This window comes from Coturnix japonica, chromosome 33 (assembly GCF_054131305.1).
Source record: "Coturnix japonica strain WE chromosome 33, WE-NBRP24, whole genome shotgun sequence".
Lineage (NCBI taxonomy): Eukaryota > Metazoa > Chordata > Aves > Galliformes > Phasianidae > Coturnix > Coturnix japonica.
Window position 1 is genome coordinate 555,519 of NC_140695.1, and position 60,948 is coordinate 616,466.

General features: G+C 42.5%; 4 protein-coding genes across 5 annotated transcripts; all 4 read left to right on the plus strand.

Annotated features, from left to right (window-relative positions):
- The first annotated feature begins 14,185 nt into the window (after positions 1 to 14,185).
- LOC146755307 (kinesin-like protein KIF20B) lies at positions 14,186 to 25,245 on the plus strand. Its single transcript, XM_085525652.1, has 10 exons — positions 14,186 to 14,223; positions 14,414 to 14,497; positions 16,083 to 16,169; positions 16,292 to 16,408; positions 16,601 to 16,739; positions 18,044 to 18,228; positions 21,145 to 21,256; positions 21,708 to 21,779; positions 22,242 to 22,388; positions 24,198 to 25,245. Exons 4-7 carry the CDS (start codon positions 16,358 to 16,360, stop codon positions 21,235 to 21,237), a joined length of 468 nt encoding a protein of 155 aa, XP_085381778.1. The 5' UTR covers positions 14,186 to 14,223; positions 14,414 to 14,497; positions 16,083 to 16,169; positions 16,292 to 16,357; the 3' UTR covers positions 21,238 to 21,256; positions 21,708 to 21,779; positions 22,242 to 22,388; positions 24,198 to 25,245.
- Positions 25,246 to 30,460: 5,215 nt separating this feature from the next.
- Positions 30,461 to 32,297, plus strand: LOC146755308 (kinesin-like protein KIF20B). Its single transcript, XM_085525644.1, has 2 exons — positions 30,461 to 31,682; positions 32,123 to 32,297. The coding sequence occupies exons 1-2, from the start codon at positions 30,535 to 30,537 to the stop codon at positions 32,280 to 32,282; spliced, it is 1,308 nt and encodes a 435-aa protein (XP_085381770.1). The 5' UTR covers positions 30,461 to 30,534; the 3' UTR covers positions 32,283 to 32,297.
- Positions 32,298 to 32,688: 391 nt separating this feature from the next.
- Positions 32,689 to 39,137, plus strand: LOC146755309 (kinesin-like protein KIF20B). 2 transcript variants are annotated; one of them, XM_085525645.1, is made up of 7 exons: positions 32,689 to 32,805; positions 33,204 to 33,365; positions 35,115 to 35,234; positions 36,743 to 36,943; positions 37,382 to 37,462; positions 38,190 to 38,316; positions 38,862 to 39,137. In XM_085525645.1, exons 1-7 carry the CDS (start codon positions 32,692 to 32,694, stop codon positions 39,032 to 39,034), a joined length of 978 nt encoding a protein of 325 aa, XP_085381771.1. In that variant the 5' UTR covers positions 32,689 to 32,691; the 3' UTR covers positions 39,035 to 39,137. The 2 variants fall into 2 exon arrangements, with proteins under 2 accessions (XP_085381771.1, XP_085381772.1); XM_085525646.1 differs by lacking the exon at positions 36,743 to 36,943.
- Positions 39,138 to 48,167: 9,030 nt separating this feature from the next.
- LOC146755310 (uncharacterized) lies at positions 48,168 to 51,225 on the plus strand. Its single transcript, XM_085525675.1, has 5 exons — positions 48,168 to 48,622; positions 48,714 to 48,815; positions 49,524 to 49,667; positions 50,193 to 50,334; positions 50,520 to 51,225. Exons 2-5 carry the CDS (start codon positions 48,797 to 48,799, stop codon positions 50,614 to 50,616), a joined length of 402 nt encoding a protein of 133 aa, XP_085381801.1. The 5' UTR covers positions 48,168 to 48,622; positions 48,714 to 48,796; the 3' UTR covers positions 50,617 to 51,225.
- Positions 51,226 to 60,948: the final 9,723 nt, after the last annotated feature.

Here is a 60,948-nt window from a genome sequence, read left to right on the forward strand (position 1 = left end):
GGAAACTGATGAGCTGTGCATGTGCCTTTTCACTGTCCTGCTTGGCTGGTGACACTCGGTTTTGTGCAAGCCAGTGAGGGCTCCACAGGGCGATTCAAGCCAAACACATTTACAGTTGAGTGACAGACAATGTGCATTTGGACTTCCAGACTTCTGCCTTAACAACACTTTCAAACCAAGTCATCTAGCATTTCAAAATGACTACTGCTCAATGCACTGGGCATGGAATTCTTCTTCCAAGCCATGCCCGATACCATCAGTCCTGCTGAGGTTTCCTGTGCAGAGTTGTCTGTTTCCTAATTACTGTGCCTACTCTGCAAGGAGTAAAACCATGCTAACCGTATGGCCAGAAAAAGAAGTTGGAAGGAAGAAAAGAACTCCAAGTAACTGTTCCTGCCATTCACCTCTCGTAACTCAGTGCTGGGGTTGCTGACACAACACAAATGAATGCTGGTGACAGATTAGGGCATTCCTAGAGAAGAATCACACTGCTTTATGTTTGGTATTTCTGTTTGCCTCACTTGTTTTCAGCACAACTTGATATCTCTGTTTAAAATAAAACTGTATCCCAGCGTACCAGATTCTGTGCTCATCTGATAGAATCCATCAGGAGCACCAGAAAACAGACCCTTACTGGATATATTTAGGTGACTAAACAAGAGGGACACACACTGGCATCCCAAAAGGAAGGTCTTCCACACCAAAGAAAATACAAAACCTTACTGGTATCTTCCTTCAGAAAGTAAAGAAGTTACAAACTGGATCGTTTCAGACCATGCAGGCTTCAACATCTGGGAAGCCTCTGTTATTAGAGGAGGAAAGGGCTCATGCACCTGAATAAGAGCCATGACTTTCAGGACAGCAGCCACTCCCGTTCTTCTCCATCCAAAGCTGTCATTTAGCTTTCACTGCGTCTATTTCATGCAGCCATTCATTAGTTCTGCACTGCAAAGAATGTAGATCAAGGGAACCAATCTAACGTCCTTAATTTCCTGATGAGAAATCTCTCTCAGTCTCTTGCAATAGCACTGATCACCTGGAGCAGAGGAAATTAAAGCGCACAGGAAAAAGTTCCTCGGGTGGCAAAAGTTGAATCACAGCGTCACCTGCTGGAGACCAACATCTCGAGGGAAGCAGGATGGATGTTGCAGCCAAATGTGCTCCTCCACCACTGGTTTACTGAGACGTACCCATGAGCACCACACATCTGTGTGGGCTGTCTGTCCATAGAGCTACAAAGGCAGAAGCAGAACATCTAAATGGTTTGTTGTGGTTGTGTGTTGTGACTGATATCAGTCCTTGGACCTGTTAGACTTCACAGTTGGGTTCAGAGTTTTCACAGCTCATCCTGGCTTTCTGGTGCTCCCTGCACAGTGACACCATCCCTCTGACCCCTTCTGTCACCCCTTTTAGTCCAACTGATTGTGATTTGCATGTAACTCATCCACGGTGCTTCCAAATTCCTAACCGAGTGGGAAATGAGCCATGGGACCCATCTAATATCTGTAAACATGAAAACACGTGGAACTCCAGTCAACTCTGTTCCCCTAAGGATTAAATGTGAAGCAGCAAATGGTTTGACCTCGTATCACAGCAGACTCTGTACAGAGGATACTACTTGTGTTACAAAAGAGACTGAACACCATCAGCACAGGGCCTTATCAACACTGACTGCACAAAGAGACTGGGAAGTGAGGGCCCATGATACTCTGATGGTATATGGAGCTGCCTCTGGTTCCAGAGGAAACCCCGTTTCAGTCAGTGCTGCCTACGCTGTCCTGTGCAGATGCCCAAAGTCACGTGCAGCAAAAGCATTTACAGATCTCAACTTGAACCTTCAGATCTCCATTCAGGTGAGGTCCAGCAATGCTCATTTTCATCATAAACTGTACAGAAATATTACTTCAGAACCCAACTTTACAGCGTGATCATTTCAAATAGCTCCTCACTGGCAAGAGAAACAGCAATTGAGTCTGTGAGACATTTGGCAGAGCACAAAGCCAAAATCCCCATGCTGCTTTGTCACACTTTGCCATCAATCTCAGCTCACCTCACGCAACAGTGAACAAAAACCTGTTTCCTTCCCTACCTCATAGTCTGCTAAACACGCTGATGAAAACATATTTCCTGAGATGCTCAGACACTGCTGCAACAGCGATCGCATGTGTGTGTAAAAGTGTGTTTTGATACACAGTGCAAAAACATCAAACATGATCTTGGGAAAGTTCAGCTCATGAGAAGTGGTTTCTTCTTGCTGTATTTTTCCATCTCTGCATTATGAATTTTGCAAAGACAGCCAAGCTTCCATCCTACGTACACCCTGATAATATCCCCTTTGTATTTGTACTTCACATACAAAACACACAACTTTGTCAGACTGTATTTGCAAACACTCACTCATCAGGTCCTGTAGAGGTTAAAGAATTATCACACCCTAGGCAGATTTTTAAGCATTACACAACTTTGCATGCAAAGCGGAGATTCATCGCGTGAGCTCAACCACCAAGACCAACACCAGTGCCTACAAACCCTTCAGAGAATGAAGGAAAGCAGTACAAGTAGAACTCCTGAACACCAAATTGATTTCCATGCCTTGGTGCCCCTGGAGAGATGGAAGGAAAGGTTTTCAGTATCACATAGTATGATCTGTCATAAGTCATTCACTGAAACTTCAAGATCCAACAGAGACATTAAAGTATTTTCAATTGGGTTTGAGCATCTCTGTAGAAAAAAAAAATAAATAAAATCAGTTATGTACAGTGTTACACATAAAATACAACAGTGTTACACATACAGGTAATAAAAGGCTGAAACTTGCAAGCTGAGACTGGACATGACACTTTCCCTTCAAAATGATGGCTCTATTTTACAAGTGGCAAATCAGCCATTGCATTTGACTGCTGGGATTAGTACTGCATTAGTAACTGTTGTTTGGCTTTCATTGCTCTATCCAAAGTCTACACTAAACAGGCTGACTTTACCCATTCTCAAAATCAATCAATACATACGTGAATCTGAAAACACATGAAGCAGAGCAAATTCCAGTCCCTCTACCTTCTCCTGGATGTGGGTTCTTCCAGCAGACTGAGGCTTCTGACCGTCCTTGCTTTCTTCTCCTCTTTGGAGTTTGCTCAGGTGCTCGTCTGAGATCCAATCCTTAAGAGCAGTCAGGAGCTCATCAACTTCAGAATTTGGTGGTAGTTGTAATATAGTCACATCATCAGCTATTTCAGCTTTCAACTTGATGATCTTCCAAGCCAAAACCTGAGCAGATGGGCATGCGCCAGAGCACATCAGTTCTGCTCATTATCCACTGAATGATGCATGATATGTCAAACAAATAAGAAGTAGATACAGACACCCCATAAAATTCAAAAGATGGTCCTAGCAGCAAGCTCTATTTTCTCTGCCCACTTCCCCCTCATAGAATCTATTCTTTCTCCAACTAATTAACTCATGAAACAAATGAAATTAGAAAAGTTTCCTTATTTCAACAGGTATGCAGAGAATGTTCCATTGCTGAATGGCTTTTGAGTGAATTTCCCACTTTGCCCAACTCTTACTTGATCCCTTCCTGATGCTGCCCTCACTTCCTCCTGCATGAAAGGTGTCATCTGTTGTGCCACTTCACCAGTATCCTTACGCATCTCTGCCACTATAAACTGATATTTACACTACAACAAAACAGAACAAGGAATTCTGTTTTTCTTCTGACCTACAAAGGAATCTTATCCAGATAAGAAAACACCTTACCTTCAAGATAGATGAAACAAGCTTCTGCTGTCCTTATCTATTGATTTGAGTACTTCTTCCCTAGAATCCCGTCATTTACCTGAAATAAAAGAAAAATACTCAAATATCTGTGTACAGAAAACTCGATTTTTTTGGTAAACAACACTCCGAAATCCTTTGACGGAGTTCCTGAGCAGCAGAGTGATTAAACCAACAACTGCTTTACCCTTTCTCTTCTTGTAAACAAGTGACAGAACAGTAGAGACCACGCTGCACAAATGCCTCAAGAACTCAGAAACAGAGAGGGGGAAAGTAATTGACTGCATTCACACCCTTCCTGTCACAGAAAAACCAAGTCATCAGCTTTGCAGACATCCCGTTTAGACAACCAGCAGTGTTAACTCAGACTTGGAGAGTTACTGATCATAGGAAATAATTCCTCTCGATGGATTTCATATGGATTCATTTGCTTCCTCAAGGTCGTCCTGACATTCGGCAATTTCCTTCAGCAGCATTTCAATCCTTTTCACTTCTGCATCCTTCTGCTGTAGAAATATCACATTCCAAACAGGATGAACCAGATCATTTTAGAAACGATTACAAGCCAAGTTGCAATAAGCGTCCTTACATTACCGCACCTCTTTCAGATTATCTAGAGAGGCTTCTTGCTCCATCAGAGCTTCTTCTTCTCCATGGAACTGCAAAAATCAAGGGGAAAATGTTGAAATAGCTCCAAAACCTGCTCAATTTTCACTTAATGCCAATTTGGCACTATAAAAAAAAAAAAAAAAAAAAAAAAGGTTGTTGACTGCTATACCTTTGAAGTAGTATCACTCCATAAAATGATGTACTGTTTGCCTCTGAAATCTCTCTCTGAAATCAGTTAATTCAAACACGGTTGGAGTTTTAGTAGCTGAAGCTGGTTCCAGGTTTGGAAACAGCTGTGACTCCTTTCTCTCCCTGAGAAATGTAAGATCTGTGTCTCCCTTCCAGTGTTTGAAAAGACCTGAGGTGCAGTGAGAGGAGCCAGAGAGTGTTTCTTCTGCTGCGTGTTTTATTCCTCACAGAGTGAAAATAGTCACGTCTCAGAGGTGTGAGAATAATCCTATGAATTTTGTGACCAAAGCTTTTGTAAAGGCTTCTTTTTTACTCAGTGATGTTCCAAACACAGTCTAAGTCTGTTACGCCCTTCAGACTTACAAGCCCAGCAAGCATACAAAAAACTTCTGCATAAGTGTTAAGAGCTTTATGCGTCAGCAAGCAAGCTTCCCATTCCTATTTGTGTACAGGTGCCTTATTACACTATTGACAGCTTTTCAGCCTAGAGGTCTGGTGTAGGTTTTGTGTTTCCAGAAAAAACAGCGTGTTGGTAATTTTATTAAGAGAGCCACAAGACAGATTTGGGAAGGGAGACGCACGATCCTCATCCAAAAGGAAGGAGGCAGCAGTATTGCTGCCCATCAGTCCAAACTGTATCAGCATCTGTTGGTTCCAAATGTCCTTTCCCCACAAAAAAGGCAACACAAAAATCAACTTGGTCTCTCCTTACCATCACCCTCTTCAGGTACGTATCCAGGCTTATTCTTATAACAGAAGAACATCGAAGGCGCATTGAGAAAGCCAGCACGAGCTCTCTGCTCTGGGATAGGTGCTGGTTCATCAGCAATTATAGCACCATTAGATGGAGGATTGTCTGATGGCACAGTCGTCATCTCAGCTTTGGACAGAAATTGAGCCAAACGTGAAGACTGAATTACTTCAGAACAGCAACACTAACCCCACAGTGCCCTTATTTCTGAGCTGAGCTGTCTGCAGCAATGTGTACTACTGAATCACTGAGTAACTGCGAGTGTTTGACAGCCCAGAAAACATTAACCAGCAACTGAAGAGGACTGGTTTCAAATTATTTGGGGGAAGTGTGTGCTTCTTACCAACTAACCTCAGTCTATTACCATGGTAGCTGTTACTGAAACTTTTACTGTTCAAGAAGTCATCCTTTAGTTGCATGCTCCTGAGACAACCAGAACACTGCTCTCAGTCTCTGAAATGTAACAGACAGGTGCATAACAAATATTATAGGTATTAGATATTTGAAACGCATGTAATTACACACCTGAACAACAGATACTAGCACACTAGGTTGACATTGTGAGTTAGGATTCTGACAGGATCAACAGTTTTCATCACTTGCTTCATTTTGGACTAGGCATACAGAACAGCTAAAGAAAAAGACATTTTTGAGTAATTCTGAGTGGTCTTTGGAGCATCTACTTGCTCAAGTTTAAAGGAGAATCGCTGAAGAGAAGCTCTGGTATTAGTTTTGCTTGGATTCCGGCAGGCAGTGCATTAGGAGGCAGCATGATTGTTTCTCACCAAACAGATTATACAGTCCCATTGACCTTCCTGCCTTTTTAGCAAAGACAGATCCACATTTCTCCTGTGCAGTATTATGGCTGGCTTTGAAACTTGCAGCACATTCAGTAAGAGAGGGCCATTACTGTGTTTCCCACATAGCTGGATTTGGGCTTTGGCATGAAACAGTGCCACAGTGTAGCTGTAAGCAACACCACAGCATCTCTCCAAACAAGCTGTAGAGCAAGAATGACTTTGTCAGCTACTGACAGATCTGAGGAGCATTCATCAATGATCTTCATTAGGCAGTGCTTTCTTTGAAGACAGGGTTTGTGCACTTCTTGTGCTTCTGCCAACACACCATCATTCATAAACTCATCTGCCTTTCTTTGCCAAAGCTAAGCAACAGTATTTAGATTAATGAGAATCAGCTGGAATGCAAGTAACAAAAAGCATTTGGGGTAATGCAAGCTAGGAACCAACCTCGGCAAGATTCCAGTGTGAACCACATTCTTCATAGCTTCAAATGCTAGAAAAGCATCATCAGTTTTGCCTTCAACTGCATCCAGCACTGCAAGTGCTATACGTGCCTCTTCTTCATAGGCTGCAACCTGAAAGACCTACAAGCAAAGTGAAAAACAAGTTATACCTAACGTACACACTGATACTTGGAACAGCTGGTGCATGCCAACAGCCAGGAAGGAATCGGGTAGGAGAAAGTTAACAACATCGCTCATTTTCCTCTGAGACAAGAAAATACTTCTGGAAGAAAGTCGGTGCTCAGGGAGGTCAGTGTCATCCAAGCAGATACAGTTCTACAACTAAGAGAAGTTCTCAACAAATACTGTTTCCCCCTTCACCAGATACATTCTGATACTACCAAATCTCATCGTTAGCACAACCCAAAAGAAACCCAACAACAACAGCTACAAAATAAATAAACAAACACAACAAAAAGCCCAAGCAATGTAAATGTGGCTCATTTCCAGCTGGGACAGACCTGCTTTCTTCAGCTTGTCAGGTATGATGCAATGTGTTGGTTCTAGGAGAAAAGCAATGCTGATAACACACCAATGTTTATAGCTCCTGCTAAGCATGTTGTGCACAGACAAAGCTGTTCTCAGGAAAGAATCCAAGGAGTTGGGAAAGAACAGAATTAGGACAGCTGGTTTACGCTGGCCAAAGGGGTGTTCTGTACAGTATGACATGGTGCTTAGCCATCTTCTGGGTCTAACCACAGCCAAAAGCTTGTATATTGTCATATAACACCCTCTACTCTACTCTTAGATCAATCCATCTGCACCTGAACGTCCACATGATGGAAATGCTTGTAGAGAGGATCAGTCAGTTCAGGAACATTTTTGTTCTCCGTGATGGTTTCCAAGCTAATCAGAAGTTTCTTTGCCCAATGTATTCCTTCTGGTCACAGAACAATTCAGACTAGCACCCTGTTGAAGAAAAGAAATAGAAGCTATCTCAACAAATCCAAATCAAGTGTTACCTTGTTTGGTTCTTACTGGTTTTTCCCCATGTGCCGGACTGTGTGCTCTGCTGATTCCCATTCCTGCCTGTTCATGCAGCAGGAACCAGTGCGCAGCAGTCTGGTATTTATAAGGCAGACTCTTCTAATGCAGTCTTCAAACAAGAATTTGCCAGCAGTTACTGTTAATTGTTTATTGCCTTCACCCAGGACATGGAAAACAAATCTAGAAGGAATTGCATTAGAAGACCATTAGTGGTATAATGGAATAATCCACTAATGGATTATTCCATTATACCACTAATGGTCTTCTAATGGTCCACTAATGGATTATTCCAGCTTGCAGTGCCCACATATTTGGGAAGCTTGCTTCATCACTTCATTCCTACCTTGGCAGTGAGTAGTTACAATTGCTTTATCTTTCTTGTGTAATCATAAATGTTTTAGAGCAAACAGCTGTGTCTTGTGTGCTTTCACAGTGCCAGTACGTGTGCTGGTGACCCACTTTGGAAGTCTGAAAGCAACTTTTAACTACAGCATAAGCTCTTAAAACTCAGAGGATCGAGGTGTACCAGCAATTTAATCTGGTGATATTATCCTCAGGATGATAGGAAAAAGACTGGACTAATGTGACACTGCCTGCTGTAAAACCAAGTTTCTGTAGAACTTCAAATACATTTATTAAAATCCCCTCTCCAAACCAGAAGCACATGATGTCTGTTCAGCCTTCTAATTTCACGTCTTGAAACAATCAAACCCAGCATGCCCCATAGTACCTCTGAGCATGTATTTCTGTGCTTCATGCTAATATGTTCCCAATGCAGCATTTGCCCCCACACACCGTGTGCACACAGCCTCACCTGGCATAAACAGCTGTATGCGCACAGTGCTGCTGACTTCCCAGCACAGAATGCCCTACCACAAGGTCTAGCCTGGTTCCTTCCAAGCTGCTAAGAGCAGACATAAAACACGCGTTGTTTTAGTTTTGACCATGTGTGTATAGTTATACAACTGAACACTTAGACAGCCAATAGGTAATGTAATGTAAATGTAAACACAGGGTATACAGATGCTTCATAGAAATGATTAATATGATAGAAGGATAAAGGGAAAATGCTCACCAACATTGAAGGTCCACAGTAAAGTCAAAAAAAAAAAAAAAAAAAATCACCAGAGGAAGAAATCCTGCCTTAGAGCTGGTCAGCCCTTACATGAGATCTGGGAGAGTTGGAGCCAAGCTCCACCCCTTCCAGTAGCACAGCTGAATTACCTTCACCTGTGCTCCTGCAGCTGACTCATTGCTTGCCTCAGGTGGTCAATCAGAAGTTCAGGCTGTGATCAGTAGTTTCCCATACACTTTGTTAAGGTCAAAATACACTTCACAAAAGCTGGTAAAGCAATTGCTCTGCCAGTTGTCCTCCAACTTTGCTGTCGCTCTAATTTGGCTGTTAAGATCTGCAAGCTCCACCACAAATTACACACCAACTTTGCTTTCTTTCAGAGCTGGTTTTTGAGCACCTGCCATGTGTTCAAGGGATGGACTTCTGCAGGGACTCTCCAGAACTGGTTGGGAACGCAGCTGTCTCAAGCAAACACAAAACAGTCCAAAACTTACCTGAGAACATCTGGCACAACTCCAAACTTGAGTTTCTCACAATGGTGATGTGGCGGTGCGTCTGGGAGGAGGTGACCCAAATTTACAAGGTGGGCATCTCTGTCCTTTTTCCCAGCTGAAATGCATTTGAGGATCCAGACTCAGCAAATATCTTCTCGTCTTGTTTGCATTATCACTTCTGTCTTCAGATTCGTTGTGCTGATTCCCTTAGTTGTCAGAGGGAGCGGGGTGTGACCAGGACTCAGCCAGGCTGTGATCAAACTGCACGTACAGCCTCAGAAACTGCTCAGGAAATGGTTAAAAGAGCCGCTTCTTCTTCCTTGAAACTTCTGGCCTGCTGCAGCTTTGATTCTTTAGGGAAGAACAGACATAGCTGTGATTGTCAGGGTCTGTGTGGTTTGATTCTGGTTTCTGGGACACGATGAAGTGCGTGGAGTGCAGGGTGATGGCACTCTAAGGACATTTCCATTTGGGTTGGATTTCCAGGTTGCTATGTTCAGTTAGGGGAGTCGTGGCACTGAGGTCTGTGTGCAAGGTCTTGCAGGCAGGCTCAGACTGTGCTGATGGCTGCAGTTGCTGTCACTGTGTGCTTGCAGCCAGCACCCTGCTGCCCAACTCATGCCACCCACGTGTTTCCCTGGCGTGTTGAAACAAGCAGGAAATCCTGAAACTTGGGAGTTTCAAAAGCAGCGTGATTTGTCTCCTCGGGCAAAGTCCTCAGCCAGAACTGCAGTAGAGACACCCCCTGGAGCCAGCAACTGGGGGTCGAAAGTACTGGATTGGAAGGGGTCAGTGCCAGGCACCCAGCTAACCTGTGGAGGTAACAATGTGCCTAGAACTAATTTGGCCCTGGACTTCCAGAGAGCCTACTTTGATTTTTTTCTGTTGCCTACTTGGAGGTATCTTCACAGGCTAGAGTGCTCAAAGGTAAGTGGGCCATGAGAGCTGGGCAGCATTTAAATAGCGCTTCTTTGGAGCTCAGGATTGGTGCATCCCTCAGAGAAGGAAATAGGGAAGGGGGGTGTCCTGGAAATGGGTGATGCTGAGATGGTGAAGATGTTGAACACCTTCTTGACTTTGGTTTTCACTTCAGTGACTGCCCCTTGGGACTCCTGGGCCCTGGAGGGAAGAGAGAGAGCTTGAGAAATGGAGAGCTTCCCTCTGGGTGAGGAGGGGGTGATCTGAGAGCATCTGGTTGGGATCAGCGTGCACAATCCATGGACTCTGATGGGATGCATCCACATGTGTGGAGGGAGCTGGCAGAGGTGATGGTCAAACTCTTTATCATCTTTGACAGGTCTTGGAGAAGTGCCTGAAAACTGGAGGAGAGCCTGTGACACTGCAGTCTTCAGAAAGGGCAAGGAGGAGGATCCGGTAAACTGCAGGGCAGTCAGTCTCACCTCTCCCTGGAAAGGTGGTGGAACAGCTTGGTCTGGATGCCATCTCCAGGCAACTGGAAGGGAAGAAGTTTACCAGCAGTAGTCAGCTTGGATTCACCGGGGAAATGTCATGCTCAGCCAACCCTGCAGCCTTCTGTGATGGCATCACCAGCTGGGTAGATGTGGGGAGAGCAGTGGATGTCATCTACCTTGACTTCAGCAAGGCTTTTGATACTGTCTCACATGACATCCTGGTAACAAAGCTGAGAAAGTGTGGGATAGATGAGTGGATGGTAAGCTGGGCTGAGAACTGTCTGACTGTCTGAGCTCAGAGGGTTTTGATCACCAGCACAGCGTCCAGTTATAGACCTGTGTTCCCCGGGGTTTGTTGATGTGTCTGGTCTTGTTCAGTATCTTCACTGATGACCTTGAGGAGGGGATAGTGTCCACACTCAGTAAGTACACCTATGATACAAAGCTGGGAGGAATGGCTGACACACCTGAAGTCTGTGCTGCCATTCAGCAAGACCTGGACAGACTGGAGAGCTGGGCACTAATAAACAAGAAGTGGTTTAACAAAAGCAAGTGCAGAGTCTTGAATCTGGGAAGGAATAGCAGCAATTATCAGTACAAGGGCATGCAATGTTGTGTGGGCACATGGGTGTGCAAAGGAAGAACAGTGCTGGGATGGGCTGTGGTGGGCCAAAGATGCATAGTGGACCGAAGATGGTAGATGCAACTCTGGACCAAAAGTCATGCAGCAGCTCATGGAGTGTCACTGGACAAATCAGGCTGTGAGCTCTTTGTGAATCTCTAATTGTGATGGTTTATTGATTGACTGCAATCAAACTACAAGTACTGAGTTGGGCAGCAACTGAAACACCGCGCACTGCAGCCGCTGCCTTGTGATGTTTCTCCTCTCAGTCTTTCAGCTGCAGCTTCTGCATCATCTCTGCAAGGCTGTTCATTGCTGCAGAGAACTGGAAAGAAACAAAGCAAGCATAGAAGTAGGACAGAAAAAAATCTAGGGAGATCTCATGAAGAAACTCTGACCAGTAAACATCCAGAATGTCCCCGTGTGGAACAGCATGTTCCTTTCATTCAGGTCACTGACACTACTTCCCAGGACACACTGCCTATGCTCTGTCGTGGAAAGGCTGTTTCAAAGGTTGCAGTGCCCGACATGGCAAGCTTCTTTATCACAGCAAAACCTTCTGGCTGTTACCAACCACATCCTTCTCAAGCCAGAGGAAGGCGTCCAAGCTCCCCATGGCAGCTCTCACTGACAGTGTCATTTCCTCAAACACACAGCTGGCTGCTTTTCTATTCCATTGCTTCCCTCAGGATTTTACCATCTCATTCATATCTGACAGATGGAGGCACTGAGACCAACAAGAGAATGTGTGTCTGTGTTCACCAAGGTCTCACCTCTATATGTGCAGCTCTCTGAGAAGCCTTTCTCAATTCCCTTCTCCTTTCTTTTTGTTGTTGTCTTCTTTCTATAAAGCAAGAATACCAATGAATTCATTTTGTTAACAGCAAAACTGCAGAAACATGGGTGCTGTGAAAACAAATGGCAGTCCAAAGACAAAGCAAATGGGACTAGGAAGCCTCTCAGACATTTCCAGGGGGACATACAGAAGACCACTGTGAAGTTAACAGAAAGAGATGCATTTAGGTATGCTGGCACCTCACTGCCTTTGGACTTTGTAGCCTTCAACTCTTATCCCCTCTACAGAGAAGGAAAAAGCAAGCCCTAAGCAAACTCAATATGTTGCACTTCACCAGGACGGTACCGCAGCACCTTCTTACCTCCTTGCTTGGAGCTCAGTGCTGGGGCAGGCCCAGGGTGTGCTGCTAGGGCCGGCACACTGTCTCTGTTCTGGCCTCTGGCTCTTTTGGTAGCAGGCAACTGCGCTGCAGTCTGTTTCTCTTTGTCCAAACCCTTGCGTTTACACCCAGCCAGGGTCTTGGAGACAGAGCTGGGACCTGCTGTTACAGGAAGCCCTCCAGCCTGAAGATGAGCTCCCTCTGAAAGCACTTCCTGCACCACTTTCACATAGATGTTTCCATTTGGCTCCTGGCGTACATCTGTTATAATCAAGAAAGGAGAAGCAGTAAGATTTAAAGAGTGACCAAGGCTAATTTCTGTAGCAAAATGGGCCACAATACTAGGAAATCTCATCTTGCGTGTTCACAGTAGCGGATCTTAGGATCTGAGCTGAAGGGTGGGTTTGCATTTCAAATCTGGACAGGGAAGGTAATTGTAAATCCCAGGGATGAAGACCTCAAGCAACACGCAGCAAAAGGAGTATGAAGAAAGAATGGACAGAAAGCCTAACTAGAAAGACATTGAATTAAACCCTGATGCCTGTTGTGCATCTGTACCTCTCTTGGGTTCCACGTCACAGGCTGCAGTCCTCCCCAGACTTTCCGCAAGGCTGCACTTGGCTGGAAGACCGCTTGTGTCAGCTTCTGACAGAAAGGAACAAGCAATACTTGAAGAGCATCTCCTGGGAGGAAGATTTGAGCGCAGCCAACCACCAACTTCCACTCTTCAAGTGTAGTTCCTACCACTTGCCTTTTTGCTGCTACAGCATGGTGCCATTTCTGCAGTAAGCACAGATCTGCAGTGGACTTCCTTCACTCTTCCATCACACACGCACCCCTTCATGCAGCCCTATTTAGAAATACCCACATTCTGGAAAATACAGACAAAAAAGAAACAGGCAGAAAAGCGGCACTAATACTTTGTCACTGGTGGGAATCTCCACAGAAAGTGCTGTGCTAAAGGTGTGAGGTTAAGGGATCATCACTATCAAGATAAAAGTCACAGCATGGAAGATTTAGCGATGGCGTGCTGACTAGAAGGAAAAAACAACACTTACCTTGGAGCTTGTTCATTTTCCCTCCTATCATCAGATATCTTCTCATCATCTACGTAGCTCTGAGGTTGGCCAAAGCCTGTTGCCATGAGCTTTGCTAAACGCAACAGTGCTGTGGCTCAGAGGTATTACACCGGCACATAGCATAGGAGATCTCCATAACCCAAGTGTCGAGGGAAGAAGGAAGGGGAACTGTTACAATTAATTACGTTCACTAAATTGATAATTGTAGGCTTCTTGTCACACACTACTGCCTACAGCAAAACAGCACAGATGTTGACAACTGTGATTTCTGCATACAAGCAACCACTCAAGGCTGAGCACTCTCTCCTGTCTCTTTGCCATGTCTAGAAAGACCCAGAAGAGCTCAGTGTTCTCTTGCTGTTAGTTTACATCCTCCAAGCACTTCCAAAGGCACACTGCTCTGTAGAAAAAGCTGAGCTGCCCAGAAAGTTTGTGCAGGAAGAAGGCAGCAGTGTCAGTGCACGTCATCCTGGGGGATCTGAAAGCATTTGTGAAGAGAACAGGGAAAGAAGAGGGAAGAGAGCAAAACCAACAGGCACTAGCAGTGCTGCCCACAGGGGGCGGGGCTTGAGGCAGGGCCTGTGCCAGAGGGGGGCCTGGCACAGTTAGGGCCAGCTCAGGGCCCAGAGCAGAGGGGGAGCAGGCAGAGGCAGGGCCTTGGGGCCCAGGATGGAGGAGGACCAGGCACAGCTGGGGCCAGCTCAGGACCCAGAGCAGAGGGGGACCAGGCACAGCTGAGGCCACTGCAGGGCCCAGGTGAGAGGGGAACCCAGCACAGTCGGGGCTGTTTTGGGGCCCGGCACAGCCAGGGCCTATCCCCCTTTTTTGCACATATGAAATGCTCCCAGCTGTGCTGCACAGCAGAACATCTTTCAATGGAGATGAAAGCCTGTGAAATGAAAGAATCCTTTCTTATTTCTTTCACATTTGTGTTTGTTGACTGCAGTTCCAACCAGGTGGACTCACAGTGTCTTGCAAGTGACACCTGGAAGCAGGTACAGACTGGAGACACAGCACCCTCAATGTCCAGGTGAGTAACAGCAGCCAAGGAGGCCTTTGGGCTCTGCAGGGTCCAAGTGTGGAGCATTACACACAGGAACAGCTGAGTATAAAGACAGTGGCAGAGCTGCAGAGCTTGCCATAGTAGGGAGGCACAGTGGCTCAGCTCATTTCCCACAGTAACACAGGAAATAAGAGCCATGAGGGAAATGCAGATGCCTTCTGCCCCCATCAGAGGGGAGGAATGAGCTGCACTTCCACAGAGACATTCCTCTCACAGCCACTCACACCTCAGGTGTGGAGGGACGAGCTGGGGCTGCTGGTGGCAGCTGTGGAACACTGCCATCTGTGGTGCTCCATCCTACCCTGGAGGGGCATGTAGAGCTGAGGACCTTTGTCACTGCACAAATGACTGCAAGCAAGATGTAGCAGAGGGAACATAAAGCATTTAATAACTTATCATACAAAGCAATGAGTAATAGAAATGACAGTATTTCCAACCAAATATCCCCCATCCTAGCAGTCATGCCTGATCTCTACAGTCCCACCCAAACAATTTCCCAGCCCCCTCCAATTCATCCTCACTATCCCACCCCTGAATTTCCCTCCCCCAATTCCCACACAGTAATTGCCCACACTAATTACCAGCATGCAGGGCATGGGGAACACCTGTTCCTTGTGTGCAGGCACCTGGAAAAAAAAGAAGTGTCAGGGAACTGGGGGTCTGTAGCAGGTTGTGGAGGCTCTGTATAGAACATAACCCCAGACCACAACCCCATCAGCTGCTGGGGCAGCAGCATCCCTGTCATTGGGGGATGTTGCCAGTGGTGGATAGGGACACAGGGAGAAGCCACACCTTGGTGTAGCTCTGATCTGCTCATGTCCAGTCCAATCCTCTATAGCACTTTCCATCTTCTGTCCTTTGTTCTTAACCGTATCCTTCCTTCTCTTCTGCTCTTTTTCTTTCTTTTAGGTGTCTTACCTGTATCTGCTTTTCCCCTCTTCTGTTCTTTTACTGCTCTGGTCAGCATCCAGTGTCTGCACCACAACTCTAGGTTTTGGGATGGAGAAAGGTACACAGGGCATAGATTTGTACAAGAAAATCTCTCTTGCTGTGCCCAACAGGTGACAAAAAGGGGCCCTCAGGACCACAAAGGCAGCTTGTTTCTCCAAAAAAAAAATAAACTTAATTCTTTTCTTTATAAGAAGCATTAGAATCTTACAGAAAAGATGAAAATCATCTTCACTATGCTTTTAGACTGTGCATAGACTAGACCAAGATGTGTGGTGTTGCTTTGATACCTTATGAGGAGCACCGGTATTAGTGGATGAAGCTAACATTGTCTCAGAAGCACAATAATGGAGTACTTTTGTTTATAGTTGGCCTGAATGCAGTACAGGAGTGTGTTGCAGTAGTACTTGTTCTGAAATTCTAGGCTCTGACTAAGAAGTTTAGCAGGGTCCAAAGCACTTGTGAAAACAGTAAAATATTATTACTTCCTGTGTTAACAAATGAGTCTGTTACAATAGGATGATGAAAATAATGCTGCTTTAATGTGCTAATCATCAAACAGAGGATCTAGTCAGATTTCTAACTTCCAGCTCTTTAATTTTAGAGGTCTAGTTTGGAGCCTAGGGGACACATACAAGTTTGCCTGCGTATTAAACCCTTTACGGCACGGGAGAGAGCAAATGGGTCACAGGTAAGGCATTTATTTAATCATAAACAAAAAAACAACCCTTAAAGTATATATGTTTTCTTTCCTGTAAGATGACCTTTTAAAACTTTTTTCATGCCTGCATTACTTGTGCTTCCTTGTAATAGGGATGTGTTTCACTTGAGGACTCAACAAGCATTATACTGAAGTCCCCTAAGAGCTCATTGGGAAGAATGAGCGATAAAACTTTAGGACAGGCAACACAGAAGTTCACCTTTTCACAGGTAAATTAATTGTCTTTAAATGATTTTAAGTTATTTATGGAAAAAGTTGCTTGTCTTCTGTTACTTCATATAAAGCAAACAAGTTTTTCTTAACTGTCTTTAGAATTATCAACGTGTATCTGACTCCTTACAAGTACCTAAATATTGCTTAAACAAAATAAAGAGATTAACCAGCTTCTTGGTAACATTCAGGTGTTTGGACCTGAAGCAACTCAAGAAGAATTCTTTGAAGGTACTGTGAAGCAACCAGTGAAAGAGTTCTTAGAAGGATGTAATTGCCTTGTTTTTACGTATGGCGTTACAAATGCTGGGAAAACTTACACATTCCAAGGTATGAGCAGAAATGCTTTTTCCTTGAATTAATTTCTTAAAGTGAGAACTACTTCTAGAAGAGAGAGATGTTATGACTTCTTACCTAGTTACTCAACAGGCCTTGTACGTTGCCTTCTTTTGAATACTAGTAGCCTTGAAAAGTCGTCTTCTTCCATAACAAATATTACTAAATTTACAAGTGTGTAAGACAGCATACACTACAGTAACTTTGGTTTTTGTTCCTACTATAAATGCGTGCATCTTAAATGCTGTTCTTTATTTGAAGGCAAAGTATGTCTGAGTTTGTTTGATTTATTGTAGGCAGAAATTAAACATTCTGAAACATTTGATCAAGGTATTTCAATCTTTTTCCAAATTTCTGATTTTAGTAATAACAGCAGCATAGAAGATTGTGTTCCCTGAGCTTTAGTAGTACAGAAATAATACATCAATCTCCTTTCTGGCTGGGAGCAGTTGTTTTTTATGTTTAATATTGTCATAACAAATGAAACGATTGGGTTCACAGGAAACAAATTCCCCTTATTTCTGTTATTTAGTGTTCTGTTACTATGTATTTCCAATAGTTTTATATGCGTGGAGCTGAAGACTTTCCCATAGTAATACCTTTTTAGGACTTAAATATTAAGAATCAACAGGGTAGTATGTTCAAAAATTATCTTTCTATGCACCTTCCATACAGCACTATAGAAATTCTTCTGCGTGTTGTCCTCTCTTGTGTTCATGACTGACTTTAAAACACTGAAGCTTGCTTGGTATTTAGTGACAGTGGAAAAACTAAGGCGTGAAGTAGGCAAGATGTGGAGGTAGTTGTGTGCTCCAAGAAAAGGCAATGGGAAAGGAGCTGAGTTACTTTAACAGTTTTTATGAGACTTGTAGATATTTCTAAATAGGGTTTGTGGGACGAACGGGATGTTGTAGCAGAGACATCACTCTGGTTGTTATTTCAGGGTTGTTTCAGAGCGGGAAGGGAGCCTGGTAAACAGTTGAAAATCTGCACGTCTGTTAAATGTGGGAGTTTGCTGTGGGTTATTTTTTCTTCTTAAGGCTAAGCTTATGCAGAATATTCTGGCTGTTTTAAAGTGATGCCCTGTAATGTCTAAGGAATGGGATGTGAGCTGTTGCTTAAAGCCAGTATTTTTCAGGGAACAGTCTAGTAACACTGCAAACATTGTTTCAGACTGTAACTGGCCTCTAAATTCTTTGTGTATACTTTGAGATTAGAATCAGTTATCTTTGTCTTCATTTATGTTTATATGTTGCTTACAATAGTAACCTGGCCCTTCTTTTGTGTATTGCTTACAGGGACAGAAGATGATGTTGGTATTTTGCCAAGGACGATGGATATGTTGTTTAAAACTGTTGGAGGAAGGCTATACACAAAAATGGATCTGAAACCTATTCGGTGGAGAGATTACGTAAAACTGACTAATGACAAAGTGAGAGAAGAAATTGCTCTTAAAAATTCGTTGCTTCGTCTGACAAAAGAGGTAGGAAACTACTTTATAAAGAAATGATGAGTACATGCATCTTGTGATAGTTCAGTGTTATCCTTTCCATTCTGTAATGAAAGAGGGTTCTGTATTTACACACAGTTTTCTATTTGTCTTTCTGTTCCTGCTGAAAAAGAATGAAGCATCTTATTAGTGGTGTGCTACACCACACTGGGGTATTTTAGTTGTGGAGTATGTTAACTTGATCTTACTGATGAGGTGGTTAAGTGTGGACTTCACAGTGTGAAAGGCAGGTGGCAGTAAAATTCCTTCTGAATTATTTCAAGAGCACAGCTGAGTATGAAGTCTGGCTCCAATGATATTTAAGTATTTCAGGGAAAAACAACACCTGTCTTCTACATGAACCAAAGATGTGTAAAACTGTTCTAGGTTTAGTGAGTATGTGGAAAGAAAATGCAGTGGACAGCTATATGCTGATCTCATCCTACTCCATTAGAGAGTTAAGATGTGGTCGTGCGATATAGGTGCCTCCTCTAGTTTCAAGACCCGTGTTCCTAGGTAAAATACTTGACCTTATAAACTAAGTAGGTACAAGCTTTGCTGACTATACAAAGCCAGATCTGGGTGAGTGTCATGTAGATGAAAACTTCTATGTTAAAAGTTTTACTTCTAAGCATACTGTATCTGGTAGGTGAGATTCCTCCTCTTCAGTAGATGAGAATTTCTTTCTACTTTTGTGCTCTATAAAAAAGCAACACAACCTGAAGCCTGGGAACTGAGTATACATCTATGAACATCATGAGATCTACATGTTGGGAGCTATTCTGTATTTTCTATGACCAAACTACTTAAAAATATTATATTTACAAAATTTAGTCATAACTTCATTTGTGTAACACTTTGATAGCCTGAGTTAAGAAATAATAAGCTGCTTATCTACATTAAGTGATCAAGTATTCTACCTTAACTTCCTTTTCTGAGAGTTGACCTAATAAGCCATAGGATATGGAAGTCCTGAATTAAGAAAATCCCAATAAGAAAAATATTTCAGGAGTCCAAGATTCATGAAGGGTAAAATGCAGGTTATAAATGGGCTATTGAAAATCATCTTATTAAATAACTCCTTTTCCTGTTGGGGATTCTCTCCCTATTTGTTCTTTTTCTTTCTGAATCAGGAAGCTGAAGTGCATCAGATCTTATAGTAAAGGAATTGTCAGAAATGAGTAGTAAGGTGAAACCAGTCAAAATGTGTAGCCAGGATTTTTGTGTTGGCACCTTGGAACTATACTGTATTGTTTTCTGGTAGAGCAATACAGCTGCTTTTAAAATAAATAAATAAATAAATAAATAAATAGAAGCAACCAGTGGTGTATTGGTGCTGTACATCAATAATAAATCCTAAAGTCTCTGTTTTCTTTCGTAGGTAGACCATCACAACAGCACTAATGACAAATCCCCAGCTGATTCTAAGGGTATGTTTTATATTAAACAGTAGCAATTAGAAAAGCTTCTGTAAGGTCAACGACTGGCTTTTTTGGCTAATGCTGATAATAAAAGGATTATTTAGCTTTTATTTGTAACAGAATGGAATAATGGGCAGGACATCTGGGCAGAAAACAGAAGGAATAAAATGGCTAGGAGACTACTGGGACATCTATCATAACCTGGTTTTATGAGGTGAAAGTAAAACAAAGAAAAAGAGTATGATTTCTGATAAGATCCCTAGTGGTTTTCCGACAGGCCTTTAGGGCACTTAAGAACTCACTAAATACATTTTTTTCCCTAAAAAGTCAGAACGAAGTGTCCTTACTAGTTCAGTTCTCTATATTGTAAAGACTGAAGAGTTCTGAATATTTCTAACCCAACTATAGATGTTAGATTGGGTTTTGGAAGTGAAAAAGCAAGCTTTATAGTAGGCGTGTCTTTGCAAATGTGTAGGGCAAGCGTCTTGACTTCCAGATACTTGGTGTTTGTATGAGAGGTGGGGATTCTCTGTGTTTATGTTCTGGGAAAAGTTTTAAGCTGTAAGCTTAACTATTACTTATTTTTAAATGCAGCTAGTTTTACTGTCTCTGCATTGACTTGTAATATTTTCTACTTTGCAGGTGCAGAAAATCTCTCAGAAGGATCAGACCAACTTAGCAGATTATCTATAGATGATTTTGTGAAGTTCTCTGGGTTTCATTTTTTGAGATTTACAATGAATGTTTTTATGATTTACTGGCTCCTTTATCAAATGACAGAAAAAAAAGGACACTTTGCCTTGCTCAAGACATCAAGGGATATTCTTATGTAAAAGGTAACTAGAATACTTTGCAAACTGCCAAGCTTGTCATGGAATAGTGTAACAACATTTCTTCTGAGATAGAAAACTCTTAAATGTGTTCAGTGTAGCTCTAGAAGTGTCTGCTTGAATGTGAAGGCAACAAGCTACATGTACGTATCTGCATCTTCAACAGTATTCTCCTTATTCCTGTACTTTGCCCATAAAGCCTGTGTGAACTCCACTGCCTTCATCATCCTTGAAAATGAGAGCCATACAGTCGTTATAATGCAGACAAAATCCAGATAACCCATCCCCAATAAAAACTACAAGCTAAAACAAAAAACTTCTCAGATTGACTTCTGCACCAATGAATACAAACTTTGGGCTTCTGTAGTTTAAGAACTTAGCTTTTGTACTTTCAGTACTAAGGCTGCTTGCTTAATTTGGATGGAGCATACTTTAGTATACTGGTAGGATAAACTGTTGTGCTATACTATACCTTGCCCTTTTCTGTGGGAGGAAGAATCTTAGTCTTATCTGCCATCAGCTTGTCGTATGTTTGAGGCAGAGTTAATGAAGTATTTTATTGTCTTAACTAAATGTTCTTAGTTTGTATACCTTATTTCTTGTTCACTTTCTCTTTTGCTAACGAAGCTTGCAAAAATCACTTTTCCTTCTTTTGAAAGGTTTGCAGTGGGTTCAGATTTCTGATTCTAAAGAAGCTTTCAGACTTTTTAAACTGGGACAGAAACACCAGAGTTTTGCAAGCACAAAGCTAAATACTTGCTCCAGCTGAAGGTGGGAACTTTCACTAACATTGGGTGTAACATAGTGTGGGGAAGAGGGATGAATGAAAATATTGTTTATGGCTTTTTTTCGGGGAAGAGGCTTTAAAAAGGCTTGATATCTAGTGTTCCATGTGATATTTTGTGACAGTTTGTGATTCTAGTGCTTTAAACTAGAAGGATTAGTCCTTCAAGCAGATAAGTGCATACAAAAGCTAAGTGTTTTATCAAAAACTCTCAACAAAACAACTAAGCCTTCTTCCATGTAAGTAATGGTGGTTCATGAGGGGGAAGAAAAGCAAAATAAACCAAGAAAGAATGTGTCTTTAAAAGGTTTAATGCATCTAGTAGAATTACTGTTAATTGAATCTGGAATAAATCCAGCAGTGTTTTGAACAGATGTTATAGATTTTAGAAAATGTGTGTATTTCTGGCTATTGACCTTGCTTCATTTCTCCTTTTAGCCACAGTATATTTACAATTAAGGTACTAAGAATCGGAGACCTTGAAATGCCACGAGTGACACGAGTCAATGAGTAAGTTCAGAGCAGAGTTCCCTTCTTCTTTTAGGATGAAATTGACAGTTACTTTCAGTATTGATGTATTGATATTAGGCTACGGACACTAGGTTCCCTGATACAGCCTCCTGTATGAGTGGTGGTTCCCCATATCCTGTCATTATGCAGTACTAAACCATCAAGTTGTAATGCTGTTCTATATCTTGTGCCCACTGTTCCAGACAGTGTTCCTTTATCCTTCTCTCTCAACTTCTGAACTAATGTAAATCCTCAGAAGGAAGAATATGGCAGAAAAATGGAAGCTGTGTTGGAAAAGAGTTTGGCAGGAAGTAGTGTGCAACTTCACTAGGAAAGCAACATTAAAAAGCATGAAAGGGTTCAAGAAATTGTTCCTCTAGGAGGAGTGGTTGTGTTGGAAATGATAAATAATCAATGTACATTCAAAGGCAAGAAAACTTAATTTTCCTTATCTGCCTTCAGATTATCACTGTGTGATCTTGCTGGTTCAGAAAGGAATACCAAGACGTGCAATGAAGGTGACAGACTGAAAGAGAGTGGAAATATCAATGCATCTCTCCTAACTCTAAGCAAGTGTATTAGTGCACTCAAGATCAGTCAGCAGTCAAAGTAAGTCCTTGTACAAACTGTAAACTAGTTGTAGATTTCAGATATCATGTACAATGTTTAAACTATTGTTTAAAATGCAGAGTACGAAACTATGTTATGAGTGAAAACTATCTGTAGGCTTCTGCAGATGTGTGAAGACTTAATGATCTAAGAAAGTGATCTATAAACTTGCCTTCTTTTTGTTGTTGTTTTTTGTTTGTTTGTTTGTTTGTTTTTTCAAATAAAACCATTCCAGTTCTAAATTTCTGAATGTGTTATCATAGACTTAAGCAAATTAGCGTTGTGTTTTGGTTTTTTTTTTCTGGCCTTGCCTTCTCAAACAAGTCCTGGGGCAGATTATAAAATTTGTTTTCACTAATTTCACTTTAAATGTGTGAAATGTTAGACCTTTTCCTCCTTTGTTAGTTAGTTGCATTTATCATTTAGTTCTGCTGTAACAGTTTTCCTCAGGGATATTGCTGTGCTTTGTCCTAGCCAAGAGACATGGTCAGAATATATATATTATATATATATAATTTGGAAAAGAAAAATTATATATAGATATATATAATTACACATATACATATAGATATATATAATTACATATATACATATATATATATTTTTTTCCAAACCTTGATGCAACTTCATCATTCTTTCTGATCTAGCTAACCAAATTCAGAGAGAAGAAAGCCTGCTTGCTACTTCTGTCTGAGGTTGTGCTCTAAATGAGTGCAGACAGAGCTTTCTGAATTTTAAACAATGTAGTATTTATTTACAGTCACAGCTGGATATAATTGCAGAATTCTCTGCTGATTCTCATTTGAAGGTGTCTTTCTGTCCCAAAGATTAGGTGAGCTCTGTGTTCATGAAATGCCACACTGTGCCTGGTAGCCTATTCAAATTCTGTTATGCTTAAAAGTAGATGAAAATAGGCCTTGCTACTGGATTAGTCTCTTATCTGTCTGTCCTTCCTAGGGAAGAAGGATTCCTTAAAATTAGCTGCTGCTTAAAGTGCTTTGATTTATTCAGAACTGTTTTATTTGTTGGTCCTGATCACTTGAAATTTTAACAATATGGGGGAAATGTAGTGATGACTTTGATAGTAATTTTCTTTAAAATAAGAACTCATTTACCACTCCTGCACTAAAGCTACTTATGGGTCACGTGTGTTGTGACAGGAGCGTAGCTATGTGAAGCTTTTAGCTCTGTTGGCAGAATTCAGTAGCTGTAAAGAGTCCAGCAGGTAACCTCACTAGAGAACAGTGTGTTTAGTCACGCTTTAGGAGTTCTCTCCTAATTTTCTGTACATCACCAGCTGTTTGATTCAGTGACTTAACCTTGGTTTAGGAAACACCAGAGATGTTGTGATAAGTATATGCTTCTTTATTTCCAAAGTATTTACTATTGTCCTTTCCTAGAGACAATATACTGAGAGAGTGGTTATCTCTGATTTTGTTGGGTACTGTTTTCTTAGAAGTAGATAGGTCAGTTTGCCAGATGTGGTAAGGGAAAGAGAAAGGTGAGAGAGAATTTAAGCTAACGTGAGGCTGTATGACCTATCTTAGGCTGGATGTTGAATGTACTTTTTGTTTTAAATGTTCTCGTGGGTTGTCTAAGAAGATAATGGCTGCATAGTAGCTGGAACAATCATACAACCTGACTGTATGAAACTAGCAAAAAGATTAAATTCAAAACAACCCACAACTCAAAATGATTTAAAGACTAGTGCAGTTATTAATGTGTTGTCTTCCACTTGGATAGCTCTCACATTGAAATGAAGCTGTTAACTTCTGCTAATGGGATTTGTTGTGGTTTCTGTCTTCAAAGGGTGCAGCAGCACATACCGTTTCGTGAAAGTAAGTTAACACACTTTCTTCAGGGATTCTTCAGTGGAAAAGGGAAGATACACATGTTAGCAAACATCAGCCAGTGTGCTTCAACCTATGAAGAAACACTCAATGTGCTAAGATTCTCAGCTATTGCACAAAAAGTGAGTATGTTGTAGTCTATTTTGTTGATCAGTACTTATGATTTGCATTTAAAGAAAAAATTCTGTTCTTCTAAGAATATGAATCTATTTGTGTAGTATCTGTAGTGAATCTGGGTGTTTGTCTCCATACAGCAGTCAGGATTTTTAATTTAGTGTTTTAGTTGAGCTTAATTTTCCTACAGAGTTTTCTAAAAATCTCTACTGGGGTCTTTGTGTTTCTTTGGGGTGTGAGGGCAGAAGCATCTTCTGAGAATCTCATTCCTAAAAAGTATTCAACCTAACAAGAAGCAACTTGTTACATCTGGAGGAGATTTTATGCTATTTACTTAATTTTTCTCTCTTCTCAAAATATGATCCCATGTAGGAAAGCAAATCCAGCTACCCCATATGTTGCTGCTGTTGTAATTTTGAATATTGTCCAGTTCAAGTGTTGACAAAAGAAGTGGAGCAGCAAAGAGTTTGAAAAGCTGTGTTATGGCCATCAGATGCTTCAGTGGGAAAGTGGGGGTTAAGCGGAATGGGTAGGAGTGAGTGCTATGATATAACACTGAAGAAGTTAAGCTGTCAGATCAGTGCTACAGTCTTGATGGAAAACTTTGAAGTGCTGAGAGTTTGTGTTTGAAGCACAATTGATGGATGTGTGCCCTTGGATTGTGGCCTTATCTGAAAGAGGTTAAGTGTGAAAGTAGAGGGAGCAGCCTATGAGGGTGATGTGGCGCTGCAAGACAAAGAACTGAAAAGATGATGATCAGTTGCATTGAATGCAACTGGAAACTCAAAACATAAAAAAAGCAGAAATCTATGGCTGCATGAAGTGGCAGTTCTTGTACATTGTTTGCCTAGTGAAACTCTTGAGGTTAAAAGCAGGATTGGAGTCTGCAATAACTCTTTTGTACTTTCTAGAAAACTGGTTTAAGTAGTGACCAAACATCAAATACTATAAAATATATTAGCTGTTACTAGAATGCCACTTATCTTCCCCCCATATGAATCACTGTCATGTTGTATGTGAATTTGTGAGGTGGGTTTTGAAGCTGAAATTAAAAACTTCTTGTATGGCTGTCTTCATAGTGGCTATCCAGACTATCTGTAGAAATAACAGCTATTATGTAGTCAGCTATTCACCAGTTTTAACTGATTATAAATTACGTTTCAGGGTGGAGAACATAGCATAGTGCCTGACACCTGTGTTGATCCTGAGGGCATTCTTGATTCTGTGCATTATGATGTCATGGATATTAAAGAGCAAGCTGAGACAGCACATAGTTCCATTGTATCCCTGGAGGGCCCAAAGGAAGATATTGGCTGGTTTGAAAAGCAGCTGGAGAAAACTAACTTTGAACTGATGGAGACCAAAGAAGAGCTAACAGAGAAAAACAGCAAACTACTTAAAACTGAAGAAGAGCTGATGCAGAAGAACAAAGGTGAGTTATGCGATGTGAAAGGTAGAAGACAGAAATAGTTCATTAATCTAAAAGAGAAATAACCAGTTTGAGTAGGAATTAGAGGAGATGTTCTACCTTTGGAACCATAGCCTGTAGATAAATGATAGTTTGTTCCTTGTGTATATTCAGGTTCAGCAATTCCACGGATTTTGGTTATTTCTTTTCTTTTTTCCCCCTCTCCTTTAAACTGCAACTAGCAGCTTTACGCTTTCGTAAGTATGGGGTTAAATGTCTAAATCTTGATTTTTACTTTTATATTGTAATCTCTACTCTTCTTTATGTCTTGTTGATGCAATGTTTTCATTCCAAGAAATACAGAAAACTTTTGAATCACTCCCAATAAGTGAAGACCACATGCAAATTAATTAATCTGTTCAAAAGCTACCTAAACGTTAGAATATCTGGAAAAATTGATTACTTAATAAATTATCTATTGGCTACTTATGTAATACAACCTTTTCTGTGTGTTACAGACTTTGAAATGCAGATGACTAAATTGGATGAGTCTGTTGAGCAACTTAAAGAAGCAACTGAGGTAACTTTATCAAGAAGATGTTGTGTAAAATTGTTTTAATACCAACTTGTGGTAGCTTAAAATGCTATTCCAGTAGGCTCCATTAATAGATTTCTTACCGAGCTTAGCTTAACTGAATTTGCCTTTAATGCATTGTGTAATTCAGCTACTTAACACTACATTAGAAACTGATGACTGAATTTTTTTTATTTTTTATTTCCAATCTCAATCAAGGTGCAGAAAGATGACATTATTACAGAGCTACAAGACTTAAAATCTCATTTAGAAGAAAAAGTAAAAGATTATGTGAGTTTTACACATCTCCGTGTCCTTATACAAAAAAAGAAAAACACTAATTCTATGCTTGTAATCAACACATTTTTGGAAAACTGATTTTCTGTATGTAGCTGGAACTCGCTTGAAATTGTAAACAATTCAAATTTATCTGAAGGTAGTTGTTGTTAACACAAACAACAAAAATATCAGCGTGTTCCACTAACTCCTGCCTCACACTCCTACATCAGAGGAAGAGCAACAGTAAAAGTATGTTGAGTAGAGTTGGAAGTACAAGTATGAATGGTCAGGATATCTCCACGTTCTATGCAGTCCATAAAACTTTATCCTGACTAATGTACTGCGAGCTACTGAATATGTGAAGACTAGCTTGATTAAGTATGTGTGCATACCACTTCTGGTGGTTTTTGTTCATTTTTTGATGTTTGGTAGCCTGAAGTAGCTCTGAAAACATTTATAGTTAATTCTGTCACTCAGATCTCTAACCTTGTAAGCTTAGCAACTTGACCCTTCTTAGTCTTTGACTGTCTGCATCACTGCAACTTAGTATTTCCATGGTATTAAAGCTGACTGTGATGAGTAGTCATGTCCTCACCTATTACTTCTTCCAAGAACAAGGCTCCAACTCTATCTGTGAGATTGTGTGGCCTGAACACTTCTGAGGCTTTTCTTTTCATAAGTTACTAAAGATGAATAATCAGTCCTTGGCAGTGCCAGCATGGCTTAACAATCCTCATCTTGTAAGTAAGGAAGCTTCACTTGTGGTCAAGGACACAATCTAAAATATGCGTGACAGAGCTGACTAAGCTTTAAGGTTGGATTATATCTGTCACGATGAAAGTGATTTTAGCAGCTTAGCAGAAGTGTGATGTGATGAACTTGTATGAGAGCTGACCATTTGCTCTTTGACCATGTTTGTAATTTTGTTGACTTCTTGGAAACAGGAAATTCTTTGATAAACTGGTAAACTCTTGATTGTGTGCAAGTCTTTAACTTTGTAACCTGCTAGGCTCTTGCTTTCCCTTGTATACTCTACCAAGTATTGCACTTGTCATTATCTGAAGGTGTACTTGTTCTGTCTGCTATTGAGATTTGTAACTGATGTCTATAGAGTCACCGGGTAAATATTTTAGCTGTATGGTTTTGTGTAAATATTTGCCTACAGAAGATTACTGAGACTTAAGTGCTCCTTTTGTTAAGCTTCAATGTAACTGATCTTATATCAATACAGGAAAAGACTACCTACCATTTAACTACCATTAAAGCAGAACCGGCAGAAGAGAACACTAATAAAGGAACTGAAAGCAGCCAATTTTCAGTGCTTTCAGTTAAAGCACTGAAACAAGAGAAAACTGAGTTGGAAGTGGGAAGAAAGCGCAGTACTGATGAAGATAAGCCTACTGTGGAAGAGCCACCTCCAAAGAAAGGTACAGTTTCTTCCATCGTTGAACAGGGTGTCTTCCAAAACAATAAATTGCTTCCTATTCCGGATAGGAAGCAAAAGGCTGTGAAGCGCGTACCTTATGGTATAAGGAGAAAAGCCACTGTGTTAAACTGTAAATAGAAGTAACTGTTATGTAAATATCCCTTTTTCAGAAGGTCCTATGCTGTTCATTTTTGAATGCTTAAGAATAAAAGTTTTTTGCACTATTTTTTTCCTTTTTGCTGCTTTTTCCTCATCTGTTGATGCACTTGCAGATTTGGTAATAGTTTTAAAGCAGTTTCTTTAGGATTGTTTCAACTGCTGTTGCTGATCTTCTGAGTAGCATCAGCTGTTCAAGTGCTTTTTTTTGTTTGTCTGTTTTGTTTTTCCTGAAGCAACTATCAAAATTGTTGACGACCTGCTAATTGCTCGCTCATGGGCAATATTTGAGCAAAATGGTTTGGATAAGCTCTGATGCATTTAACTTCACTTCTGGGCACAGCTGAGCATCAGTGTTCCTAGAATTACGGAAGGCATATACAATGTAGAAGGGAAAATCTAAAACTTAGCTGTAGTCCCTTCCTTTCTTGTATTCCTCTTGCAAAATATGTGCAAGGGAGAAAGTCAAGGCCTTCTTTGGATGAGATGCTGTTCTTGGATGATTTGTCCCTGCTGCCTTTATTTGGCATAAATATTGAATCCTAATGTGACCACTGAATGGCATCACATGTAAGCATCTTACCAGAGACTGAGGGAGGGATGTGGACTCCTCCATACTCCAAATACTAGTGGGTTTGTTCTAATCATTTGACCAAAGCTCTCATTTAAAAATTAATGACAGCAATGCTCCACATAGGAATTAAAATGGGTAGCTGATAGTCACAATGTCAGCATGAAGTTTTCGGTTAAGAAGTACTGAGTATTCAATCATGTTAAAATTTTCTTCTATTTGTGAGTATTAATAGCGTCCAATTTCAAAAAACTCTTAATATATATTCTTTAGCTATGTTAAATATACACAGTAGAACAATGAGCACAGGTATGTTGTGCTGGTTCTTTTGTAGAATTAGTTATATAAGTAGCACGAGCAAAAGTGTTTTAGGAGATGCTAGGTTATCTCAGCTTCAAGTTCAGGGTATTTACACCATTCTCTGAGCTTTTAGGTCTTGTTTCCTATGCTCTGTAATAATGCTTTTTCCCTACTTCCTGTGTAAGGAGCTTCTAGACTGAACATTACACATCTTCTCCCTAGTCTTATTTATCTTGCTTTAGTGCTTGCTTGTTGTTTTCAGCATAAAGTGTTTAGATTACTTATAAATCATATTCCCCTCACTAGTGTTGCTGGGTGAGCAGTCAAAACCCAAAACCTGGTTTGGGGTGGAATATGCCACTGCTGTTTCTTCAGTATGACTTTTAAATCAGTTGAGGGCTGTATATAAAACTCCTTAGATGAGTTAAGAGGCTGTTTCCATGCAGTACATGTGAATCTGTATGTAATGCAGGCTGCACGTGGGCACTATAAAATTCTGCATTGTAGTAATAAAAGGACTGTACAAGAATCACCATTGAATATATTGTTGTGGTGACCCAATCCCTAGTAAGTCTTGACTTGTATTTATTTTTTTTAATACTTAAAGTATGCATATTATGGAATGGACATAACTGGATTCTAAAGCAATGATGAAATACAGCATAAGTTGCTTTTGATAGAAAGAAAATGCATGTGATTTTAGCTAATTGCTCACCAGTTAAAGAAAAAAACAGCCCCAAGCTAATGGAATATTTATGGAAACTTGAATCTGCAAATTTGTACAACTTTATGAGTGAACTTTATATGCAAAAGAGTAAGTGTGGACAGAAGTAGGAATCCTCATATTTTGTTTAGAGATGAACTGAATAAGAGAGACAGATGTCAGCACTTAAGTGATCAACTTGTCCAGGGTTTTATCTTTCTTTTGAAAGTAAGAGGACTGTGAGTTGGAATGAAACTTCTTAGAGAACTGTTTATCTACCATTTAGATGTAGATGGAGTGATTCCTGGCTGCCTTATAGGGATTGCTGAAGCACGGAAGATAGAAAGAATATAGCTGTGAATTATCTATCTCGTTCCCATGTTTCTTAAATCTAATTAGATTTTCTACTGGTGTGGAGTTGAAGGTTTGAGTAGTGCCATGGTAAAAGTGTTCTTCCAGACTGAAAACCTTTTGCTCTTAATTCTGTATAGAAATCTGAGGCACCTGATTATGTGTTCAGAGGACTTTAATTCCTTCACTAGTATCAAATACTATGTGATGTGAGGGTATGGCTTGCATATTACGACAGTGTTTCACTTAGAAGTTGCTACTTGGTGTTGTGAACTGCTATGTAATAATGATTTTAATCAATCTGAGCTACATTCCTTTTCCCCTTTTTTTTTGGTTTGTTTGTTTGTTTGTTTTACAGTAGTTGTAAATGAGAGAAAGAAAAAGAACACTGTAGAGCAAAGGACAATTGAACACATGAAACAAAAGTGCTCCGCGTACCGAAAGGAAGTACTAGCACTGAGGGAAAGAACTGAAATCTTGGAACATCATTTAACTGTGCTTGAAGAACAATGCAGAAGAGAAAAAAATAAAAAAGAAGATTTCAGTAAGCAGGTAACAAGCCTGCGTATTCAGCTTTCTTTTTCTGAAGAAACAGCTGATGCCCTCCGTGAACAAATTCTGCAGGGTCAAGCTGACTATCGGGAAATTGCTTCTGAACTGGATGAACAGGAATCTATAAATATGACACTTGAAAACAAAAATGCCCAAGTAACTAACAACATAGAAGTTGCCAAAGAATATATAATTGATAAAGTGTCACAAGTAAAAGAAATGCGGACCAAATTAGATGAATTATACAAATGTCACTTAGAGTTTCACGCCATCGGTACTGACTTTGTCAGTGTAAAGGATTCCTCAGACTGTGAAAAAGATGAGCCAGGGACATCTCAAATTAGTTCTGCATGCATTCAGTCACAGACTTCTTCCATCTCAGATCTTGTGCAGGACCTCTCCTTTAACTATAGTCTTGAAAGGATTTGGGAAGTATGCAGAAATATTGTTGATGTTTCCTCACAAAAAAGTCAGCACATCAAAGCACTGCTTCAAGACAATGAAAACCTAAAGGCGGGACTGAATAATGCTGAAAATCATAATCGTCAACTTGTAATGAAACTATGTGAGATTACAACTCACACTAGTCAGGAAGATGATCTTGTGAATCAGTTACATGAGCAAATAGAAAAGAAAACTCAGGACTTTGAAGAAAAGACTGCAGAAGATCAGAGAGTGATTGCACAATTTCAGGAGGAAGTTGCCAACTGTGAGGTAAAAATAAGAGAGCTTGAATATCGCCTGGAGGCTTCCAAGACAATGGAAGACAATGTGTCAAAACTCAATGAATTACTTAAAGAAAAAGAATCTATTATTGTTAATCTGGAGTCAGTTACAGCAACTCTGCAGGAGAAGTCTGCAAATGCAGACAAAAAGGTTGAAGAGTTAAGTAGCAAAGAAGCAAATCTGATTCAAGAAGTTATGCAGCTTAAAAACAGCTTGGAGCAGATGAAACACTCTCTTCGGGAAAAGGAAAAGAGTGAAATGGAGAAAGTGCAACGTATAGAATCGTAAGTAACCACTGAGTTAACTTAGAGCCCTTTGAGAATGAACTAGAGTTAAAAATAGTTAATGGGAACATCCCTTTGACTTAATGCATCTGCATGCTTATCAATGGCCAAACTACTACTTTAGGATGCTTTGGTATGCTACTTGAGTTCCAAGGGAAAACAGGAGTGTGCAAGGAAATGAAGAATAATATGGGGATTTCTGGTGGTTTTGTTGTATATCCCTCAGAATAGCATCTGAATAATTTATTGCTTCAGCATCTGATTATGAGAAGCAAGCTGAAATTCAAAAGTAATTGTTTAAATCTTGTCACTGGTCTAGATAGATTTAAGAGTCTATTTACAAATAGAAACCAACAGGCAGGGCATGGATTAAGCTGTAATTGCTGTTTCCATGAGATGTGTAACAGTAATGTTCTTTGTCTCTTTATTTTTAACATAAGGCTAGAAAATATTCTTTCTGAGAGTTCTGCCCTTGTACTGAATTTGAAAAAAGATTTGCAGAGGAAAGAAAAGGAGTATGCAGATCTAAAAGACAAACATTCTGATGCCGAGAAACAAATTCAGCAAGTACAAAGCGAGGTTTGTAACTCCAAAGCCTAAAACCTAAGTCTTGTGAAAAAACGCTGATAACTGGGAAGAAGAATGCTATTTACTTGAAGAGAAATAGACTAATTCCCAGAGGCTCTTTAATATAAGCATGTATATTTTTTTTCTTCAATTTCAGCTTCAGTGATGTTAATAGTTAAAATTTAATTATTAAACAAGAAGATATCTTAAAACCCATTTTGCAGGATCTTAGTCTGAAAGTTTATTGGGTGTGCTTGGGGTGGAAAATTGAAGCTTAAAAATGAATTCATGTCTTCCTTGGTAACCTTGCACTTGCTGTCGTTTTCCTACTCAGCACTTGTTTGTGAATTCCTCTTTATTTAACAAAGAAGTATTTGGCCAGGTTGGATTACAGAAGTCTTTTAATGAACCGTGAGCTGTGCTTACATTACAGGTGTCCACGATGCGTTCTGTGGAGGAATCCCTCAGGATCAAGACGTATGAACTTGAAAGGTTTATTAACTATTTTAAGGATGAGCTGGATTATAAAGACTTCTATATCCAACAACTTAAGCAGGTATTTTACTTGCTCTTTTTTTTTATTAAATGAATGATGCAGGTTTTCCAAGCAACAGGAAAAAGGTCAAAAAAAAAAAAAAAATTGGAGCAAAATGAAAGTGGCCAACTGAAATTAGCGGTAGACCATGAAAGATATTCAAATAATTAGTCACTACAGAGCACTGGCAGATTGCTTTAAATACAATAATCTGCATAGTAAATACATATGTAATACATGCATGTAACCTGATCTTGTTGAGTGACATCACGATATGTTAATTGAAATGTCTTAGCATAAACTCTTTTTATCAGCTTGAGTCCTTATTTATGCTATATGAAAAACTTATTAATTCTAGGCTGTCTTAAAGATTCTGCTTGTTTTTACTGTGTATGCTTTTCTTTCAACATGAAATATAGGAGCTGGTGGGAAATGACCATAATCTTCAAAAGTGGCGTGAGGAGAGAGATCAGTTAGTAGAAGCTTTGAAAGAACAGCTCAAAACTTTGGCTTCTAATGTCATACAAAAAGAGACAGAAATAGCAGAACTGAGACAATCTGCTTTAAAGGATTCAAGCAAGGTCAGCTCTCCTTTCCTCCTACCTGATTCGCTACCCATAAATTCTGTAAAACTCCTGTACCTGCTCTTTGTATTCTGGGTGTGGTTCTGTCCTTGAACACTGTCGTATTGACATCATGTGCAACTAACCAAAAAAAGCACCAGCTTTTATTTTTGTTCTTCAGAAACAGAATTTCTGTTAATTACTAAAATTTCAAATTTTTCAGTAGTTCAGATAAGCAGATGTCAGTTTGATGCTTATGATCCTACAGTCAGACTGGACATCTGTAGCTTTTTCTGATAATTCACAGCATTTCCGGATCCCAAGCTAGGCTCAATACTCAGACAGTAGTTCTGTCTCAGGTTTCTTACTTTCTTTGCTTTCTCTGAGGTAGTATCTACAATGGCATGAAAAGACAGAAGGGGACGTGGAGAGAGATTAAGGGAAGCATCAAAAAGCAGAGGGGGGATGATCTCTGGAAGTTGCATTTCTTATTTCAACATCCAGCTTTTAATCAGGATAGCCAATCTAAGCCGTAGCATAGAATTTCAGAAGCTAAACAGAAGACTAAATGAGTTGTGCTCTTTTGAGAATGTTTGGATTCACTTTCTCTGAGAAGAAAGATGTTCTCATAGCAAAACTTCCCCTACAACTGCCGACTTTCTCACAGTACCGAGGATTTGGGAACAAATAAAAGCTCGGGTTATTATATCTTAAGAGAGATGAAGGCTGAAGCACATAAGTAAAATAGAAGAATCAAAATATATTGTATTACAACTTCCCGGGCAATTCTGTGACTACTGCACTTGTAACAGTGACCGTACAAATCCGTGAAATGTTACTGTTCTTGAATAGTTAAGTGTTGTAGCCTGCAATTCTAAAACTGATGCTACTAAGTAATTGCAATACTGCTTGTGTGTGTTAATTCCTTTTGCCAATCCCACAACTCAGCAGTTTTTACTGTTTATTAGGATAATGCAACTGTGATAGAAGAGTTAAGAAAAGAACTGGCTGACAAAGATGACTTTATAAAGGAATTAAAACAACGCATTAACCACAGTAGCCCTCAGTGTTTGCCAGAAATACCTTTCCTTGAAGAAAGACAAAGTAGAAGGAATGACTCTGTAAATGAAAAGGTATGATTATATTTATAGAAAGTCAGTACTTAACATCTTGTTAACCCCTTTTTGTTCTTCTGTTTTCCTAGGAGATACTGGAGCTAGAATCATTTTTCTTAGCATATAGTCCTTTAACTACATATTCAGTGATGAGTACTTGTTGGTTCTTTTTGTCTTCCACTCAAACATGAGCTCTCATCTTCTCAAAAATATTTTATTTACTAGAACACCATCTCTCTGTGTACATTATGGAACTTTTCCATGCAGATTTCCATGTATTCGTATGTGGATGCTGAAGATTAGGCAGAGGTTTAGCCTTTGGTGTTCTAACATAGGAGCTGTGAGCGTGCAGAGTATGGGGGGAATGGATGACAAAACGACCAGCGTTACAGATTTTGTCCCTAAATAATGTCTCGCTTTCTCTCTTTTGGAGGCAGAATACTGCCTGAGACTGTTAGTGAGACCCAGTAGGGTGTATCTGAAGGTCACACAATGAATAGATGTTACTACCTTCCCACACTTGTGCTGTGTGTCAGCTTACGTGTTCATGTGGCGTCTGAGCTTGAGGTTTTACACTGTAACTTTAGAAAACTCGAGATATTTTGGAGGTCTAATGCATGGCCTAATCTTTACTCCTTTTAAATATTTACAGCCTAGGAAACAACAAAGCAAAACTAAAACTGGAGAAAGTATTCCATTAAGATGCAAAGCTGAAGACAATTATTTGTCACGTCGATGTACTAGGAGCCTCACTTCATTAAATGAATCTGAGGTTAGTATGAAACTTCAGATCTGAAAATGTTGTGATTGTATTGCTTTTGATAAGGAATGAGTAGGAAAAGATCTCATGTTCTCTAAACAATTCCCAAGTTTTAATTTATTTATCCCTTTCAAGGTGATCAGATCACCTGTTTTTATAGCCTTTGATAGGAATAAAAGCTGTTGAAACAATTGTGTGATGAATTTTTGTCAGGTGCTGTTGAAAACTCTCCTCATGTTAATGCTTATGAAGTGGCTCATGATTAGATAAGTTACTTGGAAAAAATTCATGGAGCCACTGAAACGGGCACAGCAAATTGAACTTATTTTCTTCCTCTGCAGGATTTCTGGATATTGTTTTGTTAGCAGATGATGTTAATCATTCCTATATAAGTTTTTAATTGCTAACTTTCATAAAATGGCAGTTACATATATTTTAAAAACAAAGTATTTATTAACCAACTTAATTCTTGGAAATACAGTGGGTGGTGATACTCCATTCAGATTCTTAGCAGAGCCTGATAAAGTGGCTCTGACTACTTTTTGTCTTTCTACCATCTTTGGTAACTTTTTGAGAGGAAGAAGACTCCCCTCAGGGGGTCGGAACAGTGTAAGTAGTAAAAGCTGCTAGTCTGTGTTTGGGACACTGGAGTTTGCTAGTTACTAGCAGCAGTAGAAGCAGCCATCTCCCATTTTCTGATGTCCCCAGCAGCCTGTCTTCCATGTATTCAACCAGCATCTGAACTCATTTTTGATATGCTAGCTGAATTCCTGCCATAGAGAAGGAGGAGTCCAGGTGATCTCAGTTCTGACTTTGTTGTTCCTGTTGAGAAAAACAGGATTGGGTGGATTGTGGACAGTAAGTGCTGCTGGGGAAATGCATACTGACATTTCCCTGTCACTTAGCTGTGAATTTGCTGCCATTTGACCATGAGCAGGTACATGATAGCCTTCAGCTTAAGTACGGTGTCATTGCTTGAATGTCTGTATTCTCTCCAGGGAAAAGATAGCAATGGAGTTCTTTAATGACTTGTACTGGGCTTGCACCTTGCCAGCTGGACCTTACTTATGTAAATAACATCTCTAGTGTAGAAGAGGAAGGGCAAATTCCCTAAGAATAAGCTGGAAGTTAATCAAACACTTGAATCAAATGCTCCTGTTCCTGCCCAGTTCTGACGCAGCAGAGTTGAGATGAAGAAAATCGTGTCAGTTCTACCACCATTCTCTATTAAAAAAAAGTGTAGTTGTCTGTGCCCTTGAGAAAAAATGACTTGTAAAGTATCAGGCTCAGTTTAACATGGAGAACTTTTTTTGTGATCATAGATTGGAAATAATTTTAAATGTAACAAGTTCTAGGAAAGAGGGGTAAAACTCTGCTGTAACTGAAATAAACTCCTTCTGTTACAAGTGTTCTTACAGCAGGAAAATCGAATGCTTACATATCCTTTTCCAGATGCTTTATAGCTTTTTAATCTCACGGCTACCTTAACACTTGCACTTAAAATTCTTCTGTGCTATCAGGAGCATTTGGGAACTGTCCTCGACTCTTCTGGAGTGTCCGCAGAAAATGGCAAAACTAGTCGGTTCCCAAAACCAGAGCTGGAAATCCCACTGACACCTCTGCAACCTGATAAGACGGAGATAAAGCAGCACGGCAGCATGATACCTTTAGGAGTGAAAATGCCTAAGGCAAAAAAGAAAAGAAGTGATGACATGGATGAGGTATGACCTAGACCCAACAGAAAACAAAATATCTGATGCCTTTTTACCATTCTCATTTAAGCATTAAAAAAATGCTATTTCTACCTCAGTAAAGTAGTTGAAGAATTTAATCAATGAACTGCTTTAATGAACAAAACTAATAGCCAAGCTCAGTGATAATGGTTTAAGAGAAGGGAATTTCTCTTAACTTCATTGTGTATTTTCTTTGAAACCTGTAGACATAAATCAGCTTTTTAGACATCATGAGATGTCTAATACTGATATCTTAATGTCCTGTTTTTATAATTGAATGCTTATTTATTATTTGATTTACAGTGGAATAGTTACCACTAGCAAATACTTCCCTACTATTAGCAAAAGTGTTTAAAGTGTTCACTTTTGTGACATCAATTGTTCTTTCCAAAAGAATCATGGCTGAAACTTGTCTTATTTTCCCAGGATTCTGTGAAAAGTGAGAACACGAAAAATACAAAATCTGTCATGGCTTTTAATTCACCCTCTGCAAGTGACGAGAAAATGGTTGGTTTTTGTTCTAGTTTTGAAGCTAGCTTGGGACTTCCTGTAATTGTGTGGTCACACGAAAGAAGCAGTGTCTTATCCTTATGTGTATACCTGAATGGGAATCTTACATGCTTATGAGCTCTTCCTATTAAATTCCATAAGCTAACAAAGGGCAAGTCAGTCTGTCCCCAGAGCGTGTAATGGCTGTACTGTGTAATGATTTGGAGGGAAGGATATTGCACACTGAATAGTTGGGAAGAGAAGCTTTAGTGTATTATCGTGTGCTTTTGTAAGTGAAGCCCTTGTATTAAACTAAGGTTCATATCATTAATATGCATGGCAGTTATTAAAAACAGATGTTCACATGTGATAGCAGTATCCTTGGCATGGTCAGAGTATGAGTAGTAGATTTTTCCCATCTGTTGTCTTCTGTTTTGTATGTTTGTTTATTTTATGTAATTAGAACAGCTTATGTAAGAAACAACTCCACAGCTTGGGAGCTACTTTTAAAGAAACTACTGCCTTATTAAGAAACTTTCAGAAACGTATGCCTTGAAATAGCTGAGATTTTGACAACTCCCTAAAGGGTATAAAATTGTCTACATTACTTGCCGTTGTGGTATCATCAGCATAATGAACAGAGGTGTCAGTAGTAAAGCTCAAAATGTCAACTTAAAATAACGTTGAACTAAAATGAAGTTTAAACAATGCTCTTGTTTCACATGTTCACATCTCTGTTGAACAGAAATCCGGAAAAGACTACTTCCTGAGAAAGCGAGTACATGCTTCAAGACTGACTAAAAAGAAGGATGAAACACTGCAAAAAGTTGGAGATTTTATTCAAAGCTCTCCTTCTATTATACACTCTAAAGGTTGGTGTAGAATAAGTTTTATTCCATGTTTTCTAGACATTGTAGAATGGCTTGTTTCTGCTGTAGGCTATTAATGTATGTGTTCTTAGAGAACTTGTCTGCCATGTTAAGTTGTCTTGTCCTTTGATTTATGAAGTAAATGCATTTATTCGTCTCTTCAGAGATTCATTATTACATTTGTGAAAACCTACAAGTATACAGAGAAAGTTGGTTCTGTCTTGTGCTTCTGTCAGCACGAAAGTTAGGCCTGTTGTTTAACTCCTGCTGAAGTTTCTGACTTCCAGCGACTTCTGAGCCATGATTGTCTTTCATACTCCATTTTAATGCGTGCTTTAAGCTGCCGTACCTGAAGCTATAAACTGTTTCAGCTATAGAAGCAATAAAGAGCCTCGATGAACAAATACAAATTCTGAGTATTTTCACTTAAATTTTACGTGTCATTTATAAACCAAGTTTGTTACGAAGCTTTTTTTGCATTCATTGATTTAAAGACTCACAAAACCAGTAAGTTGATTGGTTTATGTATCAAAACAAATTTCTTCTAGCCAAGAAGATGATGTCAGCAGTAAGTTCTCCTAAATCAAACGAACCTGAAAGTCTCGAAGAAGGAGAGACCAAGCCAAAACGATGCAAAAGGAAGCTGTATTCCACTGTCGTTTCTGGCCCTCTAGATATACCTGCTTCTTCGGTAAGCGATTATACTGTAGTCTTGGCTTAAAATAAACTACTAAGGAGTCCAAACAGACTGGAGGTTTCATCTATTTGCAGGGGGACGTTGAAAGTACTGAGGTATTTCTTTATTCTACCAAGTCATTCTTGTTGGTCTTCCTGCTGTTCTGTTTTATTTTGTCCTCAAAGATCTCTGTGTTTGGCTGGCTTACAGTTTACTAAGTAGGTGATGTAGCAATCACGGAGATGTCTTCTAATTTGGAATCATAGATAATTTCAGTGTGTCGAAGTGGGATTATTCTACTACACGCTTTTCTAGAGCACAACTTAGACAGCTTTTTAGGTATACTTAAACTATGATCTCCTGTCTAAGCCAACTTGCAAAGGATCTGATGTGCCAGTTTCATGACTCTGTCGGCAGCTATTGTGCTAAGAACATTCTTGCTCTGTTGGAACTGCATCTTTTAATTATATTAGAGTCTTTTTTCTGTTCAGCATAGTGATCATTTGCCCATACTGTAATATCCCTCTGAATTTTTTGATGATTTGACGAATGATAGGGGCAGAAACCAAAATGTTATATTTTTTTTGTTAGAGGATGAAGAAGATGAGACAATTTCTTCTCTCACTGTAGTTCTGAGAACATGGAACTGAACCGAGAACTGAAATTGTGGGCAAGTTATAGCTACAGGGATTGAGGCTAAAAATGTTTTCTGAACTCTTCATGTTTCACAAACCAAGTATTATAATACTCTTTTGAAAACAAGTATTTCAAAATGAAAGCTGCCTTCAGGCTTTCCTCAGATGTGTGTGCTTTTTTAAGATAAACAGGATTTTGTACATTCTCCATATTTGTTACTTGTGATTAAGCTGCATTAAAATGATCTCGGTATCCCATAGTTTTCTGAATAAAATATAATAAGCAAATGCCATTCTGAAATCCATTTAGGGGAAGAAATATGTTTGCGTGGGTCAAGAAGAGCTTGTCAGTCTTGTGTGAAAAGATGAGTAACTTTTGAAATGTTTTCTTCGGGAATCTGAGGAACAAAAGAAGGAAAGTGATCATCTGATCATCAAGCGACGGCTGAGATCCAGAACAGCTAAAAAACCTTGAAGAAGCATGTTTGTTCCCCTTTCTCAGGACATACTTTTATCGTATTATTAAAACTGGTTGTTAATAAACAGTAACAGTTACTCCGTTGTGTCCTTAAATTTGTATATAGGTGTACAGTGTCTCTCTGACAGTTTCAAACTGACTCCATTGAGGCTGAAATAAATACAAGCTTTCTTAAACTGGGTTTGGATTTTATTGTGGTTAAGGGTTTATTTATTTTTGTCTTGCCTCCCCTGTATAGGAACAGTATCTCTAGGACTGATTGCTATTTACCCATTGTGCAGTAATAACTGTACTTGTTCAGGATGGCCTGGCTTGCTTTTTTCACGTGACTGGTGTACTTAGCAGAACTCTGGCAGAGAGAAGAGCATGAATACACATTAATATTTATGTATACTTAATTTTTGGGCCTTTTTAAAGAATTTTCTTTGGAGAGAAGATGGTGCCAATTCCTCAGTGTGGAAGAAAGGTGCTTTCCCTCACTTGTGCAAATTCAGCTTTAACTTAATAAACTTAGAAAAATAAACCCAATACATTTGGGGGGAATTCTAATATCCCAAATACTGTTCTCCCCCTCAGTGAGCTTCGAACCTTTAGATGCTGTTGGATGAATTAGCTGGAAGGTTCTCAGCTGGCAGTATGTCCTTGTGTTGTCTCCAAGTCCAATAGTTCCTATAGATTCAATTGCTCAGGAGGTAAAAACATGGATGAAAGCCGACTTGGGTGAATATTTGAGAGTTTGATGGGAGTGAATTGCCTTAAAAGCAGCTGGTGATAGAACAATATACTGATTGTATTTAAAAAAACCCACAATCGTACTATTTGTTGCTGTGCCGATAAGCTTTCTCCTTGCTTGTAGGCTTGTGAGATCCAGGTTTGCAGAAAACAATCTGTGAAAAATCATGGGAATCATGTGTTTTTATGCTCAGCAATCTCATTAAAAACTTGAACTGACTTTTAGAAGCTTTTCTCCATGGTGTTAGCTGGACAAATCTGCATGTGGATGTCAACATGGAGGCTTTTATTGACCTGGAGTAGAAAACAGCATTCGTACCTACCAGGTGAGATGGGCAGCTACTGCACAGGTACACAGAAGAAACTGATGGAAGCATAAGTACTTGAAATCACCCTCCCTCCTATTTATTGACCTATGTATGTGAATGCCGTGCATGAATGCCTCATAGCCAGATGTCAAAATGGAACAATGCTGCCTGAAGTGGTTGGTGACAATATGGAAGACGGTTCTGATTAGCTGCAGTTTGCAAATTACTTGCAAATATTTCATATCCAGAAGACTGCAATTTATCAGCCATGCGATATTGGAGGCAAAGTCATTGCAGGGGATGGGAGTGATCTACTTGTTCCAGAAGCTGTTAATAGAGCTCTCGTTGCTACTGGGTACATCATGATATACACTTAATTACACTACTTTTCAAATGGTATTTTTATTATGAGAACAGCCTCATTGCTGCCTGCTGCTGCATGGGAAAAGTAGTTGCACATTTGGTATAATTATATGTGGTTCTCTGCTGCAAAACTGACCTTTTACAAAATGTCACATGTGGTGTTTGGTGAGTCTCAGGCTTGCCTAATTTCTGTGCATTTTCGTAAGGCACAGCAAGTGCAGAAAACAGGTTGCTTTGTTTAGGGAAAAGAAAAACCAACCACAAATGTTTAGCTGACTTGCGGAATCAAACTCTATAATCCAGAGATGGGTTGTAAAGCAGGTATGTTTATTCCAGCGTTGCGCAGCGCCGGGTGCAAGGGGGATAGCTCCTCCAAACCTGCACACCGACTTGTAAAGCCGTGATACAGAAAGCAGGCAGAAGAAACATCCTTCAAATCCAGAAGGTAAACTCCACCTATTCATTCCTTAACTGGGTTAATAAAGTGCATGGATTTGCCACCACTGAGTGTATGCATTCAACAATTCTATTACTTGCCTTCAAGTGTTGTACCAAACTACAGCACTTGCTATCAAAAATTTTTGCAAAATTGGAGTCCAAACTCCAGAAAGTCTTCTATCCTTCTACAGTTATGTATCCTTATAGGGCACCACTTTACCCTGACTGGGCAATCTCTTGCTTTTAACTTCTATTCAGGGCTTCATGTTTGGCCCTGATGCCCACACCCCTAAGTGCATCATGTTTGATATTGCTGTGACTCCTGGGGTACAACATTGTTTTTCCCATTTGTGCTAATGTCAGACTTCAAGTTTTTAAACAGTCAATATTGTTGGACCCTTAGCTCCAGTTTTATTAAATTTCTTGCCAGAGCAACCTGGCAGGTACAAGAATTTCTGTATTCCTACTTAGTTTATATTTAATTAATCCAAAAAAAAACGTAAACCTTTTCTTGTTGGGCAGTAGCTTCTATTACTGTTACAAAACCATCTATGAGTAGTAAGAAGCACCCATATCCACCAGAAAATAAATCTCTTTATCCTGCTTCCCTAGATGCAATTTCCCGTTGCAGTTTGCACACTGCTTTCCTTTCAGTGGGGCGGAGCCCTCCCTGGGCACTTCAAGCCCCCACTCCCCCCACCTCTCCCTGAGGGGATCTCTGGGTCCTACGGCCCTATTCTGGCACCACAACAGTAACAGCTGTTATTATCACCAATTCCCTTACTATCTGTTTGTCAATCAGTTTTGTTTTGTTTTCATATCGTTCACCTCTTTTCAGTCCTGACATCCCTGTTATACCTTGCCAGTCCTTCCTCCTCCAGCCTGTGTCTGTCCCAAACTTTCTCACTTTCCAAACTCTCATCATTACAAAAACTACTAACATCCTATTTCAGTTTCACCTCCTTCTCTCCAGGTGTCCAGTGCTAACACTGGGATTTCAGGTTTCCTACATCTCTGCACATGAAGGCTATTCTCACTTCCATTGCCCCCTCCTCCCCACCTCCCCCCTTTGCTGCTTACAGCAACAGTCTCTGTACCCGGCTCTCTCTCACTCCAAGAGTTCTTGCAAGGGGGGGGAAACAATACAGGGGGTTGCTCTCATACCAGCACACATAAACTCACTTTCTCTTTAACCCTTTTTCCTTTGTACACAATTTCATTATTTGTACCTTCAGTTACACTTTGACACACCCTCAATTATACTTCTGTATACCAATAGCAATTACACTTTCTTATACCATCAAAGCAGTTTGTCCCATTCCCTTCAAAACCCACAGATCAAACAGTACAATTTTTCAGTTTCCACAAACACCCTTAATACCACATAACTTTCCCTTAGCAATCCATATCATTCAGTTCCTTGGGCTGTTCCACCCTTATCTTTATGGCCTTATTTCATGTTTTTCTTGATTCCCAATTTCATCTTTATCCCCTAGTTTTAATACAGTATTCTCAAAAAGTGGTACTGTCATCCCGGTTCTCTCTACCCCTATTATCTTTAGGGCCTCATTTGTTAATTTGAGTCCTGACACCTTACGGGCCAGTGATGAACGAGCTGTCCCAGTATCAACTAAAACCACAACTTCTTCCCCCTCAGGTCCCACTTTTATATTTACCAGGGGGTCCTGATGGGACCAAAGTTTTGAAAGCCCCAGAAATTGATCTAATTGTTCTGCTACTCTTATAGAATCTTCAATTAAAGATTTCATTTCCTTCTTAAAATTTCTAATTTCTCCACTAGTGAGTGGGGAGTTTACATAGCATATTTGTCCTTGTCCCAATGGGACCTCCCATAAGGGGTACACTGAGGTGCTGGTACAGCTAGTGTCTGGGAAAGGAGAAATTTTTATGTCCCTTTTACATTGTTTTAATTCTCTCCTGAGCCCAGCATGCCCCTCTTTTCTGTGAAATGTCCCTGTGTGCTTTACCATTTCCTCTTACTGGGGCAGTGCCTGTCTCCCTTTGTGCTACATTGGGGTTATATGGGGGGGAGATTCTCAGGAGGGTCCCATTGATCAGTTCCTTTTTCTAATTCCTCTCCTTCCTGGTCTGGGCCTTTTTCTTTTTACTAATAACAGGCTGATTTCTTGTATCCAACAGGCAGCATATTCTGATTCCTCCTTTGAAAAGGGGTTTTGTTCTTTACATATAAATTCGAGATCTGACAAACCCAACCTTCATCAGATCCATATTTTGGCCAAATATTGATTTTCCCTGTAGTGGATCTCTAGGCTATATCTAACACAATATTTAAACATCTTTTCCCTATCCTTTTTCCTGGTTTTGGGATCATTTTAACCCATCCTCCAACTTATATACTAACCACCAATGATTACATTATTTGATGAGGGTGTTCTTGCTTAGATTCCCTCCCGGTTCCCCAGCAATATCCCTCTGATATGCCAATATACATCCTAAGAGATTTTCTTAGGTATCTCTTTCCCTTATGTTCCTACACACACGAGGAGGGGGAGCAATGGTTCAAAAACAAATTTCGTAAAGTTAACATGTTAAAGCGGAGGTAACACAACCCTATTGTTTCTCTAATCTGGATCATTATCACATTTAAACCGCGGTATTTTCTGCAACAAAAGCAACAGGGTCTCGATACTAATTGTGGTTTGCCTTTTGTGGGCTTTTACCCCGCAGGATCATCTGCTTCTGTTTTTAGTGAAAGGACTCTCCCTCAGCAATAGCAATCCCAGACCCTGGAGGTTGATGAGAGAGTCCGGGGAATGGGAGATTTCCCTTTAGTCGGGGAAGAGGTGGTCTGTGAGTGCCTAGGAAACATTAAGGTCTATAAATCCATGGGACCTAATGGGGTGCATCCGCGGGTGCTGAGAGAGCTGGCGGAGGTCGTTGCTGAGCCGCTCTCTGTAATCTATCAGAGGTCTTGGAGAACTGGGGAGGTGCCTGAAGACTGGAGGACGGCCAGTATCAGTCCAGTCTTCAAAAAGGGCAAGAAGGAAGACCCGGGTAATTATAGGCCGGTCAGCCTCACCTCTGTCCCAGGGAAGGTGATGGAACAGCTTGTGCTGGATGCCATCTCCAGACAACAGGGTGATAAGGAGGTTATCAGCAGTCCTCAGCATGGGTTCACCAAGGGGAGGTCATGCTCGACCAACCTGGTGGCCTTTTATGAAGATGTCACTAGCTGGGTGGACAGGGGGAGAGCGGTAGATGTAGTCTACCTTGATTTCAGTAAGGCTTTTGATACTGTCCCCCATGACATCCTTATAACAAAGCTGAGGAAGTATGGGATAGATGAGTGGACGGTGAAGTGGGTTGAGAATTGGCTGACTGGCAGAGTGCAGAGGGTTGTCGTTGGCGGTGCGGTGTCTGGCTGGAGGCCTGTAACTAGCGGCGTCCCCCAGGGGTCTGTACTGGGTCCAGTCTCATTCAACATCTTCATCAACGACCTTGATGAGGGGATAGTGACCACCCTCAGCAAGTTTGCTGATGACACGAAGTTGGGAGGATTGGCTGACACGCCTGAAGGCTGTGCTGCCATTCAGCGAGACTTGGACAGGCTGGAGAGCTGGGCAGTAAGAAACCGGATGAGGTTTAACAAAAGCAAGTGTAGAGTCTTGCACCTAGGGAGGAATAATTGCATGCACCAGTACAGGCTGGGGGAAGAGCTGCTGGAGAGGAGCTCTGCTGAGAGGGACCTGGGCGTCCTGGTGGATGATAGATTGACCATGAGCCAGCAGTGTGCCCTTGTAGCCAAAAAAGCCAATGGCATCCTGGGGTGCATTAAGAAGAGCGTGTCCAGCAGGTCAAAGGAGGTGATCCTCCCCCTCTACTCTTCCCTGGTAAGGCCTCATCTGGAATATTGTGTCCAGTTCTGGGCTCCCCAGTACAAAAAAGACAGGGATCTCTTGGAAAGAGTCCAGCGGAGGGCCACAAAGATGGTGAAGGGCCTGGAGCATCTCCCCTATGAGGAGAGACTGAGGGAACTGGGTCTGTTTAGCCTTGAGAAAAGAAGGCTGAGAGGGGACTTGATCCAGGTCTATAAATATTTGAGGTGTGGGAGCCATAGTGGTGAGGCTGGTCTCTTTTCAGTAGTGCGTGGGGATAGGACTAGGGGTAATGGGATGAAAGTACAGCATAGGAATTTCTGCACAAATGTGCGGAAGAACTTCTTTACAGTGAGGGTGACAGAGCACTGGAACAGGCTGCCCAGGGAGGTGGTGGAGTCTCCTTCTCTGGAGATATTTAAGACCCGCCTGGACGCCTGCCTGTGTGACATGGTGTAGGGAGCCTGCTTTGGCAGGGGGGTTGGACTTGATGATCTCTAGAGGACCCTTCCAACCCCTACAATTCTGTGATTCTGTGATTCTGTGATTCTGTGATTCTGTGATTCTGTGAAGTCACCTCACCACCCAGGCAGGACCACTGAAATCAGTTGGGTGCACCTCTCCTGTCCAGGAACCCGAAAGAGGTGATAATAATCCCAGGCCAGATTTGTAGTATTGATATGATGATTTTATTCAAAGCCTTTGTTAAACAAAGAGGGAAGGAAGGGAGGGGTGCGCTGGGGGGGGAATGGGAGGGGTGGAGGAGGGTTGATGTCAGACTGTGAAATCAATTTTTTTAAACTTAATTCTGCTTCAGAAACAATATCTGATTCCCATGCTCTCTGCTTGGTATTTTTTCTTTTGACGCAAACACATAAGCCCCATTGGTGCCTGGTTCAGCAGTTCAGCTTGTATTTCAGCCATCATCCTCCACACTGGAGAGGATTTATCCGCTTGGCTTGCTTAATTGCAGCACGTTTCACACGCGTGGATAACCTGTGCATATTGCGTCACTACCTCTCTGGCCTGAGGTGTTGCACCAGGCTGGAAATAAATAATGCCTTCTTGGGGTTGTTAAACTCTGCAAAAGTTTGCCAAGCAAAGTTGTGGATGCTCCATCCCTGGAGGTGTTCAAGGCCAGGCTGGATGGAGCTCTGGGCAGCAAGACTCTGTGGGTGGCATCTCTGCCCGAGGCAGTGGGGCTGGGGTTCTGAGTTCTTCACTGTCCCTTGCAAGCCAAGCCATTCTATGATTCTGCATTTCTATGATGTAAGCACCAGCCCCACACAGCCCTGGTGCAGTGCATCACAAGAGCAACAGCCTGCGGGGAGCCGCCACCCGGAATCACAGAGATGTGAGGTCACAATGCCCCATCCTATGACTGTGCTGAGCTGCGTCATGAGCTCACAAGGCCTGGCTGCAGGCTTGGCTCAGTGCGACACTCACTGTGGCTGCAGCGGTGGTGTTGGAAGCGTGGTGCAAGTGTGGGGGCGGCCATGGACCCTGCCCGCCTTGTCCTCTTCCTCCTATTGGTGGCCATGAGTTTTCAGGAGAGCTGTGCTGCTCCGTGGCGAGCACGGGGAGCAGGTGAGTGGGTAGAGATGGGACCCAAACTGAGCAGCGCTGGGAGCAAGAAGTCAGGCTGTGTCCCCACGGCCCTGTAGTACACTTGCCTGGGGCCTGCCTTCCATGGGGGTGTTGCTGGGTAGGGGGTGATGGGCAGCACTGCAGGAGCCGGGCAAGAGCCCGTGGCTGCGCTGCTCCCCAGGGCTGGCTCCAGCCATGCCAGGCTGTAGCTCTGCTAATTGCTGGCTGCAGCACAGCCTTCGTCCTGGGAGATGCCCGGGGAGAGTTCAGAAGAGGCGTGCTGGGCGTGCATGAGCATTTCTGCTTCAGGCTCATGGCACTCCCCAGTTTCCAAGCCAGAGCCCCAGTCCACATCCCAGGGGAAGAGACAGGTGTGCTTTCCTCCAGTGCCTCAGTGTGACCTTGCTGTCCATCAGAGGCCTCCCAGTAAGAAAGCCCTGGGGGGCTGCATCTTCTTCCACGTAATCTGTGAGAGATGTGGCACGTGGCCCGGAGAGAGCACTGCATACGCTGCCAGGTGCCAGCCTACGGGTCATCCCGTCCACCCTGCAACTTTGGAAATCATGACCTGAGTTATTCTCCACATCCAGTTACTGAGGGAGAAGGAGATCACACCATATAGTGCATATAGTGGGAACTTATCTCATCTGTTCTTGATTCTAGATGATGAGCTTCGTGCTCCCTTTCCGGATGCTCCTCTGGATCCGGACTTCATGCCTGTGCCTGGGGGACAACCCAGGGGTAAGTTGTGAGTGTCTGTTTCCTTGGAGGCTGAAACGTTCATGCTCTCATGGTTTACCTGGGTGCAATTTTACTGGAGATCCTCTCCAGGTCTTCCAAGCCTGTTTGTGCCCAGAAGGGTTTGCACAGATGAGCCATGAGTATTTTTTCTCTCAGAGAGCTGCCACGTTTCAGTGGGAAGGTTACCGCTGCCCCTCTGCAGCTGAGGGAGCCCAGACCTTTGTATTTGGGCTGTGGCATTCCCCAACCACCGCCAGACCCTACAGGTCACTCAGGGAAAAGGAGGCCCCCACATGTGCCGGAAGCTCTCCTCACCTGTGTCTGATCACACTTGTGTCTGCAGGCCCTGTCCCCTGTACGCTCTGCTACTCAGTTGATGCTGTAGTGTGTGACTAAAACTTTTCATGGGTCTTTGGTTGCAGAAGTGCCCCCAGTGTGGGCCTTGCCCGGTCATCGGTTTCCTCCTGTGCTGGAGCCCAGCTGGAATCCCAGCAGTGAGTACTCTGTCTTCACTGACTTGGCTGACTCGCCGCTGATCTTCAGATCTTCATGCACATGATATTTAACTTCATACATTCTGTTAAGGTCCAGAAAGAGAAGAGGATGAATCCAATCGAGGAAAATACTCTCAGGGCTCATCCCGTCTCCTGAAGCGACTGCTGAAGGAAATGGAGAAGGCAGAGCGTGGTGGGTATACTTCAGTCTGTTCACTGTGGGACCTGGGAAGCTGAGGTGTGATATAGAGGTGTGGGCAGGCTGTAGCCTGCACAGCAGGAAGGGATGGGTCAGAGCCGTGCTGCAGCTGTGTTCCGTGTATCACCTTGCAGGTGCTGTCAAGCACCAGAGCTGGTCTGCTGCCAGATGGTCTGCATCCAGCCAAGACCCAGAGGCAGCTGCTCCCCCAGCACAACCATTACTTGTCAGAGCTGCTTTGTGCAGTCGTTGGCACCCAGATGGCAGCAAGTGGCAAAGTGGCAAGCGCTGTGCTTCTGTTCATCCAAAGCCCTCCGTGCAGCTGAGCAAGTTCAAAGCAGGAGGAGCATCCCGAGCAGGGTTGGCTGCCTTTGCTAATGCTGGAAATGAGGTGGAGATGCTGATTTTGAAGGCTTGGACTGTGTGTTAGAGTTTGGATTTCAGCCTGCAGCTACCTGGCTGTGACGGGCTGGTGACAGCACAGTATGTGAGGGCCTTGCACAGGAGCTGATTCCTCAAGAGGTGTGAGGGAGTCAGCATTGTCCAATAGCTGGGAGGGCCCAAATGCCCTTGGGTAACAGAGGGGCTCACAGTGTACTTGGGGGGGGGCCTGGACTTTACCTGAGCTCGGGATTGGAGAAGCTCAGTTTTTGATGAGGGCACGTGACATCCCAATCCTACTGCCCTGCTTTCTTTCTAAAGGAACGGACCAACAAAGTGAGAGGGATGCACTCCAGGAAGGTGGATATCCCACACTGCCCGTCCCGGATGCGCTGCAGGAAGGTGGATATCCCACACTGCCCGTCCCGGACAGAGGAATGCAGGCAGCACCAACCGGCATGCCAGGTAATTTCTGTCCCATGATCATACGGTGTCACGAACCAGAGTCACTGCGTGCCTGCAGGCTCTTGCTGCCAGCTCTTGCGCACCAGGTCAGCAGCCAGACCTGAGCGTGTGAGCATAGAGCACATGTAAAAGAAGCAGGAGTGTTTCTCCCCTGGGCTGGCTCTGGCTGTGCCCTGTGCTGGCTGAAGCCTGACCTTCAGCCTGGGGGGCGTCCCACAGGGGGAGCTCAGGACACGCATGCCGGGAAAAGCGTGAGGGATTCTGCTCTGTAGCTCTCCCCACGGACCAAGCCCAGACCCCAGAGTACAGCCCCAGCTCTCGGCCCAGAGGAGGACACGGGTAGTGCCTGTGCAGCCTCTCTGTACCCAACGAGAGGTGGAAGCAATCCTTCTTGTCCTCCGGTGATTCGGCACCAGAGACGGAGGCACCCACTGACGAAATGACCTCTTGGGTCCATGAAGCACACTGAGAGATTATCTGTAGCGCAGCTGAAGGTAACGTGGGACATTGTCTCATTTCTTCCAGGGATGAACACAGGCAAAAGCACAGAGGCTGCTGCTCACACATCTGTGCGGAAGCGCCACATTCCGGTGACGGTCTCAGCGATGCTGCTGCCTGCGCTGGTGCTGGCTGTTGGTTTTGGGATATGGGTGCTCAAAGACTACCTGTGAGTTGGCCTTTCCCCAGCACACCTTATTGCTGCATTTGGCAATGAAGCATTTGTGGTGCCAGGATCCTGGACGGCCAAATCAGCCGCTGGCAGTACACTGCCAGGACTTAGGTTGCAAAGTCTTTCAAGTTTCCCCTTATTTCCTGTCACTGAGTAGTGCTTTCTGAAACTCATTCTCACAGAGCACACAAGAGGGAAAAGAGAGCAGCAGAAGCAGCAGATGGAGCTGGGGAAGGCAACGAGACAGATTCTGACCCAGTCAAACAAGAATCTCCGTAATAGCTCCAGTCCGTTCCATTCTGCCATTGAAGAGGCCCGAAGTCTTCAAGGTCATCTGGAAGACCTGGAGCTTGAACTGAAAGCCATGAAAGAGATCCTTGGGAACAGTCCTGAGTGCTGCCTTCTGTCAGAGGACGGCCCTGAATGTGAGAGCAGAGCTTTTGTCCTTCATCCTGCATTCTCCAGGACAGGTATCACCAGCAGTTTGAAGATTCTTAGCTCGACACAGCTACATTCCTGTTGAGAGTCCTAATGAGGACCCAGAAAACGAGCTTCCTCTGACTGCCGGACAAAACGTAATGTCTTTGGAGATGTGGGTGAGAATGGCTGGTTTCAGGGAGAGCTGACAGATGGCACAAGAGGACTGGTCCCTTCCAATTTGATTGCGGAGCTTTCAGATGATGAACTGGATACACCTGGAGATCCTGTCAGAATTCCTGCATTGCTCCATCTGCAAGACTACCATTGCTCCACTCAATGGAACAACTCGATGTTGAGCAGAATGTGGTTGAGCTCCTTCGGGAACTCTCTGAGGCGACTGACAGCGGAACTGCAGAGCTTTATTGTATATTAAAAACAACCAAACAACTGTCCCCTCCCTCTCCCTTCCCCTTGCACCCCTCCCCCTCCCCCCCCCCCCCCCAAAAAAAAAAACAAAAAAAAAGACAAAAAAAAACCCCAAAAACCCTAAAAAAACAACAAAAAACAACCCACCCCCAATAAAACAAAAAACCAAAACCAATTAAAATCTCAACGCTGTTCTTTTTCTGGGATACACTGAGGTGACGCTTCTTCTAGCTTAGACTTTGCAATGAGTTTGTGTCACGGAGTTCTCTCTAGAGCTCACTCGGTGACAGTGGGAACAAACCCAGGGAGAAAAGGAACAAAGAACCTCCCTTCTAACAGCGCGGTGCGGCGCGGCCGAGAGGGGAAGGGAAGTAAGATTGCGAGTGGGTCTAGGAGGGAAAAAATGAAAAAAACCCAACAATCTGAGAATGAACAGCAGTTTAACGAACCCAGTGACACTAAACAACAACGATGTTGCAGAACGGTGGGAGAAAAGCAGACGACCACACCTGTCATTGACATGATCAGCGAATCTCCTTTATTCCTTGGCTGCGTGTACCTTTATAATACGGATAATCAGCTCATACATATTGCAAAAGTGGAGCTCATCATTGGTTCCCAATTACATACCATCCCCGAGTATCTTAACAGCTTGTTGTTATCATCCTGAAAGATACTCCCTTGCTGAGTTCCCAGAACCATGGCTAGTTTCTAACCATCACAGGGCATCCTGATGTTCTCACTGTCCTTGCAGGTGTTATGGCTGCTTGATTAACCTCACCGTGTTTATGACCCTTCTCAGCTAAGGGATCTCAGAACTGCATTGCTTGAACTGGTGGAACTTGTTGAAGTGAACTGGGATGAGCAAGTTTTAGAACTTAGTCAGAGTGCTGTAAAAAATGGATAATCTCATGAGTATTAAGGTACAGGATTGCTATTTCTGCACTGAATTTGTTTTTATTTTACATGGCTGTGATCTGAAAGTTGCTTGAAACGCAGGCACCTAGGCACTGTTGTGTAACTGAATTTCACACATGATAGGTCCTGAAATATCCTGGAATCTAAAACTCTGACTTGTTTTAAGTCTGCTGCTTGAGTATAATCAGGGTCATAGTGTCTGTGTGCAGTGTTTCTTTCCCTGTAATGCTCCACATCATTTCATTTTGGGAATATTGAAGGAAATGGACTATGTGCCATAACTGTTGTTAGAACAAAGTATGTCTGGTGTGATCTTATGCATAGGTTCTGTAACTGCTCTTCACAGCTCAGGTGTTTGACCTTCCTTTTGGTGAAGTGATGAAATACTGCTGGTTTCTATTTGTGCTTCTAGGCACCTTGAAGCTCTTAGGAATAGAACAATTGTCTCCAGTTCTTTTCAATGATATCAGTAACAGCTCGAGTGCTGCTGCCCACTAGGTAGACCCAAAGAAGCGGATTACAGTGAAACAACACACGAGCTGGACCTGCATGAGGATCACTTTCAAGACAGTGGCTCTGTTCCTTGAAGCCTATTTGCTTCTTCCTGCCGCCACTCTATTACCAAGTATCAACAGCCTCTTTCATGATTCAACTTGCAAACGTTTGACACTAACCCTTGTGTTTCTATGCCTTCCTAGGTGATTCGAGCCCTTGTCAACCCCAAAGATCCAAACCAAGTAGTGATGTGCAGTGTGTTTCCATCAATGGAGAGTTCTTATTAAGCACGAATTGCTGCAATTCGGATGACAGCCTTCCACATGGTAACAGTGATGGACACAAGGGGCTCATCCACGTTCATGCTCTCATATCTCCTGGCTCTGCTGAAGATGCTGACCTGAGCCTGCCAGACACAGCAGTCACCTGCCTGGATTGTGACCCAGCGCCTTTGCAGTGCTGCCCATCCCAAGCACAGCCCGAGTGCCCCAGCAGCAGCACCACCATGCAGGAGCAGGTCAGCATCAGTGAGGTGAAGCTGAGCATCTTAGATGGGGACTTAGAGTCAGGCTGCCAGTCCCAGGCACCAGGCAGCAGCACAAGCTCTGAGCCACTCTCATCTTGACAAGAGGAGTCCCATCTTCACCCTTGACCTCTCAAGCCCTCCTGTCTTTTATTGAATAAAGTCACTCATGCTCAATCATCGCCTTGACTGCATTCTGAGTCTTCATTCACAGGGATTGGGATGAATGCAACAAACAGCAAGGCAGCTCAGCTTGCAACACTCTGGCTGTGGGGTTCGTGCAGGCAGAGCTCTGGGTTCCCATTTTGCCTGGCTTTGGGATGTCTGCAGCAAGATCTCTACCATTTTGTATGGGAGCAAATAATCTCTAGCATCCAGGTTGCTGCTCATGATAATCCCAGTCTTCCTGGCTGTTGCTTTGTGATACCTTTCAAAGCCTTTTGATACTCTTTGATGCCTTGGCTGCTCCCTAACACCTCTGTCCTCCTGCCATGTTGACTCACGTCTCCCACTTTTAAGCTGGCTTTGCAGATCATCTCCAGCCCTGTCATCATCACGCTGCAGCAGGAGGTGCTCACCTGGCCCAATGTCTGGCAGTACTGCTTGTTCTGCAGATGAGCAGCTGCCTCCTCATCTCTTCAGCTACAGTAGTTTTTCTCAGGGAAGTTAGATGCAGTGATGCTCCTCTGGATTTGGTGTGTTAAATCCATGCTGCATGGCAGCAGTCAGTGCAATACAAAGGTGTTCTGTGTGCCACAGCATTTCTCCAGGGGCTGCCAAAGGTAGAAGCACAACACAGCACCATCCTTCTGACAGTAATGTCTGTGAGTGTTAGACATGTGAGCACTGCATCATCCCCAGCGTGTCAGTGCTTTTCCACACCAACCTGACTCTCACACTCTGCACTGAATGTAACTCTGCTCTTGTGGAGACAAATGCTTTCTGTCACATCCTCCATCCCTGCAACCATTTGCCGGTAGGCAGCTCTTGCAGAAGAATCAAGCAGCAGAACCTTGTGCTCACCCTACAGCATGCAAATGCTATGAAAGCAGAAATAACCTGGCGTGCTCTGGGTCTACAAGGCTGCACAGATGGGAGAGGTAGATTGTGTTTTTGCAGTGGAGGTTTCCAGTATTTTCAGTACATAGTGTCGGCCCTAACTGAATGTATAACCCTCTTGTAAAACAGCTGTATAAGTAGTTTTTCCACCAAGAAAGTTGCTGAGCAGAGTTAAGTTCAGACTGGGGGCATTCTGACATGGGGAGAATTGAGACAAGCACAAGATAAATACACAGGATGGGTAGAGCCCAGCACAGGACAGAATGAATGTACTGACTTTTGGAAACATTGCCCTTCTCTCTCCGCAGAAAAATACAAGGCAGACCTAAAAACAAGAGGTTGGTAATTGACCTTATATGGAAATGAATCCTAGCAACAGTCTCGAGGAGTCTGTGAGCCTGAGATGCTCAACCAATGAGAGCCATGAGAGCATCACCTGCATTGGGTTTAGGGCATAGAACAGAATTGATTTCACTGACTGGTGTGCAGTTTCTCCCTTGCCAACAGGGAAATATGTGCGCGCAGTATTGCAATAATGAATAAGCACTGCTGCTATCGCTGCCATCTTCGCGTAACTAGAAATCTTTGACTTTGAGAGTTTCTCACACAAGGGGAGAGGGTAAGAAAGTAAAGAGGCACAGAAAACTAAGGAAAACTGCTCTTCTTATCTATAAAAATTGATACAATTGATGCTGACGTGATTTTTTAAAATTATTTTTAATTTTTACCCAGTGTCGGTTAGATTGTTTTAAAATATCCACACACCAAAATCTGACTACAAAGCAAATGTAATGAAAATGAAATGAAGGTGAGTTAGCGGAAAGCACAAGGCCATATTATATTAGGCTCTAGCAAATTTACAGGCAGTCACTGCATGAAGAGGTAGATCTGAGTTGCACATTATATGATTCCCACAAAGATTAATGAAATCTGAAGCTTTCAATATATTTTTTTTATTCTTTTTTCATTTCATTTTTTAAACACCTGACCCAGACCCCAACCCTCACAGGAGCTGTAAAGATAACAGCATTAACCTGCAATGTAACTCTAATCCTAACCCTTACCCTGATTCTAAAATCGTCTCTAACTCCAAATGTAACAACAAAAATGATGCTAGAAGTTTGTAGCAAAAGGAACCTTAACCCTGATCATAATCCAAAAAAAAAAATCATTATGGTAACAATACTCTTTACCTTAAGAGTAATATTAATCAGAGCCCAGATGATGCCTGCATCCAATCAGAAGGATGCTTTGCATTATTTAAGAGTTGTATTTTTTCCAATGAACTCTCTCTATTATCACTTTTATAAAGTAACAGAGTCTGTTCTTTTTCTCCTGACACTGTGCCCTACTCCTGACATCCCCTGGAAATGACCCAGATAGGGCACCATCAAAGTACTGCTAATAGTAATGTCAATCCTAAGGGTATCTCTAGCCTCAGTGTTAATGGGACGCTAACAACAATCCCAACAGCCTTAAACATTCTGGTGGTGTGAAAGAGGTGCTGCCTTGCACATGCTGGGCAGTCCCATTGCCTGTTAAATGCAGGCGGCAGCGTAGAAACATGATGCCCGTGGTCAGAATGCCCTGTGGCAGATCCTGGCACCGGAGAACTGACCGGAGAACCATGAGAGAACTGACAACAAATCACTCGACATCAGAACCGACCCAGTGGTTATTTACAAGCCTTGGGTGACCCAGACAGGATCTCAGAGTGGTGAATGTAGGTACAGAAGTTGTTACTACTCTGTTTTCTTCTAAAAGCTGCTCAGCTGCTTTGCGTTTCAGACCATCCCTGGCTTCACTGTGTGCATCTGTCCAATTGATACCAGGTGGTTTTTTTTCATCTCAGAAGTTGGGGGGGGGGAGGGCGGGAAGGGACATCAATTCAATTACTCATTTATTTATTGACAGAGATTCACGTTTGCTACGTTTGGAGAAGTTTTTATTTGTTTGCTGTGGTTTGATTTTTTTCTTTTTTTCTTTTTTTTTTCCCCCTTCCCTCCTCTTCCACCTTTGTGTTCTTCCCCTATAATCAAAAGAGAACGGATCCCCAGGGTCTGTCCCGCAGACGTTCTTTCCGTGGTCTCTGCTGCCACCTGCTGGCCAATACATGGAACTGCCACTGTTGGGCGTTTGGTGCCACAGGAAGCACAACGCAGATCTGAGTTCTGACCGGTCTACGCAGCAAATCCGCCAATCTTTATTGTGATAAGCCCTCCACATGGCATTGCGCATGCACTCGAACACGCAGCAGGCATAGATTTCTCCTAACTCCTTGAGGAGCAGGCAAGCAGAACAACTGAGCGCACCACTGCTTGTGATTGGGCCACCCCCATCATAGAGATGTGTGTTAGATCTTTTACCCACCCCTGGACTGGCCTTGTTGTTTAACGATAACCTCTGAAATCTGAGTTACTGGTTCGACCACCTGTAGTGTATAATAGGTAGCCAATAAATGCTTTTCAACTGTGATGTATCTTTATTCTGCTCCATGCCAAACCTGTGACCAAAACCTCACAGGGGTTCACAAAGAACTCTGGCTCTGCCAGAGCCCCCATCCAGACCCTTCTTGAGTTACATTCACATCTAGTTTGGCTGAAAAGGTTGGACTATAAATACTCAGTGCTTGGGCCTGTTTAACAGATATTTTTTCCTGATTATGCTGTCCATCGATCTTTTTAAACTGAACTCCTGCTCTAATCTGGTCTTTAAACATTTGTTGTCTCAAGACCCTAATGGGTCCAGACTGGATTACCTTAGGGGCTGGACGCCTAAGTCATGGCAGCAGATGGTTCTCTGACCTTTCCACCACCATTCAGAGCCTGCATCTGGCCATAGGCACTCTTGTCTCCCCATCACTTGGGCAGCCTGTTGTATTACAGCACCTGAGGGCCACTGGGGGGTTCAGTATGGATAACATAGACCCACCCTGATGTAAAGGTGATGGCTGTAGGATGAGATCCCTCGTTCCTGATGAAACATTTATTGACTGGGCTCTCAAAATCATCTTCATAGATTGCCTCTTTCATGCCTAATTCTCTAATATAATTTTGTTAGTCCTCCATAGAGGAACACAGGCTGATATTTAATGGTATGTCATTCTTATTTGGCCATGTTATATGACACACAGCCATAAATCATTCACTGATCAAATGACTATCCTCATTATGTTGGACAGAGCATACAGTCTTTGCCTGAGGGCAGGGTGAGTAGTAATGGATGTCAGTTTAGAAATTTCCAGTCCATTCACCACAGCGCTTTCTGCCTCCATGTCCCATAACCAGAGCAGCTATGCTGGCATGCTCTCTTGGTTTCTGTCTAAACCACTGTACTATATCCATCAGTTCAGCTGCTGTATTATGGGCAGCAGGGTTTGGGGGGTTGGACACTGGTCAGGGCACTCCCACCAGCCTATCCTGCATTTTTTTTTTTCATTTTAGGGTTACAATCAGTCAGATCTCAAATAGATCTAGTCCAAATGGAACCTCAAAATCTGACCTTTTAGTGCCTTCATTTACAGAGTCCATTTTATACAGATTTCCTTGTACAGGGTCCCCATGGTCCTCCAGAGTGTTGTTACTTATCTTCCATAGGAGAATGATTGAATTAGGTTTTTTCCCCATCAAAACTGCCACCTGTCTTTCCAGTTTTTCAACACTGTCATTCAATAGCTGATTTGCATCAGCCTGAGCCTCTTCAGTTATGTTCAGACAGTTCAAGGCCATCAGCAGTGGCCATGCCACCATGAACGCAGCTAACTCTCATTCTCAAGTTGTAAGTATGTCTTTTCTAAGACCATGGAAATACTCAGTCAGGTGGGCCAGGGACTCATGGACCCTCCCTCCGTCCCACACAGGGCCCCATTTTTCAGTGACGGAAGCAGTGCTTCATTTTGAGGATCCTAGGAATCCCAGGACATGCCCTGACAAAAGGTCATTCAAAGGGGTAGTCTTTCCCCATCCAAACCACCCCATGATATTCACAGAATCACAGAATTGTAGGGGTTGGAAGGGACGTCCAGAGACCACTGAGTCCAGCCCCCCTGCCAAAGCAGGTTCCCTACACCAGGTTGCACAGCTCGGCATCCAGGCAGGTCTTGAATATCTCCAGAGAAGGAGATTCCACAACCACCCTGGGCAGCCTGTTCCAGTGCTCTGTCACTCTCACCGTAAAGAAGTTATTGCACACATTAGTGCAGAACTTCCTATGGTCCAGTTTCTGTCTGTTTCCCCTTGTCCCGTCTCCACACACTGCTGAAAAGAGTCTGGCCTCACCACTTTGCCCCCCACACCTCAAATATTTATAGACCTGGATCAGGTCCCCTCTCAGCCTTCTTTTCTCAAGGCTAAACAGACCCAGTTCACTTAGTCTCTCCTCATAGGGGAGATGCTCCAGGCCCTTCACCATCTTTGTGGCCCTCTGCTGGACTCTTTCCAAGAGATCCCGGTCTTTTTTGTACTGGGGAGCCATGAACCGGACACAATATTCCAGATGAGGCCTCACCAGGGCAGAGTAGAGGGGGAGGATCACCTCCTTCGACCTGCTGGACACGCTCTTTTTAATACACCCCAGGATGCCATTGGCTTTTTTGGCTACAAGGGCACACTGCTGGCTCATGGTTAATCTGTCGTCCACCAGGACGCCCAGGTCCCTCTCTGCAGAGCTCCTCTCCAGCAGCTCTTCCCCCAGCCTGTACTGGTGCATGAAATTATTTCTACCCAGGTGCAAGACTCTACACTTGCTTTTGTTAAACCTCATCTGGTTTCTTACTGCCCAGCTCTCCAGCCTGTCCAGGTCTCGCTGAATGGCATCACAGCCTTCAGGTGTGTCAGCCAATCCTCCCAACTTCGTGTCTTCAGCAAACTTGCTGAGGGTGGTCATTGATGAAGATGTTGAACAAGACTGGACCCAGCACAGACCCCTGGGGGACGCCGCTAGTTACAGCCCTGCAGCCAGACACTGCACCGCCAACGACAACCCTCTGCACTCTGCCAGTCAGCCAATTCTCGACCCACTTCACTGTCCACTCACCTATCCCATACTTCCTCAACTTTGGTATAAGTATGTCATGGGAGACTGTGTCAGTTATAGAGGTTATAGAGTTCAATTCCTGTAGTCAATTTGGCGGCCCAGGTGGGACCAGCTCTGTTCGCTGCAGGACCAGCTGAGAGGGAGACACTTTTGGCGCACCCTGAGATTTCTCTGAAGGACTCCCTTCCTCACCTGATCACTGCAGGGACTGACAAGGACCACCCATAGGTGGACCAGGTATGTGTATGGTAAGTGGAGCCCATATGTCTTGAGGAGACATCCTACACAGTTTACAGCCATACGTGCTGCTCCCAGGGAGGTGAGCTCATGGCTTTGGTTGCCAGCTGGGGTAGGAAGACTCCTTGGGTGAGTTCCTATGAAAAGGAACTGTATGTCATATGAATGGAAACAAGAACAAATACTCTCTCCCAGGTGGTTGGCAATAGGAGGGACCTAGGTTGGTCTCTCCTACGGGTATGGGATATAATGGATAGCCTGTCAAATGGTAGCCTGGGTTCTCCAAGTTGTAATCACGGGGCTTATAGGTTGTATGTTCAATATTATCATCTGCTTTAAGTGTTTGGTACCGTGTGTCAAGCCGACTCTGGGAAAAACATTAACGTTTGCAACTGGTCGACAAGAGTATGAGTGTTATTAAGATTCCAGCTAGAAAACGTTGTCAGCATTGTGTAGTATGAATAAACCATGGTTTTTGATCTAAATGTCAGAGTGAGTGTGGTGTGAGTGAGACACAGAACAGCTGCAGGGTGAGTGCCGAGTCCCGATCCATGTTTCCTTCCTCCTGTGAGGGAAATGGCCAGACACGGACAAAGTGAAAGACTGTGTTGTCTGTCCACTCATAAGTACTTTCTGCTTGTATGTAAGAAGATGGGAGTTTGTACTTTGTAGATTAGTAAGATTGTCCTGAGGAGAGGTGTACATTCCACCCGACCAATGAGTGTCAACCCATTTATGTAATACTATGTACTGCTTGTGAGGAAGTGTGTGAGGGAGGTGGTTCAGTCAGTGCTGGTTCTGTGGCACAGTGTTTGTAACTGAAGAATACAGACTGTATTAAGGGAGTTTATGTGAACTGAAGAACTGTACTGTTTGACAAACTGTTTTGATGGTATAAGAAAGTGTAATTGTTAATGATATATGGAAGTGTACTTGAGGGAATGTGGAAGTGTATCTGAGCATACAAATAGAGGAAGCATTTACAGAGGAAAAAGGGTTAAAGCAAGTTTACCTGCACTGACATGAGAGCAACACCCTGCACCGCTGCCCTGTGAGCTGAGCAGAGCAGAGCAGAGACACAGTCCCCATGTATCAGGTAGTGTTATTCTGCTTACCAAATGAATGAGTTCACTATAGAAGAGGCAAATCTTCCCCTCTGCTCCATCTGTGGCATACTCTGGAGTTCAAGGCATTGCAAAGCTATGGCACATCTACTTTCTTTCAATGATGACACCTTAGTGTGCTCTGGGCTCTAATTTCAATTGCATCTATAGAAGTCTAGGGTCATGCCAGCTGACAGGAAGCTGGAAAATATTGTCTCGTTGTAAGGAAGAGCAAGAAAGATGACATGGGCAATTATGGACCTGTCAGTCCAGAGCCTGGTAAAATTATGGAGAAAATGATGGTGGGAGTTATGGAAAAACAGCTGAAGGACAATTCTGTCATTGGTCGCAGCCAACACAAGTTTGTGAGGCGAAGGTCCTGTTTAATTTAAGCTC

What these genes read in the sequence shown, in the direction of transcription:
- LOC146755307 (XM_085525652.1), top strand. Translation starts at nt 16,358, where the DNA reads ATGAGCGATAAAACTTTAGGACAGGCAACACAGAAGTTCACCTTTTCA. An exon ending in GAAAACTTACACATTCCAAG is followed by an intron (nt 16,740 to 18,043) that starts GTATGAGCAGAA and finishes TATTGCTTACAG; the next exon opens with GGACAGAAGATGATGTTGGT. An exon ending in TGCTTCGTCTGACAAAAGAG is followed by an intron (nt 18,229 to 21,144) that starts GTAGGAAACTAC and finishes TTCTTTTGAAAG; the next exon opens with GTTTGCAGTGGGTTCAGATT.
- LOC146755308 (XM_085525644.1), top strand. Translation starts at nt 30,535, where the DNA reads ATGAAACAAAAGTGCTCCGCGTACCGAAAGGAAGTACTAGCACTGAGG. An exon ending in AAAGTGCAACGTATAGAATC is followed by an intron (nt 31,683 to 32,122) that starts GTAAGTAACCAC and finishes TTTTAACATAAG; the next exon opens with GCTAGAAAATATTCTTTCTG.
- LOC146755309 (XM_085525645.1), top strand. Translation starts at nt 32,692, where the DNA reads ATGCGTTCTGTGGAGGAATCCCTCAGGATCAAGACGTATGAACTTGAA. An exon ending in GAAGTGATGACATGGATGAG is followed by an intron (nt 36,944 to 37,381) that starts GTATGACCTAGA and finishes TTATTTTCCCAG; the next exon opens with GATTCTGTGAAAAGTGAGAA. An exon ending in TTCTATTATACACTCTAAAG is followed by an intron (nt 38,317 to 38,861) that starts GTTGGTGTAGAA and finishes AATTTCTTCTAG; the next exon opens with CCAAGAAGATGATGTCAGCA.
- LOC146755310 (XM_085525675.1), top strand. An exon ending in AGCACCAACCGGCATGCCAG is followed by an intron (nt 49,668 to 50,192) that starts GTAATTTCTGTC and finishes CATTTCTTCCAG; the next exon opens with GGATGAACACAGGCAAAAGC. An exon ending in TGGGTGCTCAAAGACTACCT is followed by an intron (nt 50,335 to 50,519) that starts GTGAGTTGGCCT and finishes TCATTCTCACAG; the next exon opens with AGCACACAAGAGGGAAAAGA.